General features: G+C 34.4%; 8 protein-coding genes and 1 non-coding gene across 11 annotated transcripts; 4 read left to right on the top strand and 5 right to left on the bottom strand.

Moving 5' to 3' along the window:
* Positions 1 to 11,686: 11,686 nt before the first annotated feature.
* Positions 11,687 to 13,106, top strand: LOC130979364 (protein FAR-RED ELONGATED HYPOCOTYL 3-like). The gene is made up of 3 exons (XM_057902791.1): positions 11,687 to 11,880; positions 11,970 to 12,778; positions 12,990 to 13,106. The coding sequence occupies exons 1-3, from the start codon at positions 11,718 to 11,720 to the stop codon at positions 13,104 to 13,106; spliced, it is 1,089 nt and encodes a 362-aa protein (XP_057758774.1). The 5' UTR covers positions 11,687 to 11,717.
* A 4,530-nt stretch (positions 13,107 to 17,636) lies between these two features.
* LOC130983221 (uncharacterized) lies at positions 17,637 to 19,137 on the bottom strand. Its single transcript, XM_057907413.1, has 3 exons — positions 18,875 to 19,137; positions 18,063 to 18,344; positions 17,637 to 17,949 (listed from the first exon to the last, which is right to left on the bottom strand). Exons 1-3 carry the CDS (start codon positions 19,062 to 19,064, stop codon positions 17,666 to 17,668), a joined length of 756 nt encoding a protein of 251 aa, XP_057763396.1. The 5' UTR covers positions 19,065 to 19,137; the 3' UTR covers positions 17,637 to 17,665.
* Positions 19,138 to 19,783: 646 nt separating this feature from the next.
* On the top strand, positions 19,784 to 21,180 carry LOC130980252 (mitochondrial uncoupling protein 5). Its single transcript, XM_057903929.1, has one exon. The coding sequence runs from the start codon at positions 20,028 to 20,030 to the stop codon at positions 21,003 to 21,005; it is 978 nt and encodes a 325-aa protein (XP_057759912.1). The 5' UTR covers positions 19,784 to 20,027; the 3' UTR covers positions 21,006 to 21,180.
* A 3,949-nt stretch (positions 21,181 to 25,129) lies between these two features.
* LOC130979203 (protein CURVATURE THYLAKOID 1D, chloroplastic) lies at positions 25,130 to 27,233 on the bottom strand. Its single transcript, XM_057902580.1, has 5 exons — positions 27,040 to 27,233; positions 26,556 to 26,791; positions 25,785 to 25,889; positions 25,623 to 25,694; positions 25,130 to 25,492 (listed from the first exon to the last, which is right to left on the bottom strand). Exons 1-5 carry the CDS (start codon positions 27,146 to 27,148, stop codon positions 25,421 to 25,423), a joined length of 594 nt encoding a protein of 197 aa, XP_057758563.1. The 5' UTR covers positions 27,149 to 27,233; the 3' UTR covers positions 25,130 to 25,420.
* LOC130984538 (small nucleolar RNA snoR128) lies at positions 26,357 to 26,452 on the bottom strand. The gene has a single exon (XR_009088470.1). It is a non-coding gene; the product is annotated as a small nucleolar RNA snoR128 (small nucleolar RNA).
* Positions 27,234 to 42,405: 15,172 nt separating the features above from the next.
* On the top strand, positions 42,406 to 45,145 carry LOC130982688 (cyclin-D4-1-like). The gene is made up of 6 exons (XM_057906745.1): positions 42,406 to 42,951; positions 43,552 to 43,638; positions 43,746 to 43,844; positions 43,943 to 44,144; positions 44,253 to 44,377; positions 44,606 to 45,145. Exons 1-6 carry the CDS (start codon positions 42,601 to 42,603, stop codon positions 44,849 to 44,851), a joined length of 1,110 nt encoding a protein of 369 aa, XP_057762728.1. The 5' UTR covers positions 42,406 to 42,600; the 3' UTR covers positions 44,852 to 45,145.
* Positions 45,146 to 49,182: 4,037 nt separating this feature from the next.
* LOC130982433 (ATP-dependent 6-phosphofructokinase 5, chloroplastic-like) lies at positions 49,183 to 53,791 on the bottom strand. Of its 3 annotated transcripts, none has more exons than XM_057906442.1 (13): positions 53,329 to 53,791; positions 53,165 to 53,252; positions 52,627 to 52,700; positions 52,269 to 52,380; positions 52,006 to 52,101; positions 51,821 to 51,922; positions 51,659 to 51,733; positions 51,261 to 51,401; positions 51,071 to 51,187; positions 50,872 to 50,976; positions 50,683 to 50,763; positions 50,238 to 50,366; positions 49,183 to 49,760 (listed from the first exon to the last, which is right to left on the bottom strand). In XM_057906442.1, exons 1-13 carry the CDS (start codon positions 53,613 to 53,615, stop codon positions 49,740 to 49,742), a joined length of 1,428 nt encoding a protein of 475 aa, XP_057762425.1. In that variant the 5' UTR covers positions 53,616 to 53,791; the 3' UTR covers positions 49,183 to 49,739. The 3 variants fall into 3 exon arrangements, with proteins under 3 accessions (XP_057762425.1, XP_057762424.1, XP_057762423.1); XM_057906441.1 differs by having other exon boundaries at positions 49,183 to 49,779; positions 53,165 to 53,237; positions 53,329 to 53,787; XM_057906440.1 differs by having other exon boundaries at positions 49,183 to 49,779; positions 53,329 to 53,785.
* A 2,040-nt stretch (positions 53,792 to 55,831) lies between these two features.
* Positions 55,832 to 57,175, top strand: LOC130983109 (uncharacterized). Its single transcript, XM_057907293.1, has 3 exons — positions 55,832 to 56,054; positions 56,168 to 56,238; positions 56,343 to 57,175. Exons 1-3 carry the CDS (start codon positions 56,009 to 56,011, stop codon positions 57,000 to 57,002), a joined length of 777 nt encoding a protein of 258 aa, XP_057763276.1. The 5' UTR covers positions 55,832 to 56,008; the 3' UTR covers positions 57,003 to 57,175.
* Positions 57,176 to 61,051: 3,876 nt separating this feature from the next.
* Positions 61,052 to 62,522, bottom strand: LOC130982946 (zinc-finger homeodomain protein 1-like). Its single transcript, XM_057907097.1, has 2 exons — positions 61,604 to 62,522; positions 61,052 to 61,507 (listed from the first exon to the last, which is right to left on the bottom strand). Exons 1-2 carry the CDS (start codon positions 62,364 to 62,366, stop codon positions 61,500 to 61,502), a joined length of 771 nt encoding a protein of 256 aa, XP_057763080.1. The 5' UTR covers positions 62,367 to 62,522; the 3' UTR covers positions 61,052 to 61,499.
* Between the last annotated feature and the right edge of the window lie 8,068 nt (positions 62,523 to 70,590).

Below are 70,590 nucleotides of genomic sequence, written 5' to 3'. Positions count from 1 at the left end.
AGGAAAAGATCATTCCGAGCAATATGCTCGGTAGACGGAACAAAACAACATGCAACAATCCCTAATCCGCAAACCAGAAGTCACTTTCACACACGCCGACTTCAACTCCAACATACAAATTTAGATGACCCTGTGGTAATCCTTCAGCTAGGAGATCTATTAGTCAAAAAAGTACTCCTAGATCCCGGAAGCAGCGCCGACATCCTCTTTTACTCCACGTTTCAAAAGATGAAGCTCAGCGACAACATGCTACAACCCACAGGAGGAGATTTAGTAGGTTTCTCGGGAGAACGCGTTCCAGTCCTCGGTTCAGTGTGGTTACAAACCACACTGGGTGAGCAATCTCTTTCAAAAACTAATGACATTCAATATTTAGTTGTCGACTGTTTCAGCCCATATAACATTATTCTTGGCCGACCTTTTCTAAACAAGTTCGGCGCTATTGTATCTACAGTTCATCTCTGCATAAAGTTTCCACTGCAGGACCACCGAGTAGTTACAATCCATGGCGACCACAAAGAAGCAAGACAATGTTACAACATCAGCATGAAGTTCCAAAATCGTTCAACGCAACAAGCAAACAACGTCGGCCTAAACAAAAAAGAGGACGCGATAGCAGAGCTAGATCCGAGAGCCGACTTCCATGATCGCCCAAAGCCTTCTGACGATCTACAAAAAGTGTATTTCAACAATGATTCTAATAAATTTACATATGTAGGCACCTCACTCAATGGACCCGAGTTACAAGCCATAACAATCTTCCTACAACAAAACGCCGATCTTTTCGCATGGACGCCATCAGACATGCCAGGAATTGACCCACAGATAATCAGCCACAAACTAGCAATAAACCCGGCCATCCGACCAATCCAGCAGAAGAAACGAAGACTCGGCGACGAGAAAAGGAGAGCATCACTAGAAGAAACACAAAAACTCATCAAAGCCGAGTTTATCAGGGAAATCAGATTCACCACCTGGTTAGCAAATGTGGTAATGGTAAGAAAACAAAACGGTAAGTGGCGCATGTGCGTCGATTTCACTGATTTAAACAAAGCATGCCCCAATTCGTATCCTCTGCCATCCATAGACTCTTTAGTGGACAATGCATCTATGCCACCCTAAGTTTTATGGATGCATATTCCGGGTATAATCAGATAATGATGCACCCCTCTGACCAAAATAAAACAGCTTTTATCACTGATTTTGGTAACTATTGCTATAAGGTTATGCCCTTTGGATTAAAGAATGCAGGTGCAACGTACCAACCCTCATGGATAAGGTGTTCGCCAAACAAATCGGCCGGAATATCGAGGTTTATGTCGACGACATGGTCGCGAAAACAAAGGTCGGAAACAACCACATCGACGACCTCACAGAATATTCGACCAGATCCGCAAGTACAACATGCGCCTAAATCCCGAGAAATGTGCATTCGCAGTTCAGGGGGGTAAGTTTTGGGTTTTTTACTAACATGCAGGGGATAGAGGCGAACCCGGACAAATGCCGAGCAGTACTGGACATGGCCAGCCCTAACACAGTAAAAGAAGTTCAGCGCCTCACAGGAAGACTCGCCGCACTTTCCAGATTTGTTCCTTGCCTTGCCTCAACTTCTATTCCTTTTTTCCAAACAATTAAAAAGAAAAATAAATTTGAATGGAACGACGATTGTGAGAGGGCATTTTCAAAATTAAAAACAACACTCTCACAACCGCCGATATTACAAAAGCCCTTACAAGGGGAACATTTATTTTTATATCTGTCAGTAACTGATTGGGCAATTAGCTCGGCCCTTGTCACAGAACGAAATAAAGTGCAGCACCCGGTATACTTTGTCAGCAAAACACTCCACCATGCCGAACTCAATTACCCACGGATTGAAAAGCTCGCACTAGCACTGATATTCTCAGCCCGTCTGCGACCTTATTTCCAGAGTCATGTCATCAACGTCAGAACCGATCACCCACTAAGACAAGTATTGCACAAACCAGAGATCGCAGGTCGCCTTATAAAATGGGCAGTCGAACTATCCGAGTTCGACATCACATACCGACCGCGAGGACCGATCAAATCACAATTCCTAGCAGATTTCATTGCCGAACTCACACTACCATCTGCTGATGACGACGTAAAACACTGGATCTTATATGTGGACGGCTCTTCAAATAACGGAGGCTGTGGTGCGGGAATTCGGCTAGAGGCCGACGACGGATTCATATTGGAACACTCCATACACCTCGCTTTCAAAGCCAGCAACAACCAATCAGAATATGAGGCACTCATCGCCGGACTCCGACTATGTTTAGATCTTGAAATCTCAACAATAAAGGTATATTGTGATTCCTTGTTGGTCGTACAGCAGGTAAACAACCTTTTTCAGGTAAAAGACCCCCTGCTCTATAAGTACTCATTATTAGTAAAATAGTTAACGAAAAAATTTGTCAACTTTGAAATAGAACATATACCACGAGAACATAATCAAAGAGCAGATATCTTATCTAAGCTCGGCAGTACACAATCCGAACTATCTACACTCCACCAGTTCACAATAACATCACCCACTGTTAGTCTGACAAACGTGCTAAGTGCTTTACAGGTAAAAGATTGGCGACACGACTTTATACACTATCTAAAAACAGGTAACACACCAGAAGGGGTCCAGAATGATAAAAAATTCCGACGCCAAGCATCTTCCTTCACAATCATCAACGGAACACTATACCGACGAGGTTATACTCGGCCCCTACTAAAATGTCTCAGCAAACCAGAGGCCGACATAGCTTTGGCAGAGGTTCACGAAGGAATCTGTGGCACGCATACAGGAGCTCGGAGCTTAGCATCAAAGATCCTACGAGCCGGCTTCTTCTGGCCAACTTTGAAACAGGACAGCCAGCAAAAGATCAGATCTTGCAATAATTGCCAAGGCACGCACCACTAATACACATACCCGCCGAGGAATTGCATCATTCGGACATCAGTTGGCCATTCAACCAATGGGGTCTAGATATACTCGGGCCTTTCCCTATGGCACCGGCCAGGTAAAATTTTATTGTCGCCATTGACTATTTCTCTAAATGGGTGGAAGCCCAACCTTTAGCTAAAATAACGTCACAGCAAATGATTTCATTCGTTTGGAAAAATATTATTTGCCGCTTCGGCATACCTCAGCACATCACTACTGACAACGGCCGCCAGTTCGTCGATCAGAAATTTCAAACATTTTTGCAGAATTTCAAAATAAAGCAACATTTCGCCTCTGTTGAGCATCCTCAAACAAACGGACTAGCCGAAGCCGCAAACAAGGTCATTCTTCACGCACTCAAGAAAAAGCTCGATACCACCAAAGGACTATGGGCCGAACTCATACCTGAAGTCCTTTGGGGATACAACACCACTCCACAAACATCAACGAAAGAAACACCTTTTCGGCTGGTATATGGGTCGGAAGCCATGATTCCCGTGGAGATCTCCCAGAAGTCAATCAGAACCGAACTCAACAGTCAAGCAGAAGCTCGAAGAACCGAGCTAGATACAATCGAAGAAGTTCGAGATCTCGCCGCATTGAAGCAACGCGCGGCACAGCACGCAGTCGCTCGGCATTACAACAAATCAGTCAGAAGCCGATCATTCGTGAAAGGAATCTAGTCTCCGCAAAACTGAAATTGCTCGGCGACCACCAACACACGGGAAGCTTGCAGCCAATTGGGACGGACCATACCGAGTAACAGAAGTCCTCGGCCAAGGAGCTTACAAGCTAGAATCCCTAGATGGTAAACTCATACCTAGTACATGGAACATATCTTCCTTAAAGAAGTTTTACAGTTAAATACAGGGCCAGGCTGGTACTCTTTTTCCTACTACCAAGATTTTATCCCAAAGGGTTTTGCTTGGAGAGGTTTTAACGAGGCTAGCCTACCTGTAACTTTGTATTCAATAAAGTTCAAAACGATTACGATTTTGCAAATAAAACATATATTGTTGTGCTCATCAAATAAACTATGCCACAGCTATCAACTATAAATCTATCAATACAGCTCAGACAAACCGAAAAATACGTCTCAGCTACAACTTGCCATTGTCAAGCACAATCGTCAACAACTGAACCGATAAACTCGGAAACCTTTCCAACAAATAACAAACGGCTTTTACAAAAAGCATTACTATCCAAATATTCAAACAAACAAGTTCAACAAATGTTCAAAACATACTTAACTACCGCATACGCCAAACAAATTCAAAAGTTTCCAAAAACAAAACTAAACATTATCGGCCTCTTCTTCCACATCACCATCATCCTCAATCAACTGACCATCTCGAACAACCTTTCCAGGATCCATCCCAGAAAGGTCGGCATCAGGAACCAAAAACTTAATCTGCAACCTCGCCCTTTCAAAACCCTCAACAAACGAATCCAATATCTCATCAGCTTTCTTTTTCTTCATATCATCAACTTGAGCCGTTACATCAACTAAACGAGATTGTAGGTTCACCAAGTCACTTTCCTTTTTCTTCAAATCTTCCACATCCTTAGAATAACTCTCCTTCGTCTCCTTCAACAACTTCTCAGTCTCAGTCAACCGCACCTGCAACTCAGCAGCTATACCTTTACTCTTAACCAACTGCTCCTTCAAAACAGAAACCTCCCCTCTTTCTGCAGCAACCCTCTTGTTCTTCAACTCCTGGCTACGCCCAAGACTTGCAAGGCGCAGACCAACAACCTACCGAATGAATAAAACAATAACTCATCACATTTCACAAATAATATAAACAGAATACAATAGGTTTCTTACCTGCATATACTGCCCAATAGCCATATCTCCAACTTCCTCTGCCAAACTAACATCAGCCGACGATTGGCAATACTCGTCCACCACGGCCATATAGGGATACTCCTTCCCCCAAACAGAAAATGCCTCACTTTGATCAGAAACTTCATGAAGCCTTTTTTGATTACCCATAAAAGCCTGTATCTCTTCCAAAGGAACCCCTATATCCTTTTCTTCAGACTCATCAGATATATCAACAACGTCCGACTTCTTCCTCTTCTTCACAATTACTTTCCTCCGACCTTGACGAGGCTGCGTAACCTCCCCAGCAACAGCAACTTTCTCCACATTCGACGAGGATACCTCCTTCTCAAGATTCTTATTTTTGAAACGCGTCCTCAAAGACGCAGCCGAAACACCAGGGTACTTACCACCTGCAAAACCAAAACAAAATCAAACATATAGCAAGAAGCAATAAACACCTTAAACAAGCAACCCTATAACTCACCCAAATAAGATACCACAGCATCTTTATCCTCCTCCCACTTCAAAAGCTCATACATTGAAATCAAGTCCCCACGACCGATATTTTCAACAAGAAATTCAATCACACAAACATTCCTCGGAGAGATAACCTCGGGACCGAGAATATTTTGGGGTTCGGAGCACCAATACAACGGAAACTTCTCACCCAGATTTTCATCAACAAAAAAGGGAAAGTCTTTTTCCACAGCCCTAACCTTTAAATACATCTCCTTAAAACCTTTGAAAGACGATTTATACAATTTGAAAATACCAAAGCCCGGGGTGCTATTGAAGTTTATCCAACCACCTTTCCACACCCCTTTGGCTTGAAACAACGAAAAGAACAAATCAACCGACGGCGCAACCTCCAGAAACTCCATCAAAACCTCAAAAGAACGAAGGAAAGCCCACCCATTAGGATGAAGCTGCGACGGAGCACAGTTTAACTGCCTCAACACCTGACATTCGAAATCAGTAAACGGTAGCTTAACTCTCAACTCCTCCAGAACGCAGCTATACATATAGAAGAATTCAAACCCACTACCCCGGTGAAAAACCCTGTCATCAGCACTACAGGATAACAACTCCACACCAACCCCAGAATTCCGCACCACCTTACTCGCATCAACCTCCCTCACCGCAGACTCATCACAAAATAGCGACACCCGAGACTTTACATCATCCCCAACCCAGTCATAAGACCAATCTATCTCACCTTTTTTCTCCCTCTCAAACCCCATTACAAACAGCAAACAAACATGCAGCAACGCAATCGAAAGAAAGAAAAAGGGAAGAAAAGAACTAAGAAAACACAGACGTGACCATACCTCTTTTGCTCATTCTTCACAAGAAGCAGAAAACCCAAAAAACGCACAAAATACCAATCGACAGAGCCAATTACTCACACATACAAAACGCTCCAAATATTAACTTGGTACCAAGCACATCAAACGGCAACAACACATTGGAAACTATCAAAACATTAATGAACCCCCTCTCTCTTTCTCTTTCTTCAAGAAACAGACGCACGAATCCCCACGTGGCGCAAGTGGGAAGTTAATTTAATGAAGTACGTTGATCTGGGGGCTCACTCAATAAACCACTTTACCGAGTTATAACTCATCTCAAAAAAAAAAAAAAAAAAGCTCAACCTGCTTCATTAAAAAACTTTCCTCAGGCTAAGCTTGGGGGCTGTGATATGGTCACCATTATTACGAGCTATAACTCGGCTCCATAGCCGTTACCGAGCATCACCATAACTCACCGTCTGTCAGTATTGCTCGGTCTTTATGAGTCATAACTCGGAGACGTTTATATCATCGTAACCGACGTCTCGAACGGTCAAAAGAAGTCAGTTACGAAACCGATTTCATGTCATTCAGAATACAACGGACGAATATATACATCTATAAAAAAGAGGTAAAATATCTTTCTTAGGTATGTTTTTTCGAATAATACATTATACTGACTTAAGCATCGGAGTGCCTTTGCAGGTACACTCCCCTTTTTCTCCACGCTGTTTACACACTCACGACAAAGATAGAGAGCTCGGATCCTCAGAGGTGAATATTCGGCCTTGCAGCATATAACTCGGCCAACCCCGAAGAATAGAAGTCGACCGAATTCCCAGGCAAGATCATTAGTTAAATGGTCTTCTATTTTTATAAAGACGTATTGCTATTCTTATCGAAAAAAAAAAAGAGAAAATGAGAAAAAATTACGTATATAAATTATTGAGAAAGATCTGTGAATGAGTAAATCTCACTTGAAAAAAAAAAGAAATTTAATTTGTAGGATTGAATTTATTACGTAAATACTCTTAACATCTTTTTCACTTTGACATCTTTAATATATCAAATTAATCTACTGTTTTTTTTATTTTTTTGTGGTTTACGCAAATCAATTCGATAAATTTAACTCGTTTTGTCACTCGTAGTTGAGAGATATTTATCATATATAATAAGAGTGTAGAATAATAAACCACTATATATCCTCAACCTACCTTATATAACTATGATAAGTTCAACTCGTTTTTTACAAACTTTTTTTGTTAAATACATTGATATGTGTCTTTAAAATATTTATTAATGGAATTATAACTAAATAAAAATAAATTAAATAAATAATATGTAAATAAAAGTAACCAACAATTCACAATAAAAAAACATTCAAAATTAGAAATAATAAAAGAGATCTGTTGCACATGTAAGTTTATATAAGTTGCCACAACCTCAACAAAAACGACATTCAGTTTAGATTACGTGTAAACACACACATTCTTAACTTTTAAATAATATAAATGGTTCTTTTTCCTCAATCAAAATCGCAACACTCAAAATTCAAATAAGAATTAAAATTTTTCAAAAATCGTTGCGAAGAGTGAAGGAAGTTACAAAGCTGAATTCAAAAAAAAAATTATGAGAAAATGAAATAAGAAAGATGAAGATGAAGAAGTAGCAGAAGATGAAAAGAGAGAAGATGAAGAGTTTTGAATTATGCAGAACTTATCAGCACACATACACCAAAAATTCTTTAAACAATACACTCAAATATCTTCGCGTTATACCCAAATATCTTCGTGTTACACCCAAATTTGTTGCAACTATAAAAAAACGTTTCCTCTAATGCTACATCTTTTTCTTCTTCTTTTTTTCCTTATTTCTTTCTTTATTTTAGTTGAATGAATGTAAGTTCATCATCTTCTAAGTAATTTTACAGCATTATGTGTTTCTTCTTCTTCTTTTTTGTTTGATTTTTTTTTTGTTTTTATTCTTGTTAAGAGAGTAAAACAAGAAGAAACTTGAGAATGTAAAAAAAAGATGAATAAGAAAAAAAGAAGAAGATGATGATGATAAAAAAGAAGAAAAAAAAGAAGCGGAAGATGAGGAGGAGGGAGAAAAGAGTTTTGAATAATTATGTAGAACCTATCAGCATACATACACCGAAAATTCTTAAATAAGACATTCAAATATCTTCGTGTTATATCCAAATTTACTGTAAATACAGAAAAATGTCTCTTTTAATGCTGCATTTTTTTCTTCTTTTTTTATTTATTTCGTTCTTTTAGTTGAATGAATATAAGTTTATCATCTTGCAAGTAATTTTGTACCAATACGTATTTTTCTTCTTCTTTGTTTGATTTTTTTTATTCTTGTCAAGAAAGTAAAATAAGAAGAAACTTGAGAAGATAAAACAAGAAAAAAATATGAATAAGAAAAAAAAAAGATGATGATGAAAAAGAAGAAGAAGAAGCAGTAGAAGATGAAGAGGAGGGAGAAAAAGAGTTTTGAATTATGCAGAACTTATCAGCACACATACACCAAAAATTTTCTTAAAATAATACACTCAAATATATATCTTTGTGTTACACAAAAGTTTGCTGCAAATACAAAAAAAATATTTTCTTTAATGCAAAACTTTTACATTACATTCAATTCAAACCATCAATGATAAACAATAATTTTCACAAACAAAAATAACATTATTCACCTACAGAATCATAAACTACTAACGAAAACATTAACTATAATCGAACCACACATCAGCCACTTGATTGGATTCAAAACAATAATCAACTTCGTTCGGGTTCAATTGACAATCTGAAATTTGAATTATTCATTATCTTCAACAACGAAATAACTGTTCAAAACTGATTTTAGAACTTGATTTCAAAAACGTAGAAAATGAACAATAAGAAACACAGAGAACGCAGATAGAAAACATTGAGAAAATTCGAAAACGAAAACGAAAACGAAATCCCTTTAAAAAAGGCATTATATATTCGCACGTTGATTGAAAAGTTTATTAGATTAAGAGGCACGTGAGATAAATTAGGGTAACATAATTTTTATGGATAAATGACTTGTATGTGGAAAATAATTAATAATAAAAAATCCAAAACTTAAACAAAAAAATAAGATTTAGTGTTTAAAATTTAAAAGTTAAGATTTAGGGGTCATAGTTTAATATTTAGGGTTTAATATTTAAGGTTTAGAATTTAGAATTTATAATTTAGAATTTAGAGTATAAAGAAGGATATAAAGTTTAAGATGATCGATTGTAATTAACGTGAGGTGATCGTTAGAGGCGACTAAGATGGCGGCAATGATGATTGGTATTGTGGGTAATTTTGTGGTGGAAGGTAAAATTGTAGTTTTTTAAAGGAAGAGAAAAAAAAGAATAATTTAAAAAAATTGTAAATGGACATTGGATTTTTTCAAATTATTAATTGATGTTGTTGATTTTTTTTTAAGGTTTTCATTAGCATAGCTTATATATATATCAGTTTGAGTTTTTAAATTATGTTATAGATAAATCAGTGTATTTATATATAAATTATATTTAAATGCATTAAATTTTTGATATATTGAATTGATTATATAAAAGATTTATATCGACGATAAAAGAATATAAATTTTCTTTGATATCAATTTACTATTATTAATGTTAAGAGATGAGATTAAAAATATAACGGAAAAGCTCTGCATACAAGTCATTAGGGCTTGTATGCTTTACAAGTTTATTAAATAATAAATTTAAAATACTCGCTCTTCCAGCTACGTTGATCACACGCGCTATATAATATGCCGCGTATATCTAACTTCCAAATTTAAAATATTTGTTTCCTTCTTCGTTTTCGTTATTTTGAGATTTGGTTGTTCTTCTTCTCGCGCGTTTTCGCTCATTCTTCTCCATCGATCTTTTCATCTTCTTTTCTCACTGGTATGTTCTTCGTTTACGTTCTGTTTTTCTCTCTCTGCAACTCGAGCTTCGTTTTCTCTGTTGATTTGTTGTTTTCTGAAATCAAAGTTCGAACTCGTTTTGAAGATAATGGATCCTTCAAGCTCAGATTCTGCGCTGAATCCAGGCGATGTGGATTATGAATTTGAATCTAACGAAGTTCCTGAGGTTTGATTTACAGTAATTTGTATAGCATTGTGTAGTTTAAAAATTGCTAAACATTGTTTAATTATCTGGAATTTATAGCAGACGCTCGGGTGTAGATCAATCTCTTCTTTGGGTGTATTTTAGCTATTAGTGTGGGTGTATATACACTTTACTGGTTTTTTGTTATTTTTAATTGAGTTGTTGTTGTTCAGTTGTATTATGTATTATATCAGACATGATTGTGTGTGTTTTTAGTTTTTGAGATGGTGTATTCTGCAGTCTGTGTATTCACAGTTTATGGCTTTAAAGGTCATTCTGTAGTTGAGTTGTTTCGGTTCGGGTGTATCATATAAGACATGATTGGGTGTATTTTGTATCATATCTATGGGTGTATTCACAGTTCTGACACGGTTTATTGTGCAGCCTCTCTCTGTTGTTGATGACGAGCTTGTTCCGAAGGTCGGAATGACCTTTAGGACCCTTGAAGATGCCGGAAAATTTTACAAGAACTACGCCAAGGCTGCAGGTTTCTCTACAAGAGTTCGGTGCACAAATAGGAAGGGAAACGAGATTAAGAATCAACTGATTACATGTAGCAGAGAGGGAAAATGGAAATCTAAAATATCTCCAACCGAGAAGACCAATCCGACAGCCGGTTTAAACTGTCCTGCAAGAATTTATATACACACATTGAAGGATGTCGGTGCTTGGATCATTTCAAAGGTTGTGCTGGATCATTCACACCCCTGCTGTCCAAGCAAAGCAGAGATGCTCAAACAGCACAGAAAACTAAGCATGTCCATTCGTCGTACGATAGAGAATAACGACGAGGCCGGTATCAGACCAAGCGAAACCTACCAATCATTTGTTGCGGCTGCCGGGGGTCACCGCGAGTTAAATTTCATCGAAAAGGACGTGAGGAATTACATTACCAGGGAAGTGCGGAATGTTTCCGAACAAGAAGATGCAAAGGAATTCGGGAAATATTTGTTAAGGATGAAAGAGAAGAATCCGAATTTCTTTTTCGAGCTCCAACTCGAGGAGGATCAATCGATTAAGCTGGCCTTTTGGGCCGACGCAAGAAGCAGAGCGGCCTGTGAGTATTTCGGAGACGTCATTTCATTCGACACCACCTACAATACAAACAGGTAACAAACTGTCCCTTTTTATGATGCTAAATTAATTTATTTTTACTAATCCGCAGCAGAGGTGTATATTGGCCGTGTCATTGGGTGTATTATAAGCATTTGTTGGGGTGTACCTAATGATTTTGCATTCTGGACCATGGCACTTCGTTTCAGGTATAATTTGGTCTGTGGTTCTTTTGTCGGGGTGAATCACCACGGCCAGTCAACACTTCTCGGATGCTCTTTGATGAAGAACGAAGAAATTGAATCATTCAAATGGTTATTTCAATGCTGGCTTCGTTGCATGGGAGGAAACGCTCCGAAAGGGTTTCTCACCGATCAGTGCGCCTCAATGAAAAGGGCTTTAGAGGCCTGTATGCCAACAACAGTTCACCGCTGGTGTATTTGGCACATCATGAAGAAGATTCCAAGCAAATTAAACGGGTACAAGGCACACGCCGATGTCGAACAACAAATGAGCCATGTTGTTTGGAACTCTCACAGCAAAGACTCATTCGATAGGAATTGGAACGATTTTCTGGTGAATTTTGGTCTTGCGGACAACAAGTGGCTCTCAGGTAATGTGTTTTTAAATTCTGCAGCAGAGGTGTAAATTGTACTGTCTCTCGGGTGTATTTTACAGTGTGTGTTTGGGTGTATTATGCAGATCTGTACGAAGACCGTCACATATGGGTTCCTATCTATCTGGACCACCACTTCTGGGCAGGGATGAGAAGCACACAAAGGAGCGAGAGCATGCATTCATTTTTTAACAAGTACATCACCCGTAACAGCTCGCTCATTCAGTTCGTCAAACAGTACGATAATTGCCTCGGAAGCAGGGAGCAAGCAGAGAGAGAATCAGATGCTGCAGATTTTCATACGGTCATACCATGTGCAACCAAATCCCCCATCGAAACTCAGTTTCAAGATGCGTACACCCAAGCAAAGTTTAGGGAAGTCCAAGCCCAATTCAGAGGAAAGGCGAATTGCATCACCAGATTAAAGAATTCTGCTCTAGGCTATTCAGTATACGAAGTCGGAGAACAAGTTTCCAGCTCAATATTGGACAAGTTCGCGGTTACCTACGACTCAGTTGCAGCCGAGGTAAAATGCCAATGTTTATTATTCGAGTCGAGAGGGATACTGTGCCGTCACGCACTAAGCGTGTTAAGCTTCGAACAAGTAAGCCAAGTGTCCCCTAGGTACATACTGGAACGATGGAGCAAGAAGGTAAAGAGGCGACACACACACATCAAGAGCAGCCACGACGAGCCACTAATTGAGCCAAGAAGCAAGAGGTTCGACCAACTTGTTTTCCGTTCGCAAAATATTTGCGAATTTGCCTCCGAATCAGAGGAGCTGACTGCAATTCTGCACCGTGCGTACGACAACGTCATGGCCGAGATGGAAGCAGTAAAAGCCAAAAGGAAGGGGACATCTTCTTTATCCCACGAAGACGCCAACTTGGAATCCGTTAACGAGCTTCAAAGCCCGCCAAGGATTCGAACAAGAGGACGTCCAAAAAACAGGCTAGGTTCAAAGCTGGAGAAACAGATTGCAAATGCCACAAAGAAGAAGAAGACAAAAGTTTTAAGCGAGGTAAATGTGATGTTCTTTAAATCTGTGGCGATTGAGTTTATTTTTCTAGTTAATTGTTTAGCTAATGCGTGAGTGTTATATTCAGATAAACCTGTTTGATGCTGCATCAGCGGCGCATTCAAGTAGCAGCCAATACCAGGGACAAGTTATAAATTATCAGTTCAGGGTACCAGCAGCAGGGGATAACTCTTTGGGTGTATAGTTATAGGGAGTATGGGTGTAAAATCCCTGTTACCTTTGGATGTATTTTTGTTAATAGACAATTTACATATAGACACATATATAGATACATATAGAACAAAAGCTGTAAAAATTCACAGGTTATGGGCGTATTTTTCAGTTGATGTTTTTTTTTTCATATTTTAGTAGTTGTAATTCATTCATTTTGAATACTGCACAGACAATTGGGTGTATATTATTACTCAACCTCGGGTGTATTATTAGACTAGCGTTGGGTGTAACAATTTATAATATGCGTATGCCTTGATTTTTTGCTTTATGTTTTACCACCTGTAATACAGTTTTTAAATACATCACAGACAGTTTATTAGCACAGATAGTTTAACTATGGGAAAAAATATACATTGAATAAATTGAATGGCAAATATTTACATCATTTGTTCAATTTACAAACTACCCAGTTTCTATATCCTCAGAATTAATCTGACAGAACGGACTCAATAATACAGAGGATGGCTTCGACAGCCTTATAGCACTACTCTCTCTAATTGCCTGATCTCTCTGTCTATTCAACTCACTAAATAGTATCCGGGAAGCATATTCCACTCTGTAGTGGTCCACCTCCTCCTACAATTAAAAAGTATGTTATGTTTAAACAGAAATATTAATTCAGTAAAGTAATACAGAGTTATATACTTCTAAAGACAGTTACCTGTGTCCAGTTATCTCATTCATACTTCCCCTTTTTAATGTTTTCCGGCTCTATTAACTCAAGCCACTTCATTACGTAAATAGCGCAGTCATAGCTGAAAACGAAGAAAATAAATTACAAATCTCATTTAGGAAAGTTTAAGGTTCAGAGTCACAAATCTATATCTTGTTTTTTGGCCTGAAATTTTAACATATGGGGCTTTAATTTCCTTCTCCTTTTCGCCTTTCTCGAGAGGTTTCCCGCCGGCATATGCTATCAATCTCGAAAATACATATCCCTTAAATACCAAAACAAGTCAGTAATACACCCGAGTCAATTGACAAGACACACCCAACTTAATATGGAATATACACCCAATTGAATATGGAATATACACCCAATTGAATATAGAATATACACCCAACTCAACTTTCAAAACAGACGTATCTATTAAAGTAAAGAAGACAGAGGGAACTTACAGTGAATTTATTAATGTCCTTTCTCTCATGGCTTGGAGCTTTTTTGTGCAGCGGGTCAAGTATTTGACATTTCTGCGTTCTTGTATTTATCAGCCATAACCACCAATGTCCCGAGTGGCAAACAGGAGCAAAAATCTGAAAGATTGCCACATTTCAACAGTCTGTTATTTTACTTGGCATATAAGTAAATAAGCGTACTAACAAATTTACGAAACAAAAACTTACATATGGATGCGAACTTAATTTTTTCCTATCTATGAAGGGAATGAAATTGGGGTAGGCTTCCACCCTGAATTTTCTGTTCGTTTTCGGAGATATGAATTCCCCCTTTGGGTGATCAGAAAGTGCCATGCTCTGCAAGAATTGCAATACAAGAAATGAAAACATGAACATAAACAACTTACACCCAATCTAAGCTAAAAAAATACACCCAAACCAATGCATAAAATACACCCAAAGTTCGTAGAAGTAACACTTACCACAATATCTGGGGGGAGACAGTATATTTGTGCATGAAACCTCTTTTCCTTTTTCTGGTTTAGGATGAGGCAGATGGCAGATACAACCTAGAAATCAATTTTAAATTAATAACCATTGCAGTTGACTTTGGTGTAAAAACATTAATGTTAGTCTAAAATTACCTGACATTCTATATCACTGTTTGCCTGGAGGGATGCAAGGTGCGTTCTCATCAAAATGTACTCTCCTTGGCCAGTCACAGTGCATATCTCCTCAAACTCGTTAGTATCGCCCTTTGCATCCTCCTTCAGTCTCGTCCCCCAGATGTAGCACTTTTCTTTCATATCATCCGGAATTTGATTTGTTCCCCCCGGTGTTTCAAACTTAGCAGAACTTTCTCCCCCAGTCTCCCTCCGAATTTGCGGACTTTCGTCTTTTCCCTTTGCTAACTTTTGGACCAAACTGTCCAATTGTTCCAGTATAGTTGCAGTTTCTGGAGATTTTTCCCTTTCTGTCTCCTGCGTCGACGCCCCCTCCTGGCTTGAATCTGTCAATCCGAGGCTGAATGATGGCATCGGCAGATCTGTTTTAGGAACATAGCTTGCTGTCCGTGCCATCATCAACAGGGCAGCAGCGTCCTCGGCGTCTGGATGACTGCATCAGTATGTATAAGAATGAGAGTAAGAATAAGAATATACGGATGACAAGCAAGGATTGATTCTAGTCTAATTAACTTACATTTTTGTTGGAGCTGGGGGAAGCTTGGGTGTTGTTTCTTGATGTTGTTTGGGGGTTTCAGGAGTGCTGCACAGTTGCACAAAATCGATCAGGAAGAGTATACACCCAAACTCTTAGCAAATATACACCCAAACATTAAGCAAATATACACCCAATACTATTTTCTTACGTTTCTCTAGCCCCTTCAATCTGTAGCATAGGGGTTGGTTCGGAATCTGCGTCAGTGGTTGTTTGCTGGGATGGCGGCACAAAAAATTGGATCGGGACTCTAAACAAGAATAAAAATGAAAGGTTAACAACATATTTGAAAATATTAAGGTTATAAGGTTGAAATATTCTTGCATATCTCACATTGCAAGCGCTTCCGACGGCGTTTGTTCCCTAACAACCATCATATTCGAATCGTCCGGAGTCAACCTAAAATACACGCAAAGAAGGTCAACAAATACACCCGAACAATTCAAAAAGAAGACGAGCTTTGTTTTTGAGAACTTACATAGTTGCAGTTTTTGCTTTTTTTGCTGCCTTTTTTTTCTTGAATAAAATAATAAAGGGCTTTTTTTTCTAAAAAAAATATATACAGAATTAGAAGTAGAAGTTATTAGAAGAAGAAAAGTAACGGTTATTTGAAAGAGAAATTACATGCTCTGAGACGGCAGGGTTACACTACTCTGTTCTGTGCGTCTTTGAGAGGAAGTATCATCACTTCCCAAGTTGACAGCCGGTAGTCTAAACAGATTTCATGTTATTCAAAACAAATATACATCCAACTTAGTGAACAAGATACACCCAACTTGATGCACAGAATACACCCATATTGTTTCACAGAATACATAACAAGATTTATTAAATAATAAAGCTTCTTACGTTTCAGAGGACACATAGCGATCTTCTGTCGATCCCAGGTCAGGCTGGTTGTCCCTGCGAAACAAGATACAATTATTAGCAAACAAAAGACACCAAAATCTCAAATATACAGCACAGCAAGACATACCCCTCTGCAGCAGATTTACGAACGTTTTCCCCTAGCCATTCATCGAGTTCGTCACTCGATATTTCATATGTCTCACTACATTCATAAAATAAGACGTTAACAAAAATAATTACGATGATAGACCATAGTATAGCTTACGAGGTACTGTACCCGTCAAAGTATTGATCTTCTTCAGGAGGTGAATCCTCCACAACTACTTTTTTTCTTTTTTTGTGGTGTTCTGGGTGGAAAAAAAACAGTACCAATCAGAAATAAAAAATTAATTTTATCACAGAATTTTATCCAAAGAAGTGCTTACTCTTTTGGAGTTGTTTTTGTTTCTTTCTTTTTCTTCTCCTTCTCCGCAGGCAATGATTCTTCGCTCCTATAAGTCAATAACAGACGCTTCAGTTAATACACGAAATCTTTATAACGAAGCCAAAAGAAAGGAGTAATAATTTCAGGACATTACTCGTCACTTGGTTCAGATTCAGATTCTGAATCAGAATCCGACTCCTCTTCCCTCTGCTTTCTTTTTCTTGAGTCCATTCTGCAGGCAAACAATCATCATTTAGAACATACTAAAAATACACCCAATTGAATTCATGAGACACACCCAACTGAGTATACAATATACACCCAACGCAGCAAAAGAAACACACCCTGCTTAATAAGCTACATACACCCAACGTGGACAAGCAAAATACACCCAAACCCTATAAAGAAATTACACCAAAGTATGGTACTTACTTTTTCCCCTTTTTGCTGGGGTGTTTAATTCCCGAATCCTCCGAGTCTTCTTGAGCCTCAGACTCAGAGGTATAAGTGTCACTCTCGGTAGTTTCTGTCTCCGAAGACGATGTTGAGCTCGCCTTCCTTTTTTTTGTTTTTTTTATTTCCTGTTCTTTTTGTTTTTTTTCTTTTTTTCTCATTTTTTCTTTTGTCTCTGCCAAATTCAGAATCCCCTGAAACATGAGATATTTTAGTTAGCACCATTAGGGTAAATAAAGTACACTAACTTATTATGATTACTCACCAAAGTTTCCTCTCTCTCTTCATTCATTCTTTTCACCAACTGCTCCTTAGTCCAGTTGGCAATCCATGGCTTTGGTGGTCTTTCACCCCTGTTGTTGCGTTTGTTTTTTGAAAGGTGAAAGTAGATTATCATCAGGGCGAAGAGGCAGCCATTGATTGCCTTCTTCTTCTCTCCTGGTAGTCTGTTATGCCCCTGATCATGAAGGTCAAGACATGCCCCCCCAGTTTCTCTCCTCTATGCCCTCCATCTCAAAAATCGGGACCAGGTGCACCGGCGATATTTTGTTTATCGTCGTTGGCAAAAGGAACGCCATCTGTATGTAGAGGATGAATATCCTCTTGAACATCAGGCGTTCCTCTTCGTTGCCAACGCCGATTTCCATCATTTCATCGGTAAGACTTTTGAGGGTCTTACCCTGGAATCTTTTATAAATTATTTTGTCAGATTCAGAAAGTTTCTTGTAGTCAACTTTCTCAGGAAATAGATCTCCTACAAAAAGGAAAACAACAAAGCAACCAAGTCAGTTCAGATACACCCAAGCATCAGGTTAATATACACCCAAGCAACAACTTAATATACATCTATAATTTTGAGCTAATTACCTGTTGCATTGATGCCAAGCGCATCACCTATTTTTTTCGGGGTTATATGGAAAGAACCATATCCTGTCCTCAGTTTGTTCTCCCCAAGTTTGAAGTTTTTTGCCAACTCTCTCAAGAGTTGGTGATCCACCCTCAGTGGTGGGATGTGCATCAACCCACCGAATCCAAGATCCCTGACAATGGCCTTCTTCTCCTCAGTCATGTTTCTGAACTTATCATTCAGGAGATGTGTGGCACATTTGAGGTCTTTGGTTTGGTTTCTTGCTGCCATTTTCTCTGAAACTAAAAATACACCCAAAGACATCAGTAATATACACCCATATATATATGACTCAGATACACCCATTGATAACAACTAAGATACACCCATTGATAACAGTAAGATACACCCATATATATGAGTCAAGACAGCCAGATATTCGCAAGATACACCCATTCATAACAGTGAGATACACCCATTCATAACAGTGAGATACACCCAAAGATCTCAAACAAGATACACCCATTGATTACAGTGACATACACCCATAGATATTATTCAGATACATCCATATAGATATCAGACAGATATCACTTAGCCATGCTTCAATATAAAGCCACATTACAAGGTTAAGCAGTTTACACCCCCGAATATACGGAATAAACCCCCAAAAATCAACAAAAATAGCAGGAGAACTTAAAACGACGTAGAACTAAGAAGAACGACGTATAACTCAGAAGAACGACGTATAACAAAGAAGCAACAGTAACAGTAAACCCTATCAGAACGACGTAGAAGAAAAGTAAAATATACAGTATTTTAATGCACTTACGTTGAGTATTCTTGGTTTGTTTTTTCTTCAGATTCTTCTTCACAGAGAGGTTGATGGTGTTTTGATGCAGTTTTCGAACTACGATTTCTATATTTTGAAAGTTGATCTTCGCTCGAAAATGAGAGGGTTTCGTTGATTTGAAAGTGCCTTGAGAAATGGAAGAAGTGGAAGAAGTGGAAGAGTCTCCCATACGTAACCGTTCGAATGCTGAGCGCGTGATTTGGACGCGGCATCTTATCTCTCTTTCGTGCGCGTGTTTCGTGTTTGGGCTGGGCCAACTTGGTTGCTTGTATGCTTGTATGTGTAGCAGGCCCGAAAATATAATTACAAAAAAAATAGTTATAATTAAAGTGATATAAGAGTAAGACAAAAACTTTTTCCTCCCTAAAAAAGAGAGAATATTTCTTTAATAAATTTAGAAATATTATGCCAATTGGGGATAGTTGTAGAAATATAGCACATTAACAAACGAGTGTAAAAGATTGCTACGGTTTTTATGTGTATAAAATGCTAATATCCTATAAAGATTAGCATCCTTCCCTCTTTCATATAGAATAAAAAATAACGTCTAATTTAATAATTGAAAAATCTATTTAGTTCCACAATTTCTTCAATTTTCTATTGATAAATTTGGTAATAAGTAATAACTCGAGGGAGAAATTTTTTTATTATTCTCTTTGTATTTGTAAAATTGATGAATGATTAATAAATTTATGAATTTGATACAAAATATTGATTTTGTGAGGTGAATCAGAATGAAATAAGAAACAAGAGGGGGGCCTGCAGCGCAAACGCGTTAATTAAATAGCGCAATAAATTGTGCAGCGCAATGAATCTAATTGGCTACGCTCCCGTAATCGCGTTAGACCTAAGTCGGAACCCTGACTCCTATAAATACTGCAACATCTTCTCTTACCTCTCCACACAAAAAACACATTCACACAAATCAGATCTGACCTATCATATGTCTCAGAGGGCCGCCGTCCCCCACTCTTCTTCCATAGCCTGTGGCCTCCATTCCCATCTTATGGTCTCTAGTGATATCTCCAACTCCAACTGGTCCCAATAGTCCCAATTTACTCTCTAATCCATTCTTTTCATTCTAACATACACTAACCCCAATTCATCAATTTTGTACCACAACAACAACATCATGGGTGTTAAGGGTTTTGTAGAAGGAGGCATAGCTTCAATTGTTGCAGGCTGTTCAACCCACCCACTCGACCTCATCAAGGTCCGCATGCAGCTCCAAGGCGAGTCCAATCCAACCTCCGTACCTTCCCTCCGACCCGCACTCGCCTTCCAAACCGGATCCCGATCCATCCACGTCTCACCACCTCCGCAAATCACCCAACCTCCTCGCGTCGGACTCGTAACCGTCGGCGTCAAGCTCGTCCAGCAAGAAGGCCTCGCCGCTCTCTTTTCTGGTGTCTCCGCCACCGTCCTCCGCCAGACACTCTACTCCACCACTCGTATGGGGCTCTATGACCTCCTCAAGCAGAAATGGTCCGTCCCTTCCCCTGTTCCCGGCGGCGCCACCACCATGCCTCTCTCACGCAAGATCGAGGCAGGGCTAATCGCCGGCGGCATTGGAGCCGCCGTTGGTAACCCAGCTGACGTGGCCATGGTGAGGATGCAGGCCGACGGGAGACTCCCTCCAGCTCAGCGGCGCAACTACAAGTCCGTCGTGGACGCCATAACGAAAATGGCGAAGCAAGAAGGCGTTGCTTCCCTGTGGCGCGGTTCATCGCTCACGGTGAACCGCGCGATGCTTGTTACGGCGTCGCAGCTGGCGTCGTACGACCAGTTCAAGGAAGCGATTCTTGAAAAAGGTTTGATGCGCGATGGTTTAGGTACTCACGTGACGGCGAGTTTTGCGGCGGGGTTCGTTGCAGCTGTTGCTTCGAACCCTGTTGACGTGATTAAGACTAGGGTAATGAACATGAGGGTGGAGCCAGGGGCTGAGCCGCCGTACACTGGGGCTCTTGATTGTGCGCTGAAGACGGTGCGTGCAGAGGGTCCCATGGCGCTGTACAAGGGGTTCATTCCTACGATATCGAGGCAGGGTCCTTTCACTGTTGTTCTGTTCGTTACGCTTGAACAGGTTCGCAAACTCTTCAAGGATTTCTGAGAAGACTACCAAGATGATCATCTTCATTATGATAATGGCGAAAAAATAAAATGTTATGACTTCGTTTTTTGTTTACTCGTGTCTTGCGTTTTCAATATTCCTGATGTTGTGCCTGTGGTAGAGTCATTTTTATTATTATGATTTAATCCATCAAATCCAATATTTCTGGAATCAACTGGCCTACACTTTTTAATTTTTAATAATAAAATTCATGACAAAATATAAAAAAATACAAATATTATTTTTCAATTTGTGATCGAGTCAAATTCTTTGCGTCCATCAATCTCAAGAATACAAAGAAGGTAGGTAACAAGTGGGTCAAAATTTTTTATTAGAAAATTATAGAAGATTCTATGGTTTTAGGTTGTGAGCGTGTAAGTAGCATAGTCGGTTGTAGAGTGTGGAACAGAACGCGGTTATTGTGAGGTGTGAATGCTAAAAGATGCTAACTAAAAGCGTTGGTAACTTGGTATTGTCTCATCGTTTGACCCTTTTCTTTTGTATTACTCTTTATGTTTGGTTAAGTTATTCCAGCGGCCAGCTTTTACAAGCGAAGCTACCAAATTGAAGCCTTGCAAGCTGTTTCCAGGGAAATAAAAAAGAAGATAACATTGTGACTGTTAGATAGTTTGGTATGTTTTGTTAAGCTATCAAAAGATTCATTATACTATATTTGCGTGAAGATATTCTTTAACAAAAAAGAAAAAGCAATGCTCAAGGGAAATTGGCATCCATAAGTTGCCTTTGTCCGGACTTCTCTTGGTATGCAAATTGGAAAACATGAGACTGGGACTAGACTTTCAAAATGCAAGGGGTTTGTCAACAAGTGTCTTTATTTAAGGGTCCTTGCTAAAATTATTTACATATGGAATATTTTATAGTTTTTTCTATAATAATAAGTTATAAATGAATTAAGCAATAACTGAGTCACCAAAATGTGAGAACAAGCCAATAATGACACTCACAGTGGAATGGAAAATTGAATATCATATTGTAAACACATGAAAATCAGCCATAAAATGAAATTTAGAGTGGTTTGTATTATGTTACGCTCGACTTTTAAATTAAACGGCTATCATATTGTTAGAGAAATTATATGCTTGATTTAAACCAAACGTGCTTTTCACTATCGATGATCCCTTCTTTCATGCTTGATAATTAAATTATATTTTATAAAAAATGATTTTATTAAGCTGAAAAAGTTTAATGGTCTTGGCTTGAATTCTATTGTATCCCATGACATTGATTCCTGTACATTTCATATTTCACCAAATTTTGAATGTGAGTTGTGACGCAACCTATGTTAAGTGCAGTATTTCCCCCACTTTTCTTAGTGCGTAAACGGCAATTATTATTGACCACAAACCAACACTACTATTGTGTATTGATTGGAGCTTGAAGCTATGGCTGCAAACACTTCCAATTTGGTTGTCAACACACAACGCACTCATAAGTCATAACCAATCGGAATAAATCCAGATACAAGTTAGAGAAGTGCTAAATAGCATTATTGTAGAAGGAGACAAACACATGGTAATAGAAATATCACTCCCTGATTTGATATTATTTCTCTTTTTAAATTATTCTGTATAGAAATTATTTGATTTTTTTTTTCTGGTGATAGGAGAAAGTTTATAAAAATTCGAAAATAATATTAGAGTAAGCGGCCGACATTCTTTGTAGGAAAATGATAGGTAGACAGTGAAAATACCAAACAATATGAACAATAGATATATTAGATGTTTATTTTACTAACTATATGGATGATTATTTTAATATTAAAATTTAGGTGAATAATTTAGAAGTATAATATATTTTTATTTAATTAATAATTATTCATGTTGTTCAAGATAGTCATTATTTATATAGTACTCCCTTTCTTGTAATACCAAATGCATAAGATCATTGCATGCGTTGGTAAACTAATTTCCTTTAATACTTAAAAAAGATTTATTTTATCAATCGAGATATGGGCCTGTAATATTCATATTATTGATAACGGTATCTATGACTTTTGAGTTTTGACTCTCTTGATAAACTTAATACACGAGGCATGTTAATTTGTTTACTTTTAATTAGTGAATTCTTTATAATTAACTTGGCACATGAGTCGAATTTTTGCTGTATTTTAAATATGATGAGAAGGTACCGTGTAAAAAGATAACTTTGTTACGTAAAGGTTTCGATTAGTATCTGTTATAGTTGGATGTATTTGTCCGTATAACAATTTACAAGTGAGATAAGTTTTTTTTTTCTCTTAAATAAAATATAAATAGAGATAAATTTTCTTACTACTCATCGTTCCTCTCTTCTTAATAATATGGAGGCAGAGTATCAAATAGTTATTAGCATGTGAAGTTACTTGCTAATTGCTATATAAGCAATCAATGTGATAAGATAAGCTAATATGTTATTAACCATTCTCTCAATTCGGTTCCGTATTTCATCTTTTCTCCTTTGGTTTCCCCCTTCACTCTGCACTTTGCTACCTCTCTGCACCGTCCATTTGATCATAAATAAATTGATTATATCTAATCTAATCAAATTAATACGTGAATACGTGTAATAACAAGCATCGTCAGATTATAGTAAGAAAGCTACCAAAGATTGTGTCAAGTGAACGTGTTAAAAGAATTTGGATACTTACACTCGTACGTTCTTCTTTAAATATTTTTTTTTTTAAAAATAAATAAAGTCAGTCAATGGAAATTGAAACATGATAAGAGAAAACATATAAGGATTTCAAATCCAGTATTAAAAGCATTTTAAGATTGGAGAATATCAAACTTTGAAGTATTGTTTTGAAGGATTATCTGAAATCAATGTAATTTGAGTCTAAATGTGAGGTCTAAACTTCTTTAAACGAAGGTTCTGACTTATTTATTAAAGGATGAAATTATTCGATGTCTTCAAATGAATAGAGATGAGTGGTATTTACAAAGGACTTCGATACTTAAGTTAATAAAGATTTTAGACAAATTTAAATAAATCGAGATCGAAAAGAACCGAAATTTGATATGATATTTATAAGAAGGGATGATAGTTTGACCATTACTCCTAAATCTCTCCACTCTAATAATAGCCTTCCCTAATTATTTATTGAGTTATTCCACGTCGTCACTAGGAATACATATCTGATGTAGTGTCATGCAAATCAGGTCGGGCATAGTTTGGATTATGCATCAGGCAAATTAGGTGTACTATCCCGTGTGGATCTATTGGGTTCTTTTTTTGGACCTTTTGTAGAATTGGATTGGCGCACTTGGGCCTTGGCTTGTGTGATGGACCCGGATGTGAAGTATTATTCCTAATAACCACTAGGGTGATGAACCAAAGCAAGTTGGCAGAGATGAGCTTGGGCGATGAACCAAAACAAGTTGCTAGCTATATGTTTTTATATATAAATATAAATGTCTAGATTTTTACTAACATAAACCATTATCTTTAACCACGAGAACTAACACAAGTGGTAGTTGCTTGGGTTGCTTAAACATCATGTCAGGGTTTGATTCTTAAGGGGAATGTATCTCCTACCCACCGAAAGGTGAACTCCATCAAGACCAGAGATTAGTCGTTGGTTCATGATCGATAGATATCCGAGGATTAAGATCCAAAGTACTCATTAGTCATTTTACTACTCGTAATTAATTTCATCCTCTCACATTGCTCTGATGGCTATGACTATGAGCTTTTGGAGGCATCTCCAAGTTGGTGTTCAACAACTTGGTAACAGTGATTATCATATGAACATGAAGCTTACGCCAGTTGCTGCATTGTTCTGCTCTTTACACGTGATTTTGGCAACAATACACGACCTTAGTTATGATCTAATAAGGACCACATTTCACTTGTTTTGTCTTAGAAATTATTGAGTGTGCTGGTGTGATCAGATGCGCAACATGGAAGAATTAATTATGTCCAAACCTGAATCCTATCAAAGAGCCATAACTCTGCCTAATTTACCAGCAAATGCAAGTCTCCTAATGTTGAATGATTTTATACTTCTCCCCTGTTCGATTACAGGTTATAATTAACTTACTATTCACCAATATGAACAAATTCTAAGGCTTGATAAATGGAGTACACGCGATCAAAATCTGTTATTGGGTATTGACTATTGAAGATAACTCTCAAAATGCAACTGTAATTGGTGAACTAAACTCTATCTAAACGTCTATAATAACTACAAGTGCACCATCGAACGATTCAGCACAATACCAGAATGCGGGTGCAGAATCAGGATATTATACTTCTCAATCAAAAACTAAATATACATTTTTCTTTGCTGTGTAGCTGTACGAGCTATGGGAAAGTGGAGAAGAATCAATACATTGGTGTCAACTAGAGCAAAATGTAACTGCACATTTAACCATAGCACTCTTCTTTTTCCTTGACTCATCCTTTCTCCGAATAATTCACTTGTCTTCTGAACCAAGAACTTGTTCCCTGAGCTCCTCAAGTTTAGCAACAAACTCATCCCTGTTTTTCTGCAGGTTCATAAACTCAATCATCAATACAGGTAAGCAGAATACAGGAAATACTTGCATGCTGCTCGATCACTTTAATGTGATCTCCAAATATATGAACCACACTGAGACAGGCCAAGTAGCCGAATACCTTGAAAAGCAGATAACGGGAAGTGAACCATACTGTGTAACCAAGTCCTATAACTTCCAAAACCTTGGGAAACTGCCACAAAAATGAGTCAAAAAGATAACTATTAGCATTTCGAAGTTGGATTCCCGTATGAAATATTGACATTTGAAGCTTTATACACACCAAAGGAATAGAATCAATAGCACCAACAATGGCTGATGTTAACCACAGGGCAACTACAGCAGCACCACCATACACGACAAGGGAACCAGTATCATCTGTGTCAAACTGTATATGCGAGGGGAAGAGAGAAAATGTTAGAAAGTCTGCAAAACGATGTAATCAAATTTTCCTTATAAGTAATCAGTTATGTATGTGACGGGCCGCAAAAACAACAGAAAATCTTCTTCAGAAAAGAAGAAACAGCCATTAGAATCACTAGTGCCATCAAAATATCAAAACAATAGAAGGTATGGTATAAGCATAAGCTGCATCATATGAATTAAAATAACAGATAAAGACCATCACTTAAAGCAGATACACAATAGCTTTGGCTACATAAATATCACCGCAGAGTTAAGTTTGGTTTAACTGTAGAGCACATAAGAATTGCCCCCAACAGAATATAACGTAAGAAAAGCTCAAGTGAAGTCCTTGTAACCATAGTAAACGTTACTTGTGACTCACAAATGGGAGTAAAATACAAAGTTGGTTCGACTTATGTATGCTTATCTATCATCGTGTGTCTATCATAGTTGCTCAGGTAACCGCTCAGGTTCGACATTACTGCCGAAGTATCATAAAGCATTTGCATAAATGCAATCAATGAACTGTAGTTATCATCACAGCAACTCAATGTGGAAAAAATCATACAAATACAAAACATTAAAAATCACAGATTCAAAAACAACCCAAAACAAAACACCAAACAGGTTAGGTGCATAAAAAAACGACCTTAAGATCGAGCTTATCGAGAAAATCCAAAGAGAGGCCTTGCTGTTCATCCTCCACAGGAAACTCTTTCTCTTTGCCATCGGTTCCATTAAACGAATTCTTCTTATCATCTTCTGGTTCGACAACCTCAGCGTAAGTGGCACCGTCACGTTTCTCATTGAAAAAGGAACTCGACCCACTCGATGTTTCTTCAGATGTCGTTGATCTTACCAACACATTTCTCATGCAGATTGAACCTGTCATCAAAACCCATCATAAAAAAAACCCGATTCCTCAAAAGGATTAATTATTATCATAACGGCTATTTTAAGAAAAAAAATAGGAGAAAATATTGAAGTCAGCTCCAATCAGAAAAATTAGCAACAGCATACAAATAACGTGAGAAAAAGAACATTAAATTGAAAGGGGGAAATGATAGAGACAGAAAAACAGTGCGAAAAACAAAGAAAACTTAGGGTTTTGGATTGGGGATCTGGGAACTTACGAGGTAAGAGAGGTAGAGAGGGGGTAAGGAGAAGAGGAGAGTGTGAAGAAGACGAGAGGGAGCTCGGAAGCTTCGAAAAGGGCATAGCTTGAAGTTTGAAGAGCTCCATTTCAGACTTCAGAGTGTGAATTGAATTGAGAGAGCCACTTTTGGTTTTGGGGTTTTTGACACCTTTTTATATACAAAACAGACTGCCTTTTAGGGTTTCAGGGTTTTCTTTATTTATTTATTTATTTATTTTGGTTTTACATTTCGGTGAATATTTTTTTTTTAATATATAAGAAGAAAAAACAATAACGGAAGAATACCTTCTTCTTTTTCGCATATTTTTTCTCTATTATTGTTTTTTTATTGTTACTATTATTGTTGTAATTTTTTTTCTTTTGCTTCTTTTTTTTCCCTTGATTTTGCAGTACTACATATTTTTTTTTGTTTTTATTCGTATTAAAAAGATAAAATAAAAAAATTATGAAAAAATAAAACAAAAAAGATAATAATGATAACGATAATAAAAAAGAATTTTAAATTATATAGAATTTATTAAAAAACTAATATCAAAATTTTTTAACTATAATACAATAAACTTTTTAATTTTGATATTAAAAATTTTTGAACGTAATATAGATTCTTATGAAAAAATATCAAATAAAAATGATCAAAATAGAAAAGAGTAAAGTATTGTTTTTATCCCCAACGTTTGGGTAGATCTCAACGTTGTTCCTAACGTTTAAATCGTCATATTTTTAAAATTGACTCAATGTTATTGTGCCGTTAGGTATTGTTAACGGAATTGACGGCAGGACAAAATTAAGACGATTTTGAAACGTTAAAGACTTAAATATGACAAAAACGTTGGGGACAAAAATGATACATAAAAATAAATTTTAATTTTATCATTCAATAATATCAATTTTTTACGGTACATAGTTATTCAATTTTTTTTAATCACATCTAAGTAAATTATATTTAATCACATTACTTTTGTTCTAAATAAATTTATTTTTTATAATTTTATTCTTAAAATTTTTTGCTCATTATGAAATGTTTGTGCTTTATTGTATATGTATCATTTTTTTTTCTACAAATTTATGTAGTAGTCATTTCACAAATATTTTATGATGAATAAAAATTTTAAGAGTAAAATTATAAAAAATAAATTAATTTAGAACAAAAGCAATGTGATTAAGTATAATTTACTTAGATGTGATTAAAAAAATTGAATAACTATTTATCGTAAAAAATTGATATTATTAAAGGATAAAATTAAAATTTATTTTTATATATCGTTTTTGTCTCCAACGTTTTCGTCCTATTTAAGTTTCTAACGTTGCAAAATCGTCTCAATTTTATCTCGTCGTCAATTCCGTTAACAGATCTCTAACGGCAGGACAATATTGAGTCAATTTTAAAACGTTAAGGACTTAAATAGAACGATTTAAAAGTTAAGGACAACTTTGAGACTTACTCCAAACATTGGGAATAAAAACAATACTTTGATGATGATAATGAGGATGAAAAAGAAGAAAAAGAGGAAGAGGAGGAATGAGAGTTTTGAATTGTGCTGAATTTATGCATAATATATAGCACCAACATTTTTTAACATTAACATAAGAAGTTTTTTAATTTTAACATAAAAAAATTTTAACCATGATACTGTTCTTGTTAAGAAGAAGAAGAAGATGACGACGACAGAGGAGGAGGAGGAAGGAAAGTTTTAAAATTTACAGAATTTATCAAAAAAGTAATATAAAAATTTTTAATTGCGATACAGAAAAATTCTTAATTTTGATACTAAAATTTTTAACCGTGGCATAAAAATTTATAAACCGTGTCGTTTTCAACTAAATGATATATTTTTTATCATTTAACTAATTGGGTGGTATTAAATTTATACATACGAGGTTTAGTCATTTATGTATCATTTAATTTATTATATTTATGTATTTTTTTTCTAAAATATATTTGAATAATTGAATGTATTTTGTTGGTTGAATGAGTTAATATTTTAAATTTGTAAATTTTTTAAGATATTTTGAGTTATTTACTAAAAAATTATATCATTTCTAACTAAATTATGTGTTTTGTTATCACTTAATTGATTGTGTGGTATCAAAATTAATATATAAGAGATTTAGTTATTTTTATATCATTTGTAATAATTTGATGCGTCTTTTAAAATACATTTAAGCGTATTTTATTAGTTGAGTGAGTCAATTTTAAACTTATGATCGTTTAAATATTTTTGTGTCATTCACTAAAAATTTTGATATCATTTATAAAATTTTTTTATATCATTTGTAAAAAAATTCTTGTATCATTTATAATTAAATGATATATTTTTATTATTATTAAATTAACTGTGTGATATTTAACAAAAAAAAAGGATAATAATAACGATGATATTGATAGAGAAAAAAAAAAGAAAAAAGAGATATTAGTAATGACAATAATAAAAGAAAATACCAAGAAAAAGTAAAAAGTGAAAGAAGAAGAAAAAAAAGAAAGGAGCAAGTAAGAAGCAAAAAACATAAGAAGATAAAAAAGAAAAAAATGCTCAAATTATAATAATTTCATTGAATTCGATTAGATATTTTATTTAGTTATAAAACTCTTTTAAATACGTATTTAGCTGAAAATACTTACATTATTTTACTTTCAAGCATCTAATTCTTCACTTGTTGCTATTGTAACTAATTTTTCATTGTACTAATTCTAATATGATAAATAGAACTTATATAGAGAAACAAAAGTAAAATTTTTCATACAAAATAATAATTTAAATGAAAAAATGTATTTATTCTCTGGATATTTAAAGCATAAGATTAAATTTGTAGATTAATAAGTCTTAAATTTTATAGTAGGAAACCACAGATATAATAACTTATTATCACGCCATGTTAAATGGTTTTTTCATCAAAAATATAAATTTTATATTTTTATTACTATATTACTATCATCATATATAAATTAGTTTAATTTTAATGTATTAATAATGTAAAAAAATTACATAGTAATTTAACTATATTTATAAAAAATTTTAACTAGTAATTATTTTTAATGATATGATAATATACGATTAAATGTGAATACATAAAAGTAAATTCATATAAATGATCGGAAATAATATTTTGTTTTGTCTAAACTCAACATAAGTTTCTGGACATGAACTTGTAACTGAGGCTTTTACTTTTTCCCTAAAGTTAAGTCCCAAGTCACGTTATAAAGACTCCCAATCTCTCAGGGTCTCACCAAGTTGTCCTAGCTATCATATTAAGGCCCAGATATGCTTTGGGCCGCTTCCTTTATTGTTGGTTGATCTTTATTGCTCATTATACTTGTAGTGTGATAAACTTGTAATTTTCTTTTCTTTTGGGCTTAGGCCCCTATGTTTACCAAAAAAAAAAAAAAGAATTATACTTGTTCCGAAGTTTATCGGAAACATTGACTTGGACCTGAACATGATATCCAAATTCCTTTGGGTGGTAGCGTCCGACTTGTTGGTGTCGAGGTGCCGCCTGTACGAGTTCTTCGTGAGAAGGTGGGGGTGGTATCTGCAACAGACTCCAATGCTTAAGTTAGCAAGAGTTTTAGGCAGATTTTTTGTAGAGCAGAACGTGAATTATACATAGGGGGTGCCAGTGTATTTACAGTAGAGTTTGATGACCTCTCTGGTGGCGGTAATTCTATCTTATCTTATATCTTTAGGAGTTTGTTGAGATCTTATCTTCTAAATGAGATAGAGATAGTAAGAGAGATTTGGGGAGCCATTTACTTATTTAGATAAGTACAAGCCGATCCCTTTTGTCGTGTCCGACCTCTCAGAGAGGTTGGGTATTCAGTAGAGGCCATCCTTTGAGGTGGGCTTTGTGTTTTATTGGGTCTGACTTTATAATTTGGGTCAGGGTATGAATAGTGCCCTTACTTGAGTCCTGATCTTTATATAAGTCGGGTTCGAGCATTCTGTGGCTTCTGCTTAGACGTCGGGTGCTCCTTTCTATGAAGGTTGGATTTTTAACCCGTTTGAAAATTAAAACGTTTATTCTTTGCAACTCTTTTGAATAGTGCTCAAATCGCTCTTTTGTTTTTTGGAAAAACCTTATTACCTTTAAAATAGAACTAGGTCTTTTAAGATGTTGAGTTTCCTTTCATAGATCCGACTTCGAGTAATTGACCTTTATCAAGTTATTTTTACGACCCATTTTTTATCCGATCTCATTAAGATCACTTCATTCGAGTAGTTTATATAACTTCTTACATTAACTTGTACCTTGTCGCTTCATATTGCCGACCGAATTTAGGTTGGGGAATGATTTTTTGTGTTTTATCGAGGTTAAGTTAATGCGTCTTAAGTAGGAAACTTTTGGAATAATAGGAATGAAAGAAATAGGAATTTTATTAGTAAAATAAAAAACTCCTTTACAGAAATATGCGTGCAAGGGGATTGAGTGTCCCTAACTCCCGTGCTGGTACCTCATTAAAAACCCCAAGATCGGGAAAAAAGAGTGCACCTCTGCATGAGGTTCATTGCTTAGCTGTAGTACCTTCTTAGGTTTAATACGTGCCAGGACTTTGGAAGCTCTCGCCCTTGGAGGTCAGACACTTTGTAGTAACCTTGGCCTAAGACCTCTACTATTTTGTAGGGTCCTTTTCAATTAGCAGCCAGCTTCCCTTCTCCTTCTACCGAGCTTGGTAGGGCAGATTTGGTCTAGGAAGAGCTTCCCTTAGTCAGGAATTTTCTTCCATGTTGATGTATTTCTCTACCCTTTCTTAAACTTCATTTATGGAAGTCGGGTGTCGTTCGGATATGGACTGGGAGAACGGCCCCTCTCTGAGGCCGTTGACTAGTCCCATGATCACAGCTTCAGTGAGTAGGATCTGGATTTTCAAGCATGTTTTGTTGAACTTTTTCATATAATCTCATAGGGTTTCTCTAACCTCTTGGTTGATCCTTAACAAGCTAAGGGCATTTTTCGCTTTATCCTTCTGGATGGAGAACTTGGTCAGGAACTTCCGAGACAGGTTGTCAAAGCTAGTGACCGACTTGGGGGTAAGGTGTTGAACCATTTCATGGCTGCTTTGATCAGAGTGGTCGGAAATACTTTCTAGTGGGTGACATCAGAAGCGTCAGCTAGATACATCTTGCTTTTGAAGTTGTTGAGATGATGTCTAGAATCGGTCACTCCATCGTAGAGATCTGAGGGATTTTGAAGTTCCTGGGTACTTTGGCCCACATGATCTCTTATGAGAATGGATCTTCTCCACCTAGAGGGTTGTCTTCCCGATCCGTTCGGGTAGTTCGATTTCAAAAGTCAGTTTTTAACTTTAGAAACTTTTCTTCTAGCTCCCTTCGTCGTCTTACCTCCCTTCATAACTGTCGTTCGGCCTCTCGCTGTCGTTCAGTCTCGTACTCGAGTTGTTCTAACCGATCTCTTTGGCCTCATATGAGACCCAGTATTTTGGCGGTTTGTGGAGGTTCTTCTTCTTCGGGGTGATGGATTTTTTAATGGATACGCCTTGGCCTAGGGTTGGCCGATGACCCTTCCCCTTGGAGGCCATGTGCTTGAGTTGGAGGAGGTAGTATAATGGCGTTACTCTCTGATTGGGGCTCGTCTTCGGATTCAGATGTTGTGTGGCTGTCTTCGTGCTAGTTGTCCGCCATCGCTATGGGATGAATTCTAGGTCCACGGCAACGGCGCCAATATTCCGAGAGTTACCTAAAACTTTGATTTGGGCCTGAACGTGATATCCAGATCCCTTTGGGTGGCAGCGTCCGACTTGTTGGTGTCGAGGTGCCGCCTGTCCGAGTTTCTCGTGAGGAGTGGAGGGTGGTACTGACAAACCCCATTTTGAGGGTTCATCTTGTGCTGATTTCAGGGGTTTTATCAATGATTCCACACACTTTCTATATGAAAATACAAGATTTTGCATTCCTTTCCTAGTTTTGCCCCATGAATGAAAACATGCTTATTTTGCACTAAAATAGATACATTTCTAATCTTCTCTTGATGCCATTCGATACCGTAACTTGTGTGTTAAGTGGTTCTAGAATATAGGGCAGGGATGGACCGGAAGAGAGAAGGAGGATGGGAGCAAAGGAAGAGAGCAAGAGAATTAAGCCTTGGAAAATCTCGGCATGGGCGCGTGCGCGCACTTGGCGCGTCCGCGTGGATAGACCAATTAGAAGCCGAAGCCAAGAGTCAAGCCACGAGTCGGCTTGTGTAGCGGCTAAGCCATGATCTTCTTGGGCGCGCACGCGTACGCCACGCCTCCACGTACATTACAAGATGCATCTGCGGCACGCGCGCGTACCTTGCGCGTGCACGCCGATGTTCGAATGTGGATTTTTAAGAAGCCACGTGACTTAGGCGTGGAGTTAGTTGAGAATCCCATCTTTAGGGAATGCCTTGGAGGGAAAAGCTTAAGAAGACCAAGGGAGCAAGGGTTAAGGACTTTTAGTTCATTTTGTAGATTTTAGATATTTTAGGAGGTTAGTTAGTCACACTTTTGGAGAAGAAGAGAGAGATTCCAAGCTTCCACTAGGGTTCATCTTCATCCAATTTCTGAATTTTCAATCACTTTTGGTGAGATCCATTACAATTCTCACTTCACTTTGTTCATGTCATAGATCTTCTTCTCCAATTTCAAGTAGTAATTGTAATTGCTCAATTCTCATAGATCTAGAATTCAACTTTGTAATTTTAGATTTCATCAATACCTTGAGAATTTGATTTTCATTGTTGATCTTTGATCTTTGTTGTTAGTTCCTTGTGTTGCAATACTTTTAATTCCACTTTTCTTATCATTTCACTATGACTTTCTTTCTTGCTCATCACATGTTTGATAAAATGTCAACATTAGTTATGGAGTAGAAATATCTCACTTGGCATAGGGTTTGGCCATTAGAAGAAGTTGAATAGTTGTGTCAATTGTTGATTTGAGATTAGGGAATTGCTAATTGACTTGGAGTGCACTAAAGCTAGATTCTCATGAGGGTGAAGCTAGGACTTGGGACTCAAGTTGATTATCTTCATTTGACTTTTCTCTATACTTAGGGGATAACTAAATGAGGGAAGGCCTAATTGTCGTCATCATTGAATAAACTGTAAGGATAGAAATTCTAATGCCAACCCTAAGCCAAGTCTTTTAATGATTGATTGTTTGTTTCATATTACCTTGCTAAAACCTTCAAAGAATCCCAACAAAGCTTTCTAATCAATAAGATGCACACTTTGGCAATTCCAAGGGAGGACGACTCGAGAGACTTGTACTCTCGGATATAGATTGTAGGATTGTTTGGTACGAAATTTAAGTGTCGATTAGACTATACTCACGATCATATTCATATTTGGATTCTAATTCGGCATGCTAAATTTCGTTTATCAGGTACCTGCAGGAGACTCTGATGTTTAAGTTAGCAAAGGATTTATGCAGATTTTTTGTAGAGTAGAACGTGAGTTATACCTATGGGGTGCCAGTGTATTTATAATAGAGTTTGATAACCTCCCTAGTGGCGGTAGTTCTATCTTATCTTATATCTTTAGGAGTTTGTTGAGTTCTTATCTTTTAGATGAGATAGAGATAGTAGGAGAGATTTTGGGAGGTAGTTATTTATTTAGGTTTGGTTTGGTAAAGTTTTTCAAAGAGGTGCTTGTGCTTTTTAAAAGTTCAAACTCCTCATTTTGTGTTTGGTAAATAAAAAAAAAATCATGTGCTTACTTGCAGTTTTTAAAAGATTAGGGTATTTTTGAAAGCACCTAAAATAGAGTTTTTCAAAGTTGACTTGTACTTTTCAAAATTTAAAAGTCTAATATTACCTCATATATTAACTAATTTTTAAATTTAATGCTTGCATTTATGTCTATTATAATATTTTTAAATTTTAAAAGCTATTATACCAAACGCAATTGTTGTCGCTTGTGTTTATTAAAAGCTATTTTTAATTTGATTTACCAAACATAAATGTTACAATTTTTAAAAAGTCATATTTTAAAAGTTAGCTGTTATAAGCTACTTTTGAAAAATAAAAACTTTACCAAACTAAGTCTTAGATAAATACAAGCCGGTTCCTTGCGTCATGTCCGACCTCTCAAAGAGGTCGGATATCCGGTAGAGATCATCAATTGAGGTGAACCTTGTGTCTTTATTGGGACTGACTTTACAATTTGGGTAAGGATATGAACAATACTACTAACAATTAAGAATTATACTACTATTTCTCTACTGATAAAATATACAATTATAGAGATTAGAGATTGATGAGTGTATTAAGCTTTTGGGATGAGTGGTTTCATGACATGGTTGATTACCATAAATTTTGCATTCAGCTGTTCAATGACTTGCTTTATTGTATCTTCACACTCACCAGTGACTATTATGTCATCTACATAGACTAACACAAAAGTTTTTGTTTCATTAAGATCACTTTTGAACACTGACACATCAGATTTTGTGGGCTTGAAACCAATGTCACTTAGGCCATTTGCCAACTTGCAATACCATTCCCTTGGCGCTTGTTTTAGGCCATAGAGAGCCTTTGTTAATTTGCAAACTAGTGATGAATCTCCCTGTTCGAATCCTTGAGGCTGCTTCATATACACTTCCTCCATTAGGTCACCATGAAGGAAGGCATTGTTGACATCAAGTTGCCTTATTGGCCATGAGTTTGCTAAGGCAATAGACAATATTATCCTTATAGAAGTGGGTTTTACTACAGGGTTGTACGTTTCTGTGAAGTCAAATCCTGGTCTTTGTGCATAGCCCTGAGCAACCAGCCTTGTCTTGTATTTTTGAAGAGACCAATCTGAGTTGTACTTAGCTCTGAACACCCATTTACTCCCTATAGCACTTCTATTTGGAGGTAGCTTCACTAGTTCCCATGTGCTATTTTTCATCAAGGCATCATACTCCAAGTCCATAGCTGCTTTCCATTCAGGCATGTTGAGGGCCTGTTTCACACTCCTTGGTTCTAGGCTTGCCTGAAATGCCTTAGGTTTTACTATCCCTGCCTTACTTCTGGTTGTCATAGGATGCACATTTGTGACTACTGTGCGAGGTGGTTCAGAAATTGGAAGAACAATCTCCATGTCATTTATTGGAACTGGTGTTGGCATTGAGGACACTGCTACTGGCCTTTGAGAGTTGCTGACAAACTGAAGCTAAAGCTGATGTTGAAATGGAACTGGCATTGTTACTTGTTGAGTACTCAAGAGTTGTTGTGGTGATGTTTGAAGAGGATTGTTGCTGGCTGGGCTTGAAATAGGTGTTGGAAGTGAAGGTTCTGGGGTTGGTGTTGAGATTAAGCTTGAGTGACTTTGAGCTGTTGAAGCTGGGAGTTTGGGAATGGTTGGCGTTTGTGATGTTATTTGATCAGCTGCTGCTGTTGAGGACTGGTGTTGCTTGTTGAGTTCCTTGAAAGGAAATTTGGTTTCAACAAATACCACATCTCTGGTTATTATTATCTTTCCATCTTGAGTGAGACATTTGTAACCTTTGTGAGCTGTGCTATAGCCAACAAAAGTGCAGGGTGAAGATCTAAAATCCAGCTTGTGTCTGTTATAGGGCCTTTGATGAGGGAAGCAAAGACATCCAAAAACCCTGAGGCTTGAGTAAGAAGGCTCTTTGCCAAACAGTTTTTTTGTAGGAGATACTCCATCTAGCACTGGAGTTGGCAAGACATTGATCAACTTAACTGCAGTGGTGAATGCTTCTCCCCAAAACTTGGTTGGCATAGAGGCACCAGCCAAGAGTGTCAGGCCCATTTCCACTATGTGCCTGTGCTTTCTTTCTGCAGATCCATTTTGTTGATGGATGTGAGGACAAGAGAACCTGTGCTGCACTCCTCTTTCATTCAGAATCTTTGATAAGCTAACATATTCAGCAGCATTATCAGATTGTAAAATTTTTAATTTTGTGTTTAATTGCAATTCAACCATTTGTTGGAAGTGATTAAAGACTGATTTTAGTTGAGCTCTAGATTTAATAAGGTAAAGCCAAGTGAATCTTGAAAAGGCATCAATAAAATGCACATAATACCAGTTTCCATGCTATCAGCCTGGGGTGGGTGCAGGTCCCCAAGTCTGACTAATAAAGTGAAATACAGTTGAGAAGAGAAAAGGGTAACTGATGTGATTTCCAATACAACAGGCTTCACAAGTTTCTTTATTAGGTAAAACAGAAAGATTACAAGTTTTGAGTACTTTTGACACTACATTATGATTCGGATGCCCTAATCTTGCATGCCAAATCAGAAAGGAATTAGACTGTGCTAATGAGGATGTGTAAGCAAAAGGTGTGTGCAGCAGTGATGTTCCCAAATCTATACAGGCCTGTCAACACTTCCTTGAAGTAATAGTTCTCTAGTGCCCTGTGATTAATGCAGCATTGTTAGAATAGAATTCAAAGAAAACTCTATTATCACAACAGAATTGATGCACATCACAGATTCTTTGTGATTTCAGGCACATGAAGCAACTTAGTTAGGGTAAGTAATCTTGAGCTCATATCAGTTTTAAAACACATTTTACCAACATGATGAATATGCAAACCTGAACCATCTCCTATGACAACTTGTCATCTCCAGTGTATGCCTCTTTCTCCATGAGATTTGTGCATCATGAGTCATATGGTGTGTGGCTCCAGAATCAGGATACCAGTTCGGATCTTGAACAGTTGAGGGAGTTGCTAAGACATTGGTGTAATTTGCCTTTGGCTGTGTTGACTGATATACTCTTTCATATCTATAATTTTGCTGTATGTCTTATCATAGACGGCATGTGGCTTCCATCATTCTTCCTCTATCTTGAGTCATCGCTATGCATCATGTGCATTTCTGCTGTTTCCCCTAAAGCTGACGAAAGTTGCCTCTATAGTTTCCTCTGCTGAAATTTGAGAGTAAAATTGATTTGTTGAATCTATGAATGTTGTGAATGCTGAGATACATTTGCTTGTACGAAAGATTCAGATTTTCAAATCTTGCTAACAGCTTTCATGAGCAGTAGTAGAGCTTCTAGTTCTCCCACTGTTATGCTGGTGATCTTGCCAAGATGAGGTCATTACGTTTCCATATTCTTCAGTTAGACCGTGCAGTATTGCATTTACATGATCGCATGCATGAGGCAAGTACATCCATAGTGCTCTTTATTGACAAGACATATTCAGTGATCTGAATGCTTAGTTGTTCTTCAGCTGCATTACCTTGGCCTTGATTTGAGATATTCTTCAGTTAGACCGTGCAGTATTGCATTTACATGATCGCTTTCTTTCATTGATTCACCTACTGAGGCAAGTACATCCATAGTGCTCTTTATTGACAAGACATATTCAGTGACCGAATTGCCTATCTGAATTGTGCTTAGTTTGTTCTTCAGCTGCATTACCTTGGCCTTGATTTGAGATGAGAAGTGATCCTCCAACCTTTTCCAGATTTGATGAGTGAGCGTACAACTAACCATTCTTGTAGTGAAGGGATTGGACATTGAAGCTAGCAACCAGGATTTCAGAAGAGCGTCTTGCCTTTTCCACTTTTGAAACTCTGGATTTACTGCTCCATTTGGAAGAAGAATATGAGGAATTTCCTCTCCGGTGAGATGATTCAGCATATCATTTCCTTCAATTGTTGACCCGGCTTGATCCTTCCACTGCAGGTAATTATTTTCGTCTAGTTTCATGGAAATAGGAGTTGCAACGAAATTCTGAGCCATGGTTCTTGATCGATCTTCAGCCATAGATCCAGATCTGATTATTTGCGGAAGCTATGGTACCAAGAGCTCTGATGCCATGAAGGTATCAGTGCCTTAGGCACACAGAATATGAAGAGCAGAATTGAGCTTAGTGGAGAAGCATGATGAAATGCAGAGAAGAGATGAAACTGAAATTAGAGAGAAGAATGAAGAGAGAGTTCTGTTATTGAGTAGAGTAAAAAATGAAAGAGAATAGGATTTAAAACATAAAATTAGAAAAAAAAAATAGTATTGAATATTGACTATAATTTGATTAAAATTTTTAAAGAATAAAATTAATGCAAATAAAAAATATTAAGGATAAAATTAAAATAAATTAAAATTTAAAGATATTTATAAAATTTTTAATAAATTTTAAAAATAAAAATATATTTTATCTTATTTTTTATATATTATTTATGACTCTGTTAGTAAAATTTTTTAGATCTATCATATATTTTTTTTTATATTTTGCCTCAAAGAAAGAATAAACGACTATTAGTCGCTTTGCATGGTTAAATTATAAAATGTTTGTAAATTTATTTGACATATTATTTATGTGTTACAAAAAATGGAGTAATGTTGATATTTAAAGTTGTTGATAATAATATTGAAGATAATTAAAATTTTTATTCATTTTTTTTCAATTTATTTTTATTTATTTTTTATATCTATTTTATTGTGTTAAACTTCTTTTAAAAAAAAAAACTTATTATTTATACACTTTAGGATTTAAAGTTAATTTGATAAAATCATTATAATGAAATTATAAACGTTTTCTTATAATCACAAGTTTGGAAATATTACTTATGCATATGTTCTGTTTTTTAACTTAAAATCAGGAACTTTTAATTCTAACTTTAATTTATTTAGATTTTTGTTGTCAAACATTTTCCTTTCTTTACGTAATAACTACAAAATAGTAAGAAATATGTATGTTATCTGTTTTATATAACAAGTTCAAAATATACCATTTTTTTATGTTGTTATCAAAATCAATTATTTAAAGTTTAATTAAAAGATTGGACAAGTTATTTAAATAAATTGTTTTACCCTCAATATTACATAAATACATTGTTTCTAAATTTAATATGCAAATGCATTGATTCATATATCTATATAAACCGTTATTGGCAGTAGCGATTTATAGGTGAACAGAAACCGCTAGTACCAGCCGCAGTTTACGTGCAAAATGGGTTGGTACTAGCGGTGTGATATGGTACTAGCGGTTTACGACTAACCCATTTTGCACGTAAACCGCGGCTGGTACTAACAGTTTCTGTTCACCTATAAACCGCTACTGCCAGTAGCGGTTTATATAGATACGTAAATCAATGCATTTGCGTATTGGATTTGAAAACAATGTATTTACGTAATATTGAGGGTGAAACAATTTATTTAAGTAAATTATCCTAAAAAATTATGTAAAACATGTCAACATTATCAATGCATAAGAATTAAGATTAAAAGATATAAAGAGTTTTTTTTGTCTTCTTCTTAAATTTATAATAACAAGTGTTTTTTATGTATGAATTAATCATTTGAATCTATAAACAGTCAAAATTTTGTATATGTTTATTTTAGGATAATTTATATAAATAAAAAAAATAGAGATCAATATTATATCTATATCTTAAAATAAAATAACATATATATATATATGTCTGTTTTTCACGTTAACTCTATATAAATTGAAGTTATTAAACTCAAATTACACAAAATTTGATTTACTAGAAGAGGAGCATTAGTGAAATACAATTCATGATAAATCAAAACAAAAGAGTTCAAATTACACTAAGAAATAACACAAGATAAATCGAATAAAATACTTTGATTTAGTGAATTTGATGCGTATGATAAATCGAATCCATCGTATTCGATTTAAACAATATGCGCCCAAGGTAAATCAAATTTGTTTTATTTGAATTACTATTGGCAAGCTCTATATAAGAATTTGAATTTGATATATATGAATTACAACTCTAATTTACTACAATTCACTCACACTCACATATAGAGAGAATTTTTTGAGAAAAATTTTGAAAACTTTGTATATAGAAGACGACCTAGATCGTATGTATTGCTTGAATGGAGTTGTTCATATTGTTGGTAGCATTAATGAAAATATAAATAAATAAAATTCTTTTCCAAGTTAAATTAAAAATGTTAATAATATTTAGTGAATAGTGTTTGACTATAAATATTAGTTTGTTAAGTGAGGATTTGATTTATTTTGTTGGGTCTTAGAATTTGATTTCTATAAATAAGATTAAAGTAGTATGTGTGTTTTAGATCAGACTTTGACATTTTGAAATAACATTTTCATCAATTTTGTTAAGAAGCTCTTAATATGATATAAGATTATAATTTTATTAATTTTTTTAATCATAATTGTAGTCGATTAGATGTATTATCAACATTAGAAAACAGAATGATATGATCTTAGACAAGCAGATCACACTATATCTGTAGATTATCAGGTTATATAATTTTACGAGACTCGATAACCATTAGTTTACGATGAGTCGATAACCATTAGTTTATGATGAGTCGCGAATTATTCACTTTGATTTATTACTACTATAACTAAATCGAATCAATTACCTAGAATTTATGTAAATCGAATTTAATAGCTTCTATTTATATGGAATTAATGTGAAAAAATAAACATGTATATAAATTATTTTATTTTAAAAGATTGGTGTAATATTAATCTCTATTTCATTTATTTATGTGAATTATCCTTTATTTTAATTATATACTAATGCACTATCTATATTAGAAAAAAATCTTTGATTTAATTTAATTATTTACTGGCTAAAATGTTTTACGAACATAAAAGGCTGACAATTGAAAAATATAAGAACATCTTTATATATAGAAAGTGCAACATGTTAGGAATTAATTTGAATGGCTAGATAGTGTAAAATTTTCTTACGCTAATATGTAATAATGTCGTTGTCACATTATCTATTAGATTTAAATTTTTTTCTCCCCCACTTAAATGGCTTTCCAAATCAAAGGATTTAATTAGCTGACCACATACAAATTAATATATCAAAATAAATACCTAGTTACATGTTACAGGGAAAAAACTCATAATCATATCACATTATTCTTGTAATAAATTAAATTCTTGCAACATTTCTCATTGATTGATATTTTTCAATAAGGAATGATAATCAGAGTGCACGGTTCATGCATAGAACTTAATTCTACTTCACCTTTTAGATAGAATCCAACACAAATTTCTTACCAAATCACCAAAATTTTGTTTGCAAAACTAAAAAAGTTGATTAAAATAAAAAGTAGAAGCCTCATATTTGATTTTTCACACTACCTTCTTTATTGGCTGGAAATTTCCATTTTCACTGGAAATCAGATTACAACTGTTTTTTTTTTTTTTTTTTTGTCTTTTTCCTTTTATGGGTTCCATGTAATAACCAAAGATAAAAATAATAAATTTCAATGAATGTGAGGTCAAAATCAGTGTAATTTATTCAAGATGAAATGGTTAATTTTTAATTTTTATGTGAATTTTTGTTGGATTTGCATCTATGTTCTTGCCCCAACCTTCTTCCATTTTTACCCTAAAGCACATTCATTCTCTCTCTTCCTACATAAAGCTCTCTCCTTTCATCACTCTCACACTCATTCTCCACTCTCACACCTCCATTCTCAGCCATTCTCATGTGGGTCATTCATTTTCACCACAAAATACCCTCTGAAGTTTTGTTTTTTAATCCCAGCTTCTTCAAGTTTTGATGAGGTTCAATTGGGTTCGGTTTTGCTCTGTTTCATAGCATTTTTTTTCCCTTTTGTTGTTGTTAAGGAAGAAGGGTCAATGGCTGAGAACTCAAACCATCTACTATGTTCCGAAAACAACATCACTTGTTTTGATGATGATGATGATGATGGTGATGTTTTGGAGTGTAATGTTGCTGCTGCTGATGGGTCTGGAATCTTACCATGTTGGGACCACACCAACAACCTTAACTCCGACCAACCATGTCCGAGTTCAGAAAACCGTGGATCGGGTCCATTGTATTGTTTTGATGTTCTGAGTGAAGAAACAATGAAAGACATGGTGGAAAGGGAAAAAGAGCATTTACCAAAGGAGGATTATCTTAAGAGGCTACGTAGTGGGGACTTGGACCTCAGTGGTAGGAGAGAGACCATTGATTGGATTTGGAAGGTTGGTTCATTGATTCATTTTTTATTTATTATTTTTTTTCTCAAATAATGGGGTTTGTATGATTTTTTGGTTTTATTTTGGGGGGTTCTTTTGATTTATTGACAATCAATCGAAATGGAATACAAAATTCCCTCTTAAGATTTCTTTTTTTGTGATAATTTATATAGATTCTATATTGCTTGTATAAGTACTATTATTGTGATGTTAATTATTCAAAAAGTTTTGTTTTTTTTTTCATGTTGTTCTCTAATTTCACTTTCTGTTTTTCCTGTATGAGGTTCTTTGTTATGTTTGTCTATCTATCTCAATGCAGCTCAATTTGCTTTGGAGTGATTTTTTACTTTTTTCAGGGTGTTTTTCCTTTTACTTTATTGACTTTTGCAAGCTAGTAATGGAGTATTATGGACTGATTTTGCGGCAAATTTTGTTCAAGTCTTAAATTGATTTGGATTTTTCTTCTTGTTCTGATTTTCTGTTGTCCACACATTTTTGTTTGATAGTAATTTGAAACTGTGAGGGGGAAGACTCAATGGTTGGTTCTATGATTTGGTGATTCCGTTAGTGACTTAATACACTTTTGTATGATGTGATGATCAACAGGCTCATTCCTATCATGGTTTTGGACCCTTGACCTTTTGTCTATCTGTGAACTACTTGGATCGCTTCTTATCCTTGTATGAATTGCCGGTGAGATTGAATTTCTAGAAGCATTGTCGGGTTTTACTATGTTCATGTCTCTAATTTGATCAATGTTCTTTTGATGATCTAATTAATATTTTTGGCCTCTTCTTCAGAGAGGTAAAAGTTGGACTATGCAATTGTTAGCTGTAGCTTGCTTGTCGATTGGGGCGAAAATGGAGGAGGTTAAAGTGCCGCAATCCGTCGACTTACAGGTTCGGTATAATCTTAATTGTTCTCCTAGTACAGTAAAACGCGATTTTGCTATGTGTGTTTCCCTTTATGTTCTCATTTATTGTTGGTTAATTGGCAGGTTGGAGAACCAAAGTTTGTATTTGAAGCTAAAACCATTCAAAGAATGGAACTATTGGTGTTAAGCACATTGAGATGGAAAATGCAAGCTTTAACTCCTTGTTCCTTCATAGATTATTTCCTAAAGAAGATCACTTTCAAGCAACATTTGGCGAATTGGACCATTTCGAGATCAATACAGCTCACCCTTAGCATAATTAGAGGTACTCTACTACTCTCATTACCATGCTTTGAATTTTTAGTCCTTCTCAGATGAAAAGCACTGCCATTTCTCGCGGAGTAATGATTTCAAGGAGGCAAAATCAATGCAGGGATTGACTTCTTGGAGTTCAGGCCTTCTGAAATCGCAGCGGCTGTGGCGATTTCTGTTTCAAAGGAGTTGCAACAAGCAAAAGATATCGATAAGGCCTTAGCTAGCTTCTTCATTGCAGAGAAGGTGAGGGTGGTAGTGGTGGTGGTGGTTCCCACAAAAACACAACAAAAAGGGCCACAAGACAAAATTGCTTTTGCTTTTGTCCTTATAGTATTGATCATTGATGCTTGACGTCATCATAACCATAACCATCAATTCCAGCTTGTGAAATTGTTCTTCTTAACTTTATTATTTGGGGGTGGGGGGGGGGGGGTGATGTTGAGTGTTCTCATATTTGTTTCTTTAATGCAGGAGAAAGTTCTAAAGTGTGTTGAATTGATAAGAGACTTGGCATTGATGAATGTTTCTAATTTTGGTGCAAAACATCATGTGCCATTTGTGCCTCAAAGCCCAATTGGGGTGCTTGATGGTGGTGGATGCTTGAGCTATAAGAGTGATGAATTAACAACACTTGGTTCCTCATGCCCAAATAGTCCAAAAACTAAAAGGTTCAAATCAGAAGGAGGACCTTGTTGTAATGGGACATCAGATTCATGAAAAAATGTGGATTATGCTCTCATTTGGTTTGGTTGAATGGGAGTTTAGTGTGTGTGGAGGCAACTCTTCATTGGTAACACCTAATCAAAGAGTGTGTTATGTTCATGCTATAAGCATGTTACAAACAAAGAAGAAGAAGAAGAAAAAGGATCATAGGGTGTTACCATTTGTTTATATAGTAAGATTATTACACAACAGCAACGGATGCAAAAAATATAGCAAGGAAATGAGGTTGGTGGAGAAAATTTTGATGAAACCAGGGTTGGCCTGTGAATTGTGATCATTGGAGAGAAATCAGAGAATAGCTATAATTGTTTTTCCATGTCCTAAATTGTCATTGTAGGACGAAGATAATTATTATAATATAAAGTAAAATTCTTTCTTTTTTTTTTTTTGGGGGGGGGGGGGATGTTATTTTCTTTTTCTATTTTCTCTTTTTTTTATTGGGAATTCATAAAAATGTGTTTGGAAGTTAAACAAAAATGTATGCCATGGCTGACATTTGTTGGAATTTTGAAGAGGGTACTTAAAGATGTGATGATAATTATGATTGATTGGGTAAGGTTTAATTTAGATACATAAAGTGTAAGAGTATTTTATTTGAGTCTTTGAAATAAATAAATAAATAGTTTAATTCTCCTGATCATTTTAATTTTTTATTGTTCAATTATTAATACTTCGTTATTGTGATGTGACCCACTACTCAGGGTTGACTGTTCAAATCACATAGCAGGACATGTTGGTGAATATGCTGTTCGATGTCGCATTAATTTCGGTTTTTTTTTTTAATGAAAATAAAAATAGTTATATAATCCATCATTATTATTTTTTATATTTTTTAAAAGTATAGAAGATACATACAATTTGGAGAGTTCGATTTTTATATTTCAAAATTTTTAATTTTTTTTAATAGAAAATTTTCGATCTAATTTTTTATATCTCTTATAAATTAGACAATCTAATTTTTGTATTTTTTTACAAATTAGACGATTTAATTTTTATTTTTTTAATTAAATGGTTCTACATTAAAAATTAACATCTTATCAATTTATATTTCAAAAAAATGCCATTATTATTATAATATAAAAGATAAAAAGTGCATGAATTTCATATGGTGTATGTTGTGGTAAAAAAAAATATTGAAAAAATAAAAAATCATTTTAATAAATAGTTAGATGCTTATTTAAAAAATGTATTATTTTATTTTATTAAATTTTATAATAGATTATATTTTTTTATTCTCCTCACATAATTCTTTTTTATCATAGAATTGCCTAATGATAATATTAATTTTATTTGTGATAATATCATTATTTATATATGTTTTTGTATTGTATATTTGTATAAATAATTATATTAGATGTGTATAAAAAATTAGTTATTAAATTAATTATTAGTGTAAAATAAAAATGATGGATTAACTTTTGTATTGCATAGACATAATATTTTTGTTGCACAAATTTATAAAAAAATAATATTATTAAAACTCTTATGACATAAATTAATAGAAAAAAAGAGTGATATTTTTAGGGGTGTTCATGGATTAAATTCGATCCATATATCTGTGTGTTTATTCGAATTTGATTCGAAAATTACGGATATGGATCCGATTCATAAGGTTATCGGATCGAATCCGATCCGCACACTAATAAAATTAGATTGCGGATTGCGAATTTTGTGTAGGTATCTGCATATCTGATCCACATATTCGTTATCCGCAAAATAAGGAAATAAATAAGTAAATATTTTTTTTTATGTTTTATTTCATCTAATAATTATCATATATGTTGTATTATTTTAATTTATTATTTTAAAAAATATGTTTGATATTATTTTAAAAATAAATATATTTAAAATAATAGAAAAAATAAATTTTATTTATTTATTTAATAAAAATATTTTTATGTTTTCTAAATATATTCAATATCCAATCTACAAATGTGCAAATCAAATTTAAATTTAAAAATTACAAATATTAAATCTGATCTAATAATTTTAGTATAGAACAAATCAAAATTTTGACCATATCCAATCCTATCCCCATTCGCCCTTAGATATCTTCAAAAAGCAAAAGTAATAATATCCATTCTCTAAGGAATATAAGATGTAATTAGTAGATAGCATGAGACTTGAAACTCAAGTTTGGTCTTTGGTGGTAGTTGATATATTATTATTATTATTTATTTTTAATTTTTTTAAAAATATTATACTATTAAATATACTAAAATGTCTTTACTAATAATTATAAAAAAGATAAACATATTTTTTTAAAGACTAAATAATTCTTTTTTATTATTGTTACAAAAGTATTCTTATAAAATATTAAAAATATAAAAAAAATCAGACTAATGGTCTTCTTCTGCTGTTCAGGCTTGGGTTGAGTGTGTTTTGCAGCAACCATCTTCATCAGCCGCCAACACAGTCCTTCACCTCCGATGACCCGGACTTGTTCACCCGCTCCGGCCTCGCCAACGCATGTGTTTCATGGTCCCACACAAACCTTCTTGTTTTGAGTTATTGACCAGTCAACTCAACTTCTATGTGTTTCAGTGTCTTCTAACTTCTGTGTGTGTTTGGATCAAATAAATGTTTGCCTAGCCTGCACCTTACTTGCTACTAGTATAAATGTATAATAATAATAAGGAGATAAATATTGTACATCTATAACATTTCTAAATAGTTTAGAAGAGAAATATTTATTATTTTTTATTATTATTTAATTATTAATTAAATTTTTTTTAATTTAATAATCTAACAACATATTTATTTTATATTTTAAATATTAATAGTTAATTAATAATTAAAAATAATAAATTTTGATGACATTTTAATTTTTTTAAATTTATAATACTTAAAAGATAAAATTAATTAGTTCTTGCATATTTTAAATACATTTTAAGAATATAAAGTTAGTGCATTTTTGCTTAAAAAGAAAAAGAAAAAGACAAAATAATATACGGTGAAAAGATAAATATTAAAAGATTAATATTTTTTATTTATTTTTATATTACTAAAATTTATTATTTGTTAAATATTAATTCCAAATAATAAATTTTATTAGTGGTGTTGTGTTATTGAAAAAGCTAAGAAAAAAGATGGTGAAAAAAACTCACGTACAGATAATTAATTAAAAATTATTAAATAATAATTTAGTTAAGCTTATCGAATTATCTAATTGATTCTGAAATATGATATTGGTTCGTTCACTCACTCAATCTCCAATCTGCATGCATGTGTTGTTCTGAGACATAGTGGGGACCCGAGAGGCAGAGAGAGCCATGGTCAATGGAGACTGGCATTTTCTGATCATGGTTGGTGCAAGTTTTAACTTCTAACACCTTTCAGCAGTGAATGCACTAACCAAGCCAACCTTCTCTTCTTTTTATTTTGTGGAACATCAAATATTTGAAGCTTAGACATGCTTCTGTCTCTGCTCTAACTTGCTTTCCATCAGTCTGTCGCAGTTATTCAATCCCACACCCAACACCATTCATTATTTTTACCACCACTACACTACTTCTTTCATCTTCATTTTCATATAAGTAAAACCACTTTATTTAATAATCTATTATTATTTTTAAATATCTTATACCTCATTAAACATCTACACTTTCATACATGAATGGGGCATAAGCATTAAAAGACTAAAGGGGAAGCTCAAACATGAATGCATACATAAAAAAAGCACAAGAGTTTTACAACTCATTTATTTGAATGCCATATTCTAAGAGATGGTGGATTTTCTTCTGGTTATGGCATGCAGGAATCTACCATTCAAAGTGAACATAATCAATGACTTAAGATCTTTGACTCTTATAAAAATTCAAAAGACATAAAAGAGGAAACAATCTTTTCATCTTTTGGCTTGGCTCCGAAAGAAAAAATAATAAAGACAAGTATTTAAAAACAAGAATGAACATATTTAAAGATCATTCACTAGGGCTGACCCCTGACCTGGGTTGATTCCCCTTTGCCAAAAGATAATTTATTTTTAATGTATTTGAGGCAGTAAGAGTATATGCTTGCTCTTTTGTTAAATTCCTATCTTTGACTGAAGCCTGCATCTTGTCTAATGTACAACAAGTAGGTGGTGAAATTAAAGTATAGTTTATCATTATCTAGTATTTTTCAAACAATTTCTCCAAAATTAATAGCACTATTATTAGAATTGGACTAATTCAACTTCATCATCATATTGAAATCGAAGTGCTATAGAAAAATAAATAAATAAATATGCTATTTTAATGGTGAGATTGCACAAATGTGAATTTAAAACCTTTTTTAAACTTCCACATGTATGTAATAAAAAATGATCGAAACAAATAAATTCATCAACTGCAAATATATGAACTATCAATAATAATCCAATATAACTCAACCATAAGTTCAAATACAAATGACAAGTTATTCTGCTATCTACTCCCATTTAATTTGAACCCCAAATATAGGTTACAACAAATGTCACAAATGACTGAAAAAAAAAGTAATCAAGCAAATATTTGCTTGGTTATTGATTCCTCTCACATTTTATTTTGAATGAAATTGGCAGGACTCTAAAATTCCTATACAAATAATCAAATTTTAAAATAGGAAGGAAATTTAAATGTATCATTTGTATTATTTTGACCTATGTATATATATTGGGGTTGATTAATTAACCAAAAATACTTTGAAACCTATCTCCTACAGAATAATATACTCTTTTGGAAGCTTAGAATTCCCAAGACTGTTGAATCTATTATTAAAAATGGAAAGTTAAATCAAAAGAAATCTGGTTGGCCTGTTGAAGTTAAACACCTGTGCCACATTCTACTATTAGGGTCCACCAACCTTGGATGAGATATTGCTTCTGTGATGGGAAAGTAAGCATAGTGTGTGTTACATGTCCCTACTGTGATGCCACTATACCCTGCAAATGCACCATGAACCTGTCATGATACAAAAGTAAGCCATGAAATGGATCAATATCCACTATTAACCTTGTAAATATGCTTGGATACCATATCACATGTAAGTATATATATGTAACCAAATGAAGAGTTTAATTTTGATTCATTGACTGACAAGACTGTCCAATCAAGTTTTTCATTTGGATAACTAATATGAAAACGAAAGACAGTTACTTTTTGCTAATGTATCAATGAATGATTAGATATCTATGTGAAACAATTCTCCAGTGATAGTGTATGCAAACTAAACCGAATTAGTAGATTTTGATTTTGATACACTAATAGCATAACCTTATATAGTTAAGTGACTTGGATTGAGATGTTAATTCCTCATAATCTAGAGGAAAGTGGTAACAACCAAGTTCTGATGTGATCAACCAAAATCATAGATATGCAGAAAGAAGCAAAGATAGAGAGGGATAGGGATAGAAACTAACAGCATTTTGGCCAAGTACTGCACATAAAATTCCATCGGAAGCGTTTGCTCGACAAGCACGGATCATGTATGTTGGATCGATATATTTTATGTCTGCATGAATACCGATCTCCTTGAAATACTTTTTTGTCTGAAACAAACGATCGTTGATGGAGTCAATTACATTGAATTATTACTTGTTTTGCAAGAAATAAGAGTAGAAAAGCAGTTCAGCATTAAACTGAGGTTTAAAACTAAATCTTGTCCCATTCGTTTCAAAAAGATCAATCCATCAACTTCTTTAAGAAGGGATAAAAAATTTCTGAATCCATATGAAACATGAATCCAAGCAGAATTGACAGAAAACTCGGTTGCCAAAAAGGTAGGCATAGAATGATAATTCAATCTTTAAGGAAATCCATTTCCATCAAGCATGACCATAAAAGCATAAACAAGTAATAACACACCTCTTGTTGAATATATCCACCAATGTCTCCTAATACAGCATTCCCTGAAGCATCCGTAGCATGAGTCTTTTGAAGTAAACCCTGCATCAAGAAGGATAATACACTATATCACTTAGCAACTTTGAGTTTTTAATAAATTCTAGGTTCGTCGACTATTATATGCAGAAATGATTATGTAATCTAAATCACCTGTCCAGCTCCCTCTGCAACACAGATTACAGCTGATCCCTTTGTTTCTATAAGGTGCTTCATATGACTTAAAACTCCATTCTGTCCATGTAACTTGAAAGGAACCTTCGAACCACACCCAAAAAAACTTGTCTCACTTTAATTCATATGACAAAACAGACTAGTTATCGATTTCGAGCATGCATATTACATAACATACCTCAGGTATAAGACATATGTCAATCTGGCCACTAGCTAAGGAAGCATGCATTGCGATGAATCCGCTGCTACGACCCATCAATTTCACAATGCCAATTCCATGATATGCACTATGTGCCTAATAAGGAAGACATTATAAATATTACAGAATCTAATGACTGGAAATTTTGCCTGAATTAGTCAGAATTTACCTCAATATATGCAGAATTTATTGCTCTTTGGGCTTCTTCGACCGCAGTATCAAAGCCAAAAGTTTTATCCAACAATAGAATATCATTGTCTATAGTTTTAGGCACTCCAATTACAGATACCATATACCTTCTTTTACGGCACTGAGGGCGAAAAAAAAGAATTATTAGATTCTTGGGACAAGCTTATATATTGACATATTTGTAACAATATGTACAATAAAAGTGAAGTTCCTTCATTTTCACATTTAAAGCAAGTGATCAGAAAAGGAATGTGCAGTGAATCAAAGCAGAGAGGAAATTAACCTTTTGTAAATTTTAATGAATCTGTTTTGGAGATATGATTTTGTCATTGAAAAATAATATGCGATCAAATAACACAAGATTAAAGGATTAACAACCTCATCGTGAATTGCATTTGCACCAGCATGTGTTCCATTTCCACCCAACACAAAGAGCATGTTGATGCCTCTTTCCTGATATCAATAATATGCATATCAAATAAAAGACTTATATGTGAAATCATGAAATAGTTTCTTAATAAACGTGGATAGATAATTCACCTCCAAACTGTCCACAATTTCATTTACAGCAGGTCCACCGCGCGAAACTCCCAAGAGGCTTCCACCGGAAAGATGAATATTCTGAACCACATTCCTCGACAGCTGCAACCAGCAAAGAGTCATTAGAAAGAAGAACTCATGAGATGTTTAAACCAAAATCAGGAAGGAGAGAAGAGTCATATTACCGGCACTTCTGTCAACTCTTTGTCCGAAAAACCGCGATAACCAAAAGGAATACCCACAATCTTTTTTACACCATAAGCTTCAAGTGTGATAACAAGCTGCAGCATATTCATTATCATATCGAAGTTTAAGAAACAAGATATAGTTTGATGCCAGACTAGGAACATAATAAACTACAGGATATGATTTAGATGATGCAAATTGAAATATTACACTTCTCTGATAAATTGTTGCTACCTTAACAACAATGTGATCACAAACTAACCTGTCTTATGACATCATTAAGGCCAGGGCAGAGCCCTCCACAAGTGACAATTGCTGCCTTTACTTCTTCTGGTTTAAAGTATATCTTTTCTCGAGGTCCAGCTCGATGAACCCTGAAGAGGATTTCAGAGTCTTTCACCAAATATGCTAATCATAAATACCATATTACATACATTAAGAAGAAAGGCCTAAACTTCCATACAAGTTCTTAATAACAATGAGATTTCTTAATTTTCTATTTTGAGGAAGTGATTTTAGTCCAAATTGATGAACAATTGCATACCCTTGCAAGCACAAACTTCGAATCAATTATGCAGTCATTGTATTTGTTAAGAAAACTGAGAAATCAGTTACATTACCATTGTTCTACCCAACTACAACCAGGATCAATGCACTCAGCACCAGCTGAAGTAGATGACGAATAATATATTGTCTGAAATATCAAAGATAGAGGAAATTACACTTAGCTAACGTGTCCAGAACAACTTTTTATTGAATAAGATCATCAATCAAATATCTAATGCTAGGATTTTGGTGCAGTTCAATTGAGATAGAAGAGTTGACAATGCAAGGATAAGCGAAAGCTGTGAAGACCGTTTTCTCTTCCATGACTACTAGTATTGATCTAAGTGGAAGAATGAACATAGTTTGATGACAGTGTGAAGGCAGAGTTTCAACCAATTAATTAGGAATCACAGTATGAAAGACCAATCACAAAAAGAGAATTAGCTCAATTCAAAATCAGCTAAAACACAGACACAGACACAATAAGCAATGGCATTTGATTGTAAATAAATATTCAGAGAAGGAAAAATGCTGCTATAGAGGTAGAAATTTTGGTAGAATGGTGTTCAGAATCAAACTAAAACAAGATTAATAAAGGATGAAAAAGGAGACCTTGAGCAGAACTCTGTCATTGTCATTAATGTATCCACGCCATTCTTTAGAAGGATTTAAGCCAGCAAAGTCTCTAACCATGGGAGTTCTGCAAAAAGTAGGCAACAATTTATGCATGCAAAACAAAATAGAAAGCAAAGATGCAAAACACAAAAGAAATGAACCTATGTTGGAGACAGAAAGTGGAGGGCATAGGAGGAGTATCATGGAAGATATCAGTGACATGGGGGAGGCTGAAGCGTTCCTGGAAGTCTTGCTTGAACTTGTGTTTCCAATCAGGGTCGCAGAAATCAATAGGTGTGGAGTCATGGCTCTTAAACTGTGCAGAGACTCTGACTTTACTGCAAAGTCTTGTGGTTTTTAATGAATGAATATGTGGGTAGGAAGAAGAAGAAGAAGAAGAGGAAGAAGCTGTTACTGTTAGGCCGGGAAGAGTGACGACGTGAGACATGGTGTGTGTAAAGAAACGGAGGGAAGGAGGGTGTGGCGAGGGAGAGAAAGGGTTCAAGGTTTGTTTGCGTGAGCCATGCGAAGATGATGTTGATGACGTCACAAGAATAAGAAATTTAGCTACGTTGAATTCGAGCCGCCTGCTGCTATTGAGTAATCTTCAACTTTCCAACATATATGGAACTATGGAAACTCCCACTTTTTCATTTTTAAATTTTAATTATCTTTCATATTCAACTTCCTTTTCGGCTTTGACTTTATACGATAAAATTTTAAATACGACTGCGTTTCCTAAGATATGAGATGTTCAGGTTTTTCACGTATCTAAATTTAAAGAAAGAATAAATACTAATTAATTATCGCTCACTCTCTTTACATAAAGTTTGTGTGTGTGTCTACTATCCAGCTGTCCATAAAACTATACCCTAAAAGTTAATAAAAAATTATTTATTTAATTTTATCAACAACCTTTGATGTAATTTCATAAAATTTTTATTTTTTAAAAATAATTTATAAAAATTAATATTTAAAATTATTTTTTTAAAAATTATAACATTTATATTTAGTAAATTAAATTAAAAATAATTGTATATTTAGTAAAATAATTTTTAAAATTAAAAAATATTATAACAGATATTAGGTGCTTTTAAAATAGCTTTTAAATTTAAAATCTAAAAATACTATAATAGCTTTTAAAATATAGATATTAATTAATGTATGAAGTTATATTAAATTTTTTAATTTTGATAAACACAAATCAATATTAAAAATTGTTTTTCTTATATACTTTTAAAAGCACCTTTAATTTTTAAAAGTTATGAGTTTTTTGGTTTATCAAACGCAAAATGAGACGCTTATACTTTTAAAAAGTACAGTTATCTTTTTAAAAAACTTTACTAAACTAAAGCTTAGTTTTGGTATCAATAAATTTAACTTATCTTTTTTAAAACTTAATAGTAGTAATGCCTATTACCGACTATTCGAATGTCACTATTATTAATCAATTTTAGAATAAAGTGACAAATAAATTTTTGACATAAATTAGTCTTTGAAAAACAAATCAATGAAATTCTCTACGATAGCAGATGTAGACACAATAACTCTAGATTAATTTTTATAATCAAGGTAAAAAATCTTAATTTGAATCTAACTTATCCACGCCTACTATTGTGAAAGATTTCATTGATACTTTTTTTTCTTCTAAAGACTAATATGTCAAAAATACAAATCTTTAAGTATATCATTTGTGAATTACTTCGATTTCTTGTAAGGGTGAGGCCAGAGATGTTAATGATGACGGCAAGAAGAGGAGCAGAGAAGAGGATGGACGAGAAGGCTAAGGCAGTGGTGAAGGCTTTCAGCTTAAAGTTGGTGACGTTTTGGTGGTGGTGGTGGAGGAGGAGGGTGTTGGTGTGGTGGCATTGCATATTATGATGATGGATTTAGATTTAGGAGAAAAGATTTGGGGGAGGACAGTGACATAGTTGTGGTTGTAGATATTGGTGTTGACAGTGACAGTGGTATTAGAGACTGAAGATAAAGGATATGGGTAATTTAGAGATTTTAGTTTTTTTTTTTATTAAAAGTTAATAAAATTTTTAGAGTTGGATATTTTTGTCGCACAAATTTATGGGTATAAGTTTAGTTTTGTTCTTTTAAAGATAATTTTATGATTAGATAGAAATGATTGTTTTTTTTTTTTAAATAAAGTCAAAATATTGATGCCAAGGAACCAAAGCAAGTAATGATATATTAAGGTGAACTTTAATATCATTAGAAATGAATGTGTTAGATATCTGTATCATAGCAAAATTTGTTGGCATGATTTAACTACATGTGCCTTAATGGTAAAATTATTAGTTTGCAAAGGAGTGGTGGTAAGGTGGCAATAACTAATTACATAAAATGATAAAAGAGTTAGAAGGTGAATATATTATTCAATAGGTTCCCCTTCTTCAAGGCTTCAAGTAACCTTAGTAACAAAGAGAAGTGTACACATCCAATAGAGATACATCAAGCATGTGGGTAACTAGGTATTGTACCCTATGCTTGATTTTGCTTTAAGGGCAACCCAAGTAACCCTTATTACTTCCACGTAAAGAACAATGTTTTATATTATTTTAGAAAAGTCTTGTGTATCAATTCGTGCATGGCCAAATAATAACACACTATAGCTATATTTATTATTATGTTCAGTTAGAGCTATTTGGCTCCTAAATTTGTGTGATCTAACTGAAACAACTTCCCTAACTGTCATCTTGAGCACCCCAAAAAATGTCACATGTCCCATCACAATAGGTCCACATCAACCTTGCTTATATATATATAATGCAATTTTATCATGCTATATTCTCCGAGTTTAATTAAGCACTGATAAATAAGTACCAATATTACATGGATCATCATCAGCAAGAAAAGTTCAATAAGGCAGAAATTCTAGGTTCAGTAGTGATTTGTTTCTATTCTAATCTAATTAAGTATTACTAACTTGTTTTCATGTCTTGTAAATTTTTGCTGACAAAAATCCTTAGTGGGAATCTTTGTCTTTTGCAGATTTGTTATCAGAGATTACTGAATTTGATAGCACTAGTTGGCTTCTTAGTTCATCCCTGGAGTCCCAAAATGTTATTACTTCTAAGTTTTATTGTTAAATTAAATGCTACATATGTATGAAATTTTTTTAGCCACTTTTTTCCTGAGTATTATATATTCTTTGTTAAAATTGCAGGTGAAAACAACTGAAAATCACACAAGGGAGTGTCACAAGAAGAAGAAGATACTAGGATGTGCCATAATTTCAGCAGAGGAATTGAAAATAAGAAGTGAGCTTGAAATGGAGATTGAGAAGCATTTAGAAGACGAGATTAAGGATAGTATCTACTGCCTGGCGCTTCGGTTGCGCAGGATTTACAAGCAGAGGAAGGAGAGGAACAATGCAAAATATGCATCTGAATATGGCAACAACCACCAACTATTACTAAATGATAATAACATCATAAGAATTAGTAACAATGGAACATTTTCTGGGGTGAATATATGGATAAGAATGGAAGAGGGAAGAAGAACAAAGGTTGAAATTAAAGATGTTGCAAAAAGGGTTTGTCCAAAAACTGTTGTGAAAGAAGTGAATGGTTTTGGTGCAAAAAATAAAAAGTTTGATTGGGTCAATACACTAAGAGAAGGTTCTTCAAGTCCTGTTGTTGCTGCTGTCAACAGATCAAATGGAGGGTCAAAGTCAAAGCACAAGAGTTTTGACCTAAAGAATGTTTTCTCAAACTCTAAATTGGAATGTGGGAAGGGAAAGAATAATGGTGGATCCCCATGCCAAGGAAAAAAGAGTGCAAGTGTGGACAAGGAGAAGATACTTCAATTGGAGTGGAAATTTTGAAAAATCTTGTTTGGGGTATGTGCTGATTTTTGTTTGGCCTTTTCTTTTTTGTTGCTACATACCAAATGATGAATTGATGACATAAGTTTTTTGGGTTTTTTTTTTCTCTCTAATGACAAATAATGCATGATAGAAGTAGAAGATATTTTTTTTTTGTATTGCTCTGGTCTAAATTGTCGTTATCACTTTTTTTTTTTTGTAATTTTGTTAGAGAAATTCCAATTTTTCTCTTATTGTTGGATTCCTTTTAATTGTCAAAATTAGCATTTTCCATTCATGTAAATTTTGAAATTGAATTTTTTAATTGCATTAAAAGTTATAGATCGCTTTAAAATGTGCCCAAGACAATCTTTATATATGAAAGATAATTATCATTTTTAAATTGACTTTTGAGGCAGAGTATAATATGACCTATTCAATTCTAGTGACATCTGAAGTTCTTACATAATATGTTATGTATATACTAATTATTAAATTAATTATTTATATAAAATGTACGTTAAAAATAAGTTAAATAATACATCTATTTATATATAAATATATATTTGTATATGCAAAAATTTTTTTCTTATATTTATGGTCAAATTATAGAATTTTTTATTTACCAATATGCATATTACCGAGTGTATTTATCTTTATATATTGACATTACACATCTCAAGTACATAAGATAAAAATAATTAAACATAAAATTTTGATGGTATATATTAAGAGTGTGTTACAACTTACAACTTACAAATTAAAATAATGAGGAGTGTTAGGGATTTAGGGTCAGTATTTTTATTAAATTTTGGCCAGCATTTAATTATTAAAGAGAAACTGAATAATTCTACATTATTAGATGTAATTTTACACTATTAAAAATATCATTAATAACTAATTAATGACTAAAAACCACAAAAATATGTAGATATATCTATAGAGTTATAATATATAACACATTTTAGGTACACAATATCCAAGATCTATGTTTAATTATTTTTTATCCTGTGTATCTGAGATATGTAATGACAATATATAAATATAAATACACTCAGTAATATATATATATATATATATATATATATATATATTGATAAATAAAATAAATGAAAAAAAAAACTCAAGTTGCATTTAAATTCTCATTGTGAAAAGGTCTGTTTGGCAGAGAAATGTGTCATGTAAATACCGATAACTCAGCAAACTTATCTTGAAAACTTTGGGCCGGGATATGGAACAAGAGCCTATAACACTTTCAAGTTTCTTACTCTTCCGTTCCTGGATCATATTTTGAGTAGAGCTTGTCTTCTCAAATTTACTTGGTCCATAACAATGTCAATGAAGCCCAAATTTTGAAAAGAAAAAGTTACCAAATAGTATGTGGGATACACCAAAAACATTAGACCAAGGTTCCATTCTCATTACGAAAAAATAATGGGGGTCAAATAAATTACTCTAACTGAGATTTTATGTTGAAATCGACTTTAAAAGCGTATTTCTATTCTACCATTGCGTTAGAAAGGAATTAACTAGACGAGGAGGGAAGAAGGTTCGAAAAATGACTTAGGTTACATTGATTAATTTACCCTTGTAAATTGTAATTTGAAAAGATTTGAGAATAATATTTGTGCATGTGGTGAGATTGTTGTGGTTGTGGGAGTCAATATAGGCCCTTAGGAATCATTGCGAAAGCACAAGGTCATTGTTTGGATATTGGGAAGCAGTAGGGTAGCTCTAACTAAACTAGCTATAGGAACGCCGAAGTCAGCTCATAACACAACCCACATGCTTACATACAACTTCCTTGGAATTGAACCCTTTTCTTTTCTTCTTTTACTTTGGAAAAAGGTTTTTGTAATCCAAACGAATCTTTGTTCTTGGTCCCTCCCTCTCTCCTCTTGTTACTTCTTTGCCCCCAGTTGACTCTCATCCACAACCATACATTCTGCGCTTCTTGCAGCTTTATTACTTTAATTATTTTTTCACCCTTATGATGTTCACTAAACCAACAATGAAGGGGAAAAACATTATTCCACACTTTTTCTCGTTTTAATGTAGCTTTAATCGTTTAAGTTCTGTTGATAACTTTTTAGTCTAATTATTATAAATATGCACTACTCTCCATGAAAATTGTTGTTGTTAATGGGAGGGCTTCATCACTTGGATCATTTTAGACAATAATGTAAAAATACACAAATAATTATATTCAACAAGTCTTGTACTATATTCTCTACTGATATCTATGTTGTTTGGGTCTGCTATCTTTTTGTAACAAAGGGGGGCGAAAAAAGAAAAAAGAATTTATTTCTGACAGTTTACTTTCTTTCTTCATAGTACAAATTGCATGAATTAATTGTTAAACAACGTAATTGTTGGTCTCAACTTAACTAGTTTCGCATGAAAATTTGACGAGGTTAGTTTGGTCTTTCTGTAGATATGATATATGACCAAATTCAATAGTATGGTTTGATTTATGTAGTTGACCGAGAAGGTTTTGTTGCTGTTGTTGTTGTAGTTAACATACATAAGCAAGGTGCACTTTGATTGATAAGTATTTGAACACGCTAATAGTTCCTAGCAAAAAGAGCTATGTTAACTTGGTTTAAATGGTTAAAGATTTGAAGAGAAAACAAAGTAACAATTGGTGATGATGAGAATGAATAATGGGAAATTTTGGGATATGATGGATGAACAAGTATGCCAAGTTTTTGAAAAGAGGTTGGTGATTTGACCGTCCAATTGGTGTTGGTGTTGTTGGAATGGAATGGTCCAATTAAGGGAGCATGGAGACAGTAGCCGTTAAGTCATGTACATGTTTGTAGGAGAGGGAGAGAAGAAGACAGTGAAGGATATGGACATGATGTCCTTTTTTCAACAAACCACCTAAACACACAAAAACAAAAGCACCAAAGGAAGGGGATTCCATATTTCCCATTACAAACATAATGTGGGCCACATATTGGAGCATATGCATGCAGCTTTAACTGATGCTAATTGAGACCACCCCCCCAAAACAAGCAAAGCATCTCACCACTCCTCTCTTCTTTGAGACCTTGCTACTCCCTTCACAAGCAAAGTGCCAATCAACAAGCTTTTTACCCCATTATTGATTGGTCAAACTGCTAGATACTTTACTCGGGTCAAACTATATTACATACACTTATATCAAATTAATAATTGCATAATTTGATAGAGAAAGAAGACATAAGAAAGGAAGCAATAGGTGTAGGCAGAAAATGAGGAAACGTTCTAAAATGAGCATGGTTCTCCATGTTTCCTCAAGTAATCAACCAGGTCCCCCCTTTAGCATGCACACATTAAAGCTGTTTGAACCCCTAAAGGTGTATATTGCATTACATTACATTCATTAATAATACCTAGCTAGCTAGCTACGACCTAGCATTATTATTTATGTTTATTAATTATTTAGTAGTTAACATTGTACTGTACATACACACTTTGTTAAAGACTTTAATTAAATGCAACTAGTTGAGAGCATGATTTTGGAGTAGGGATCTGACACGACAGAGATTCTAGGGATCCTAATAGATTCTTCCCTTCATTCAGGTCTCTTGAAATAGCGCCATTGATGGAGGTAGTTGAGGAGAATTGCAGAGAAAAGAATTGTGTCCCCTATGTGCATGTAGCCCTATAGCTCTTTGCAAACTTACAAGGGAATTAATTAATTTTAAGGGTTGGTCAAAATCATCAATGGTAAAGGTTATTTAATTTTCAAATGTAAGAAAAAACAGAGACACGATGAAAAATTGGACAAATTAAAATTGCAAGCGTCTCTGACTGACCAAACTTTGAGTGAAAAAACATGATGCCACATTTATAGAACAGCACTCACATGCAATAACATTTAAGAACACTCCATTTATTTACTCAATACTACACACCCAGATCATGATGAAAAATCAAATTAAACCTTGTCCATTATTATCAAATTGAACACAGCAAGTAATTATTAACTAGCCATTTATTATAAAAAGAAATAGCTTATTGAACAAAGGATCTTGAAAGAATAATAATAAAATATAAGATACATTTTCATTGAACACCGACAAATGATTAATGGCCTATATGCAAGAGATCAACCAATTAATCTTAATTAATACATAATCCCCCTCGGATCATTTTTTTAGGTGTATATGTTAGCTGAAGAAGTGTATATGAAAGAGAAAAAAAGGAGGAAAACAAGTGTTACATGATATGACGAATTGACGATTGAAAAGAAATTAGTTGAGTTGATCATGAAATTATAATATTAATCCGTGGGCTCTAATCAATTCTAGTACAATGCGTGCGATCCCCCTCCTATGAGTGAAACAAGGCAACTCCTCTAGCTAGCAACATACATAAATAATACGATCCCCGAAGAATAAGAAAACACAAAGAAACCCTAAAAAAGAAATCAACAGTAATAGTAGTAGCAGCAGCAGTAGCAGTAGAGTCCTGAGTAGTAGCAACCTTTGTTTCTCCCATCCACCCAACTCACCCAATATACATTCCTTTTCATGAAGCTAAGATTTAAGAGAGAGAGAGATGAATGGTTATAGGGGAACCTGAAAGCGTAAGGCGTGTATGGAGTGAGAGAGTAGGGAGCTAGGGCTTCTTACCGAGGGTGTGTTTGTTGTTATGCATCCAAACCTTGAGAACATGCCGCTTCACACCCGTCTCGTTACAAAACTCTTGAACCGCACCCTCGTCGTGTTTCTGAATCCGCCATCCCAATCTCTCTGCAAGTTCCAGCATCTTCTCCTTCTGCTCCTGCGTGAACTTCGTCCTGAACCTCTTCCGTGATGATGACCCTCCTCCTCCGCCCCCGCCACCGCCACTCACGTCTTCCTGCTCGAAATCCCGCGCTGTTCCTCCACCTCCGGCTCCGGAGGTCGAAGGGAGAGCCAGCGTTCCCGCTCTCTGCTGCCCCCCGCTCACGTGTAAGTACCCCGCCGGAGTGCGGTAGTAGGCCGCAAACGGCGGCGGCTGGTGGTGGTGGGGGTGGTGAGTCAGGAGATACGGTCCTCCTGCTCCGGCGAGCTCAGTCTCCTTGCGGTGGAAGTTGCGGTGGCAGTTGCAGGCGGCGCATTTGAGTGCGTCGAGGGTTCCCTCCGTGCCGGCGGGCATGAACTCGCCGCAACCGTCGAGTGCGTGTCCGCCGATCCCCACGGCATGGTTCTTCAAACACTCTCTGTATCTTGGCTTCACCATGTTGCTGCTGCTGTTGTTGTTGTTGTTGTTCCTCACGGTCATGGGTTGAACCACCAACATGGGTTCCGAACCGGACATTTTAACCCGGGTCGGGTTTCCAAGAGGGTCATAACCCGTTCCTCCTGGCACACACAGCTCTTCTTCTTGCTCCTCTTGCTCATCGAATTCCATCTCTTGAAAATTCTGATTACTCTCTCTCTCTCTCTTATTCTTCTCTGCTAATTAGTGTTACTTTCTCTCTCTACTTTGGTTTTGTTTTCGTTTGCAACTTTGCATCGGGGGGAGAGAGAGAGAGAGAGGGAGAGAGGTTTGTTTGTCGAAAGAGGTTTTGATTCATTCATATACTTTTTCGGTTCTCTGTTGTGTTCTTATTAATCGTCATCATCATCACCATCACTGTAAAACTACTTCAACCCTCTATTGTCCTTCAACCGGCTATACCCGGTCATGTCAGGCGGTGATTTCTCATTTTTACCCCTTGCTGGATGAATGGTGAAGAGCTGTCACTGTTCTTGGGGACATTAGTACTACTCTGCACCGTAGCAGATGAGCACAAAAATGGATAAATATAACATTTTGTAGATAATGTTAATTGCTTGTATCCTTCGGAATAAGGAATAAAGGCCCAAAGTCACAAAGCCCAACAAACAGAGAGGGATAAACTTTCAATTGGAAATTGTTGGCTAAATTAGTGAGTTTACAAGTTCTTATTAATAGCAGGTTATTTCATGGCTTAGAATCGTAGATTTAAAAAAATAAACTTTATTCGGAATAATATAAAAGATAATTTGAATGGTGTAAGATGATAAAGACACAAATTTCGCAACGGGGTTAGAGGGAGAATGTCTCCGGCCCCCACGTAGAAGTGATATATTGTTATTGATATCTCGCCAGTCTTACAAAACTACATTATGAGTACGATCACACCATCAACAACAATCCCAATAACATACGTCATTACTATTACTATTAGTGTTCTAAAACAAACATGTTACGCTAAAACCATCGATTGCTAAAATAAAAATATCATTTTCATTATCATGAGTAGAGACTTATTTTCTTTCATTATTTTAGAAAACCTCATCCGTTCTAAATCATTTAACAGTATTACATTTTTATTCAACAAACCTTCCTTTTAAAATTCACATTCGGTCGTAGTTGGATGTCAATAAATAAATACACATCCCTTTCTATCAGTGCTTTTTTTTTAGAATCAAATATAAGGTTTATTCTATTTTTTTTCTCGTCGTATTTTTAATTTAACAGACTAAAAACTAATTCACTGCAGTACTAAATATTAAATTCTATTTAAAAATTTATTATTGATTAATAAACTATTGTATACACAAGACATAATTTAAACCTCTAACACTTACTTAAACGGAATACTTGTCTAATTACTAGACCAATCAAATTTAATTTATTCTATTTATTTTTAATGCATCAATTTTCTCATATTATTTTATCGTATCAAAATTAATATTTAGACATTCATTTCAATATAATTATTATACATAAGAGATGAAACATATTTAAAAAAAATTAATAAATATATTTTTTATACTACTTAAATTTATCGTTAATGTATACGCATATATAATATTTATTTAGTAGTCAGAATTAAATTTAAAATAAATCAATATTATCTTAATATCAAAATAAAGAAATAGATACTATGCCCTTCTCTATATAGAGGGCATGCTAGTACTTTTAATCTAGCTAATGGTTTAATCTTTTTCCACAAGTTTTCGAAATTTTGAAAATTAATTTTAATATAAATAATTTTAGTTAATAGAACACTTGAAATTTTTTCAACTATACAAACTATGAAAGTATTCACCTTCTAATTTTGTAAGATAGTATAGTATAATTCCCTAAAATAATTAGATATTCTGAAATTTTAATTTCTCAAAAAAAAAAAACTTGAGAGATATACATTAATGGATATAATACAACTAACTTCTTTTCCCAGTTGAAGGTCAGAAGGTGTTTTTTTTCTTAAATACAAATAAATAAAATTTTAATGAGCATCGCATTAATTTAACTAAAATATACAATATTTATATTAATTGAATCTTATTATTCTCTCTCAAAATATTATCAAATTAATCTTGTTATTCATTCTCAAAATATTGTTTAAAGATACAACGTTATAACTTAAACTAACAAAAAGCCCGCGCATGAGACAATTTTTTTTCAAAAATTTGTTGATTTTAAATAATAAATTATATTTTTAATAATAAATATTTATGTATTATTGATTTTTGTACTAAATCAGCATTTTATTTTTAAATAATCTAACTATTAGTCGTATACAATTAGAAAAATTTATGATAACATATTACTGGATAAATATAAATACAAAATACTCTAATTTATTGAATATATATAAGTATGATGTAGCTAAAAGAAAACTAGTCACAGTCTGTGGAGTTTAGGTCGGCTAGCCACATTAAAATACAAAAGAGTTTTAGAAGTGTAAAATAGCGTATACAACTTATCTCTCAAATAAAGCCTTTAAGGTTATAAAGTCTAAAATAAGAAGGTGAGAGAAAGTACTACAACAAAATAATCAAAATTCAAAAGAGAGCATAAGATCCTCCACTCTGTCACCATCTCGCAACTCACTGAGGTGGGTTACGACCTGCATCTGAAAAATAACAACAACATATGGTATGAGAATCAGAAGTTCTCAGTATGGTAACAGTGACCAATCTATAAGATTAAGGTTCGGGGATGCCAAAGGCAATCCTAAAACTTCACATCGAATACAGGTATTCAAGTTTAATGAAATAAATAACTTAAACCATAAACCATAAACCATAAATAGGGTTATCTAAACTTAGGGGATTTCTAACTAATACCAAAATACATCGCTGTCCCATAGCCTTCGCCAACTCACCCTCCACACGATCCCATCGCTACCGCCAACCTAACCTCTTCAGCACCAGACAAATCACAGATAATGCAAGTAAGTAAAACACAAATAATATACATATATAGCAGGTAAATCAACTACCATTTAGACATGTTATTCAAATAGGCATAACTCAAGTAATCAAAGTAAGCAAGCATGTAGAAGATGCACATGATGAAATGCCTGTCTTATTGGCTCGTGATATGACTTGTCGGTCCATGAATGCCAATCCGACACATCCTTTCGGATGTCGCCTTTCTGCCACGTCCGAGGATATAGCGCCGGGCATGCTTTTGTATCGTTCCGAGGATATAGTGCTTGGCACACTCTTACGACAGAGAAGAAAAACAGCAACATATTTTTCATCATAAATCGTTCCAGGGATATAGTGCCTGGCACACTGTCCATATCCAACAAGTCCATCAACCTCAAATCATCATCAGTCATCACCATTTTCTCATCTCAATCCACTTTCAATTCTCAAGTCTCATTATTCTAAGGATATAGTGACTGGCATACTCTCCTTTAATATCCATCAAACTCATCATAACCATCATCAGTTCTTAATTCCACAAGTTACCATCCACTCACAAGTTCTCAAGCCATTGCCAATAAAATACTTCGCTAGTTCACCCACAACTTCAGGAACCTAAGTCTCCGTCTTCTAAACTCATACAAAAAGTCACCAATTCAAATTAACTATCTCATCTTCACTAGTCTTAGAGTCTAATTACTAGCTACAAGTCTTAAAGAAAATTTATGGAAGTTTGAAAAGCTAAGGAACCCTTAAAAGCATAGAAAAAAACACATTCTCAACAAAACAGGGGTTATGCGTACGCACCCCCTATCATGCTTACGCACACGTTGAAAAAGGTACATCGGCGTATGCACACCTGGGCCACGTATGCAGGAGTGCTGGACAGAGGCCACTATCCGCATATGAGGCATAGGTCCGCGTACGTATGTATATCAGAATCCAGGAAAGTTAGGTTGTAGAAATTTCATTTTTAGACCCAAACTTTAAACGTTCATAACTTCCTCTACAAAACTCTATTTTCCTCAAACTTTATATCATTTTAAAGCTCTTGAAATCATCTTTAATTTGAAACAAAAATCATTCAATTTCAATGTCTAAAAGTTTGAGTAATAATCTACCAAAATTCACCAAAAATCAAGTTTTACACAAAAATATCAAAGTTCTCAAATCTCCAAATTTCATAACCAAAACAAACCAAAACATAGCCAATTCATCCCAAAATACTATCACACACTAAACTTTACCATTCCATTATATTTCAATCAACTCAACCTCTATTTCACACAATCTTTCCACCATACTTCAACAAAAATTAACAATTTCCAACTCAAGATCTGAATCATCAATAATTTGCACAATTTCACTCATCATATCTCACCATAAATTCTCATAATTATCACTATTCAAGTTCAATCTCAATAATCAATGCCATTCACCAAAACAACATCGTAATTCAATAATATCCTTCATCAATCATCATAATTACAAACAACACCAATACTCATCATATTATCATCATAATTCATAATTCACATATTCCAACATCCCATATCATCCTTCTCATCGTCAAACACAAAATTCACGTATAAATAATCATGCACCAACATCATTCAAAATGATCTCAGAGTCAACTAGTCTAAGTGTCCAGAAACATTACATATTACATAAAGAAAATCGAAACCATACCTTGGCTTATTTTCACTCAACTCAAAACACCAAACTCAAACTCAGCTCCAAAACTACCAAGCTTACTCTAACAAATACCAAACCTCAATCTAACATCATATAACATACAAAAATCAACACTATGACTAACCAAAATATCAAATCATAAGATTTGAAAAGACTTACCTTACCCAACAATATTAGGGACAAAATCCAATAATATTCCAATGCTAAATCACCCCTAACTAAATAAAATCACAAAATCTACTCAAGGACTAGAACCAAAATTGTGAAATTGTTAGGGCTGAAAACTGGAGCATGGATTTCAAAAATCTTACCACTTTGTTTATATAAAAACGAAAAGCTCGACGAGAGCTTCGTGTGGCCGTAAACGGCTCGTCAATCGGAGCACCGTAGCTCAAGTTATGGTCACCGAAAGGTGGTTATGAATAGTGGGCAACCCTTTTGCTTTCTTCTCTCTTAAAGCCGCTCCCCCTTCCTAGTTTTGGGCAAAAATAAGTTGAAAGCTCATTAAACATACATATATATGTTGGGTCTTGGACCCGATTTGGGTCCGGTCTAACCCGTTAGCGTTTTATGTCCGTTTGGCCCACTTTTGGTCAAAACCTTTAAGATTATGGTTCAGTTTTCAATTCTAAATTATTCTTTTCCTTTCAAAACAATAAATTCAATTTTTGAAATCTTATTTTTCTAAATACGCGCTACCAGTCAGATTAGAGCCGGTATTGCCGGCAGGTACGCATTTTTACAAAGATTTTTTGCAAAATATATATTTTTTCACTCAGAAAAATCCATTGAATTCAAATTTCACCTTTATATTTTAAAAAGAATAGTTCTATATTTTAGAACCTATTCTGGGCAATTAAAATTATTATTTTATTAAAGCAGTTTTACGTAAAATTTTCGGTTCTTACACTACTTATATGTCGAGAGTTTGGATTCTAAACCAAAAGATTAGCTAGACTATCTATCATTGAGTATCGAATTGTCATATTCCCATTCTCACAGCCAATTATTTCAAACTGGCCTTGGTTGTTTCTTAAAAATAGAACACTAACAGCTTCTCTGATTCCAGATTGTATATTTATTTTGAAAAGCCAAGTTGCACCCGATCACAACTTCATTTAGCATGTTCCAAATTCGTTAGGACAAAATTTGTGGTCAACAAGTTATTCCTCCAAAAGGTAGAAAGGCTTCTGTCACGACCAATGCTTCTAGAATTGACTCTGTGAAAAATTTAAAAAATAACATCATTTGACAAAAGTGATAAGCTTTGTATTTGTAGAGAAGAAGTAGACATTGTTAACTCTTATGCCAGGCTTAAAAGGGTTGAGAAGAGAAAAATTGGTGAAATAACATTTTATAATTACTAAAGACACTTCGTTTGATACATGTAATAAATAAATATAAGTACTTTTGTTAAGCAAATTTACATTTTAATATAATTACCCATTATTTATTTGGCTATACCGAATTTTAGTAGCCTATTGATTAGTTTCTGAACACCAATTTCTAGTCCTTACAGAGACCGAGAGTTCCTTCTTTTATGTTTAGCTTCACCGTATTAGATGACAACGATGATAAAAATAAAAAACAGTGATGTAATACACCAACTATTAAAAGCTAGTTAAGTTAACAAATTTTAAAAGAAAGCAAGATTGTAGTTAGTGCAGTAAATCAAATTAGAGAGCATAGTTACCATTGAGAAATAGTGACCGCTACGCTCATTAGGTATATAATAAGTTGAAGCTCATTTATTTAGTTTAGTTAGTCACGAATTATTTTTCTATAGTAGGTTAATAAACTAGTAAGATGTTCTTGATTGACAACAGGCATTAAAAGTTTCTTGATGTAGTTAATAACTCATGACAAAATCGGGCATCATAATTAATGGAGTAAAAAAATTGTAGATTATAAAGCCAAGGCCAAATAATAATTATTTTGGAAAATCTATATCTAAAAACATTAACTTCATAATAATATTTTACTTTATAAGCTATCTCATTCATATTTAATTTCAATGTGATTGTAAACTATCAAATCTCATTTACTTTATCCTATTAAATATAATTGTCAACTATTAAAACTAGTTAAGTTAACAAATTTTAAAAGAAAATAGGATTATAGTTGGTGCAGTAAACCAAATTAGAGAGCATAATTACTATGGAGAAATAGTGACTGCTACTATCATTGGGTGTATAATAAGTTGAAGCTCCTTTATTTAGTTTAGTTAGTCACATTACTTTTCTATAGTAGGTTAATAACCTAGTAAGATGTATTGAATTGACAATACGCATTAAAAGTTTTTTGATGTAGCTAATAACCTATGATAAAATTAGTCATCATAATTAATGGAGTAAAAAAGTTGTACATTATAAAGCCAATGCCAAATAGTAATTTTTCTGAGAAACTTGCATCTAGAAATATCAACTTCATAATAATATTTTATTTTATAGGCTATCTCATTTATATCTAATTTCAGTGCGATTGTAAACTGTTGAATCTTATTTTTTTATCTTATTAAATATAATTGAAGTTAGGAAGGATCATATTGGCAGTTGAATAATTCATGAGAAAATATGTTAGGAGCAAACGAAATTGAATAAAAAAGTACTAAAGAGATATTTTATTGTATATACAATCTAATTTATTATACAACCATCTATATCTAAGCCTGATGATTCAAGTTACTTTAAATTTTGGTTTCTCGAAGAGTAAAATAAAACAAAAAAAAAAGAACTATACACATACTATAAGTTACACCTTTAATGATCTAATTATGCATACTAATTTGTATAAAATATAATGAAAACTTTATTCATATATCTTAAATTAATTATTTATAAATTAATATAACACAAGATAAAAATTCAGACTTTAAATTGTACAATAAAATAGCACGGCTTCATCATAAACCCAAGTTCTTGTCATTAAAAAATTCTTGTCACTCAATATCAGCTTAAATGAAACAAATTAGCTTAAATAATCAAAATCTAAGGAATGAGTATTTATATGTTTGCAAAGACAAGTTACAAAAAATGTAATCAACCTAAGGACCAAACATTTTCTAATAAACCATATATTTATAAACTTTGTTTAGGAAAGAAGCATCAAAATATAATTCACATACACATATATGGTTCTTACAATAAACTTTTGAATAGGTTCTTGTGCAAAAACTAACTATAGATGACATTAAAGCAAAAAGTACATAAAAGAAAGGGAGCATTTTCAACTAAGTTCGAAATCCCTTCATCAGATTCTCTATTAACCGAAGTCTATGTATACTAACTACTCATGCTTCTTTTTTCCAGCATGACCTTTCAATGTCTTGGTTGTAGAGCCCTGAACTCTGGACTATACGCCCCACCAATAGCATCACCTGCATTTGAATCAGCCACAACACCCTTGTCAGTAATATTAAGACCGCACTCAAAAATGTTCTCCAAACTTGAATCCTGCATGCGTAACAACACATGTCAGAAAAGACAGATCTTAAGAGGTAAGGATTAGTAAAATTTGCTTATAGCAAATGCTCAATGCATGTTTCATATGATATACAAATCTTAGATAAAGACACAACTGCAGCAGAATATACATCAGACTCAACCTCATTAGTAAAGGATGCAGACAATAGATTGGAAAAACTTTGGTCAACTCCATAAGGGATAATTTTTGAGAAAAACAGTGTGATCACTACAATAACAAAGCAAATACTGAACAACATAAATATTAAAAGATAGAAAACACAACCA

Source organism: Arachis stenosperma, chromosome 5 (assembly GCF_014773155.1).
Source record: "Arachis stenosperma cultivar V10309 chromosome 5, arast.V10309.gnm1.PFL2, whole genome shotgun sequence".
Classification (NCBI taxonomy): domain Eukaryota; kingdom Viridiplantae; phylum Streptophyta; class Magnoliopsida; order Fabales; family Fabaceae; genus Arachis; species Arachis stenosperma.
Note: the sequence above shows the minus strand (reverse complement) of the source record. Positions and strands in the feature narration are given on the sequence as shown.

Coding starts and splice junctions, on each gene's coding strand:
- LOC130979364 (XM_057902791.1), top strand. CDS start 11,718: ATGAAGAAGATTCCAAGCAAATTAAACGGGTACAAGGCACACGCCGAT. Junction 11,881..11,969: donor GGACAACAAGTGGCTCTCAG/GTAATGTGTTTT, acceptor TGTATTATGCAG/ATCTGTACGAAGACCGTCAC. Junction 12,779..12,989: donor AAGACGCCAACTTGGAATCC/GTTAACGAGCTT, acceptor TGTTATATTCAG/ATAAACCTGTTTGATGCTGC.
- LOC130983221 (XM_057907413.1), bottom strand. CDS start 19,064: ATGGGAGACTCTTCCACTTCTTCCACTTCTTCCATTTCTCAAGGCACT. Junction 18,345..18,874: donor ACAAACCAAGAATACTCAAC/GTAAGTGCATTA, acceptor GTGTATTTTTAG/TTTCAGAGAAAATGGCAGCA. Junction 17,950..18,062: donor GCTTGGCATCAATGCAACAG/GTAATTAGCTCA, acceptor TCCTTTTTGTAG/GAGATCTATTTCCTGAGAAA.
- LOC130980252 (XM_057903929.1), top strand. CDS start 20,028: ATGGGTGTTAAGGGTTTTGTAGAAGGAGGCATAGCTTCAATTGTTGCA.
- LOC130979203 (XM_057902580.1), bottom strand. CDS start 27,148: ATGGAGCTCTTCAAACTTCAAGCTATGCCCTTTTCGAAGCTTCCGAGC. Junction 25,890..26,555: donor TCGATAAGCTCGATCTTAAG/GTCGTTTTTTTA, acceptor TCGCATATACAG/TTTGACACAGATGATACTGG. Junction 25,493..25,622: donor CCCGTTATCTGCTTTTCAAG/GTATTCGGCTAC, acceptor ATGAACCTGCAG/AAAAACAGGGATGAGTTTGT.
- LOC130982688 (XM_057906745.1), top strand. CDS start 42,601: ATGGCTGAGAACTCAAACCATCTACTATGTTCCGAAAACAACATCACT. Junction 43,639..43,745: donor TATCCTTGTATGAATTGCCG/GTGAGATTGAAT, acceptor CCTCTTCTTCAG/AGAGGTAAAAGTTGGACTAT. Junction 43,845..43,942: donor CGCAATCCGTCGACTTACAG/GTTCGGTATAAT, acceptor GTTAATTGGCAG/GTTGGAGAACCAAAGTTTGT.
- LOC130982433 (XM_057906440.1), bottom strand. CDS start 53,615: ATGTCTCACGTCGTCACTCTTCCCGGCCTAACAGTAACAGCTTCTTCC. Junction 52,381..52,626: donor TGTAGTTGGGTAGAACAATG/GTAATGTAACTG, acceptor AATCCTCTTCAG/GGTTCATCGAGCTGGACCTC. Junction 51,402..51,658: donor CAAATGCAATTCACGATGAG/GTTGTTAATCCT, acceptor TTTCGCCCTCAG/TGCCGTAAAAGAAGGTATAT.
- LOC130983109 (XM_057907293.1), top strand. CDS start 56,009: ATGGATCATCATCAGCAAGAAAAGTTCAATAAGGCAGAAATTCTAG. Junction 56,055..56,167: donor CAATAAGGCAGAAATTCTAG/GTTCAGTAGTGA, acceptor TGTCTTTTGCAG/ATTTGTTATCAGAGATTACT. Junction 56,239..56,342: donor CATCCCTGGAGTCCCAAAAT/GTTATTACTTCT, acceptor TTAAAATTGCAG/GTGAAAACAACTGAAAATCA.
- LOC130982946 (XM_057907097.1), bottom strand. CDS start 62,366: ATGGAATTCGATGAGCAAGAGGAGCAAGAAGAAGAGCTGTGTGTGCCA.